At 38.2% G+C, this 72,089-nt stretch overlaps 4 protein-coding genes and 1 non-coding gene across 6 annotated transcripts; 4 read left to right on the top strand and 1 right to left on the bottom strand.

The window, feature by feature from the left end:
- Positions 1-28,857: 28,857 nt before the first annotated feature.
- Positions 28,858-29,823, top strand: LOC148567312 (uncharacterized). The gene is made up of 2 exons (XM_088484554.1): positions 28,858-28,989; positions 29,299-29,823. Exons 1-2 carry the CDS (start codon positions 28,858-28,860, stop codon positions 29,821-29,823), a joined length of 657 nt encoding a protein of 218 aa, XP_088340680.1.
- Positions 29,824-30,264: 441 nt separating this feature from the next.
- Positions 30,265-30,813, top strand: LOC148567311 (uncharacterized). Its single transcript, XM_088484553.1, has one exon. The coding sequence runs from the start codon at positions 30,265-30,267 to the stop codon at positions 30,811-30,813; it is 549 nt and encodes a 182-aa protein (XP_088340679.1).
- A 3,944-nt stretch (positions 30,814-34,757) lies between these two features.
- On the top strand, positions 34,758-35,282 carry LOC148567310 (uncharacterized). Its single transcript, XM_088484552.1, has one exon. It carries the CDS (start codon positions 34,758-34,760, stop codon positions 35,280-35,282), a length of 525 nt encoding a protein of 174 aa, XP_088340678.1.
- An 8,378-nt stretch (positions 35,283-43,660) lies between these two features.
- On the top strand, positions 43,661-46,239 carry LOC107639293 (uncharacterized). Of its 2 annotated transcripts, XM_021121138.2 has the most exons (5): positions 43,661-44,156; positions 44,272-44,359; positions 44,816-44,886; positions 45,159-45,215; positions 45,695-46,239. In XM_021121138.2, the coding sequence occupies exons 1-5, from the start codon at positions 44,058-44,060 to the stop codon at positions 45,917-45,919; spliced, it is 540 nt and encodes a 179-aa protein (XP_020976797.2). In that variant the 5' UTR covers positions 43,661-44,057; the 3' UTR covers positions 45,920-46,239. The 2 variants fall into 2 exon arrangements, with proteins under 2 accessions (XP_020976797.2, XP_088341437.1); XM_088485311.1 differs by lacking the exon at positions 45,159-45,215 and having other exon boundaries at positions 43,727-44,156.
- A 4,662-nt stretch (positions 46,240-50,901) lies between these two features.
- LOC148567309 (small nucleolar RNA R71) lies at positions 50,902-51,009 on the bottom strand. The gene has a single exon (XR_015882737.1). It is a non-coding gene; the product is annotated as a small nucleolar RNA R71 (small nucleolar RNA).
- Between the last annotated feature and the right edge of the window lie 21,080 nt (positions 51,010-72,089).

Below are 72,089 nucleotides of genomic sequence, written 5' to 3'. Positions count from 1 at the left end.
AAGAAGAATTGAGATTATGATTGTGCACACCAAGTTGTTGGCTCCATTAAGATCACAATTTCGTGCACCAGTTACTTATGTAATTCATTGGTGGGAATTTCAGATAAGCGTCTGGAGATGCTTTGTTGCTTCTGAACATCTACTTTCCTATTGCCTCCTTCCAACCATGTATGCTCCCTTCCATGGCAAGCTGTAGGATCCTCTCAGTGAAAATGGTCCTCTACGGTTTCTGCACGGCTAATCAACTGTCAGATTTCTCGTCTCGGATGAAAAATGCCAGGCACAGCTACCGCATGGCTAATCATCTGTCGGTTCCCGCTAGCATTGGAATAGAATCCATTGATACTTTTGCACACTGTCACTTGCGCCCAACATTCGCAGGTTTGAAGCTCGTCACAGTCATTCCTTCCCAGATCCTACTCAGAATACCACAGACAAGGGTTAGACTTTTTGGATCCCAGGAATGGCTGCCAATTATTCTAGCCTATACCACGAAGATACTAATCTCACGGACTCGGTCCGTGTCTTAGATATCCAAGAGAGTATACTCCAGTTGTCGTCCAATGACTACGTTGAACATCATGTAGACCGCTTTGTGGTTGTCAGGCACGCGATCTTGGCTAAGCGAGTAACGAAGATTGGGTGATTGTCACGGGTCACCCCTTCATTCTGACTTAACTGAATTAAGTACGAGAGTATAGCTTGGAGAAGAAGTAGGCGTGAATTGAATAGAAAATAGTAGTAATTGCATTAATTCATGAAGAACAGCAGAGCTCCACACCTTAATCTATGGGGTGTAGAAACTCCACCGTAGAAAATACATAAGTGAAAGAGGTCTAGGCATGGCCGTGAGGCCAGCCTCCAAACGTGAACAATGGTCAAAAGATGAACATCATATTCTCTCAAAGTCAATACTAAAAAGTGCTATTTATACTAAACTGGTAACTTAGGTTTACAGAAAATAAGTAACTAAGTGCAGAAATCCACTTCCGGGGCCCACTTGGTATGTGCTTGGGCTGAGCCTTGAGCTTTACACGTGCATAGGCTGTTCCTGGAGTTAAACGCCAGCTTTGGTGCCAGTTTGGGCGTTTAACTCCAATTCTGGTGCCAGTTTGGGCGATTTACGCCAAGATATTTTAGGCTATCTTTGAACGCCAGTTTGGGCCATCAAATCTCGAGCAAAGTATTGACTATTATATATTGCTGGAAAGCCCAGGATGTCTGCTTTCCAACGCAATTGAGAGTGCACCAATTGAGCTTCTGTAGCTCTTGAAAATCTACTTCGAGTGCAGGAGGATCAGAATCCAATAGCATCTGCAGTCCTTTTTCAGCCTCTAAATCAGATTTTTGCTCAGGTCCCTCAATTTCAGCCAAAAAATACCTGAAATCACAGAAAAACACACAAACTCATAGTAAAGTCTAGAAATGTGATTTTTGAATAAAAACTAATAAAAATATAATAAAAAGTAATTAAAACATACTAAAAACTATGTAAAAACAATGCCAAAAATGGTATAAATTATCCGCTCATCAGCATGCATTGAATAATTGTTGATTGTTAGATGAAAAACAAATCATGGAAAGCATGATTAGAATAGAATTGAGTGATTGACCCCATACACTTGACCGACTTGAGCAGATACACTTCTGGTGAGGGTTCGATACTCAATTCCTTGTTCTCGACTTTCATGAGCTTTCTTCTTGTAAGTCTATTTGAACTTCATTTTGATATTTGAATTGGTAGAGTTTGTGAGTCATCATGTGACCTCTGCCCTACTTGCTTATATATGTTATTGGGGATTGATTTACTTTTAACCAAGTAGGTAGAATCATTTTGCATTTAGTTGCATTCATACAGATAGGTTTATATAGTTTCTTTGCATTGAATAAATGTTCATACCCCTTTTCTTGTCCTTCTTTATTCTTAGCATGAGGACATGCTTGGTTTAAGTGTGAGGAGATTTGATAAACTCCAATTTTTTGGTTTATCTTGTGCTTAATTTGGGGGATTTTATCACCTTTTCCCACATTTATTCAATGAAATAGCATGATTTTGCAATTCTCCCTTGATTTGGGCTTAAATGTGAAAACATGCTTTTTAGGCCTTAAAATAGCTAAATTTAACTCACTTCAATTCCATTCGATGTCTTGATATGTTTGTTGAGTGATTTCAGGTTCATAAGGCAAGTATTGGATGGAAGAAGTGAGGAGAAAAGCATGCAAAGTAGGAGAACTCATGAAAAAATGAAGGAATCACAAAGCTGTTGATGAGCGGATAATTAATACCTTTTTGGCATTGTTTTTACATAGTTTTTAGTATGATTTAGCTACTTTTTATGATTTTTTATTAGTTTCTATTCAAAAATCACATTTCTGGACTTTACTATGTGTTTGTATATTTTTCTGTGATTTCAGGTATTTTCTAGCTGAAATTGAGGGACCTGAGCAAAAATCTGATTCAGAGGCTGAAAAAGGACTGCAGATGCTGTTGGATTCTGACCCTCCTACACTCAAAATGGATTTTCTCGAGCTACAGATATCCAATTGGTGCGCTCTCAATTGCGTCGAAAAGTAGACATCCTGGGCTTTCCAGAAATATATAATAGTCCATAGTTTGCCCGAGCTTTAATGGCCCAAACTGGCGTCCAAAGTCAGCCTAAAAATTTCTGGCGTAAAACGCCAGAACTGGCACCTTTTTCGGCATTAAACGCCCATTCTAGCACTCAGGGTGGCGTTTAACGCCAACTTTGGGCATATAAATGTGAAAGCTTGAAAGCTCAGCCCAGGCACGCACCAAGTGGGTCCCGGAAGTGGATTTCCGCACTATCTGCACTTAGTTACTCATTTTCTGTAAACCTAAGTTACTATTTTAGTATAAAAACTACTTTTAGAGATTCATTTAGCACCTTATGACATTTTTTACTCTTCATATTATATCTTCTATGGCATGAGTCTCTAAACCCCATAGGTGGGGGTGAGGAGCTCTGCTGTGTTTCAATGGATTAATACAATTACTACAGTTTTCTATTCAATCACGCTTGATTCTATTCTAAGATACTCGCTCGTACTTCAATATAGAGAACATGATGATCTGTGACACTCATCATTAGTTTCAACCTATGAACACGTGCCTGACAACCACTCCCATTCTATCTGAGCTCAACGTAGTCATTGGACGATAGCTTGAGTGCGTATCTCTTGGGTTTTTAATCTACGGACCGAGTTCGGAGGTTAGAACCTTCTTGGTATAGGCTAGAACCAATTGGCAGCATTCCTGGGATCTGGAAAGTCTAAACCTTGTCTGTGGTATTCCGAGTAGGATCCGGGAAGGGATGACTGTGAAGAGCTTCAAATCTGCGAATGTTGGGCGCAGTGACAGTGTGCAAAAATGACAAGGGTCCTATTCCGACGCTAGTGGGAACCGACAGATGATTAGCCGTGCGGTAGCTGTACATGATATTTTTCATCCGAGACGAGAAATCCGACAGTTGATTAGCCGTACAAAGATCGTACCTGGTATTTTTCATCCGAGAGGATCATAAAGCTTGCCATTGAAGGAAGCCATGCGTGTTTGGAGAAGAAGGCAGTAGAAAAGCAGAGATTCAGAGGATAGAGCATCTCCGGAACCTCAGCCTGTTTCTCATTACTGAATCACAAGTACTATTTATTTCATGTTATTTATTTTTCATAAATAAAATCACTCTTATCATTAATCTCCTAACTAAGATTTACAAAATAACCATAGCTTGCTTCAAGCCGACAATCTCCGTGGGATCGACCCTTACTCACGTAAGGTATTACTTGGACGACCCAATGCACTTGCTGGTTAGTTGTGCGGAGTTGTGAAAGGTGTAATCACAATTTCGTGCACCAAGTTTTTGGCGCCGTTGCAGAGGATTGTTCGAGTTTGAACAACTGACGGTTTATTTTGTTGCTTAGATTAGGAAAAATTTATCTTTTTGGTTTAGAGTCACTAAAGTTGAGTCTTCTATTATTGTTTTTGGTTAAAATTTCAGAATCCTTATTTTCTTTTTCTAAATTATTTTCGAAAATTTTAAAACTAATAACTTCATAATTTAGTCTTCTGTTTGAGTTTAGTTTCATGTTTTAAGTTTGATGTCAATTGCATGTTTTTAGTTTTCTTTCAATTTTTCGAATTATTAGTGTCCAAAATATAAAAAAATTTTAAGTTTGGTGTCCTTTGTGTCTTTATTTCCTTAAAAATTTTCAAAATTTGTTCTTGGAGTTCATCTTGATCTTCAAAGTTTTCCTGTTTGTTTTCTTTGTTTTAATCTAAAAATTCTAAGTTCTGTGTCTTTTTATTGTTTTTCTCTTTCCTCATTAAATTCAAAATATTTTTTCTCTTTATATTAATTGAATTTTCGATTTTTACTTTTGAAAATTTAGATTTTTATTCTAAATTTTTTTATCTCTATCTTATCTTAGTTTTAAAATTTCAAAATTCAAATCTTTTTAAAAAAAATCATATCTTTCTCAAAATCTTATCTTATTTTATTTCAAATTTCAAATTTCAATTTTCAAAATTTGAAAATCTTTTGTAAAAGTTTTCAAAATAATTTTCCTTTTAGACATAATTTTCGAATTACTTGTACTATTTTATTATTTTGATTGAAAATTTTTAAGTTTGATGTTCCCTTGTTGAGAAAGTTTCAATCTTCAAATTTTAAAATCATATCTTTTTCAAATCTTTTCTTTTATTTATTTATATTTACAAGTATCGTTAGTATTTTTTTATTTATTTTGTTTTCAAAAATTATATTCTATCTTCCAATTATTTTATTTTATTTTATCTTATTTCCTTTTTAATTCAGTTTCTCCTTAAATAAATAAAATAAAAACAAAAATATTTTGATTTTTCTTTTACTTTATTTCTACTTTACAATCTACAACATCTCCCTTTCTCCGTCATGGATCTAAGTGGAAATGAACAGTCCAGAAGGACTCTGGGGTCATATGCTAACCCCGCTAATGCTTCCTATGGGAGTAGTATCTGTATACCTCCCATCAAAGCAAGCAGTTTTGAGCTAAATCCTCAGCTCATTATCATGGTGCAGCAAAATTGTCAGTATTCCAGTCTTCCACAGGAAGAACCTATTGAGTTTCTGGCACAGTTCTTACAAATTGCTGACACAGTACGTGATAAGAAAGTAGATCAAGATGTCTACATATTATTACTGTTTTCATTTGCTGTAAAAGACCAAGCTAAGAGGTGGTTAAACAACCAACCCACAGCAAGCATAAGAACAAGGAAACAGTTATCAGACAAATTCCTGAATCAATATTTTCCTCCAAAAAGGATGACACAGCTAAGGCTGGACATCCAAGGCTTTAAACAAGAGGATAATGAATCCCTTTATAATGCCTGGGAGAGGTAAAGAGGGATGCTAAGGAAATGCCCCTCTAAAATGTTTTCATAATGGGTGCAGTTGGATATCTTTTACTATGGTCTTACAAAAAAGGACCAAATATCTCTAAACCACTCAGCTGGTGGATCTATACATATGAGAAAGACAATTGAAGAGGCTCAAGAGCTCATTGATACAGTTGCTAGAAATCAACATCTATACTTAAGTAGTGGGTCCTCCATGAAAGAAGAAGCTAATGCAGTATCCACTAAACTTAGTCCTCAAGAACAAGTTGCTGAACTCAATCAGCAATTGCTTATTATAACAAAACAGTTAGCAGAATTTAAAGAGATACTGCAAGACACAAAAGATGCTAATGAGAATATGGAAAAACACTTGAATCAGACAAGACAGCAGCTATCTAAACAGATAATAGAAGAATGCCAAGCTGTTCAATTAAGGAATGGGAAGACATTGAATGTTTCAATTCAAAGCAGCAGAAAGCCAAGAAAGGAACAAATGACAGAGGATGACCAACCCACTGCCCAAAATCCCTCTGAGGATAGTAAGAGCCCAGAGAGGAATGATTTTGGTGTTCAAACACCAGAAAAGGGTAAAAAAGTGGCGTTAAACGCCCAAGGGATAGCCAGTTCTGGCGTCCAAATGCCTGAAAAAGGTGGCAATCTAGCGTTAAACGCCCATGCAGCGCCCAATTCTGGCGTTCAAACACCAATAGGAGATTAGACACATGCAAGTGCTGATAACAACCCCCTTAGGCAGGCTTTTCCAACCACTTCTGTAAGAAGTAAACCTGCAGCAACTAAGGTTGAAGAATATAAAGCCAAGATGCCTTATCCTCAGAAACTCCACCAAGAGGAATAGGATAAATAATTTGTCCGCTTTGCAGACTATCTCAGAACTCTTAAAAATAAAGATTCCGTTTGCAGAGGCACTTGAGCAAATACCCTCTTATGCTAAGTTCATGAAAGAAATCTTAAGTCATAAGAAGGATTGGAGAAAAATTGAAAAAGTTTTCCTCACTGAAGAATGCAGTGCAGTCATTCTAAAAAGTTTACTATAAAAGCTTAAAGATCCCGGAAGCTTTATGATACCATGCACATTAGAGGGTGCTTGTACCAAGACAGCTCTATGTGATCTTGGGGCAAGTATCAACCTAATACCTGCATCCACTATCGAAAAGCTTGGTTTGACTGATGAGGTTAAACCAACCCGGATATGCCTCCAACTTGCTGATGGCTCTATTAAAATCCCATCAGGCATAATTAAGGACATGATTGTCAAGGTTGGGCCATTTGTCTTTCCTACTGACTTTGTAGTGCTGGAAATAGAGGAGCACAAGAGTGCAACTCTCATTCTAGGAAGACCTTTCCTAGCAACTGGACGAACCCTCATTGACGTCCAAAGAGGGGAGATAACCCTGAGAGTCAATAAGGATGAGTTTAAGTTGAATGTTGTCAAAGCTATGCAGCATCTAAACACACCAAAAGACTGTCTGAGCGCTGACATCATTGACACTCTGGTAGAAGAGGTCAATATGACTGAGAGTCTTGAATCAGAGCTAGAGGACATTTTTAAAGATGTTCAGCCTGATCTGGAGGAACCAGAGAAAATAGAAGAACCTCTAAGAACTCCTCAGGAAGAGGAGAAGTCTCCTAAACCCGAGCTCAAACCACTACCACCATCCTTGAAATATGCATTTCTGGGGGAAGATGACACTTTTCCTGTGATCATAAGTTCTACTTTAGAACCACAGGAAGAGAAAGCACTAATTCAGGTGCTAAGGACACACAAGACAGCTCTTGGATGGTCCATAAGTGATCTTAAGGGCATTAGCCCAGCCAGATGCATGCACAAGATCCTATTGAAGGATGATGCCAAGCCAGTGGTTCAACCACAGAGGCGGCTGAATCCAACCATGAAGGAGGTAGTGCAGAAAGAGGTCACTAAGTTACTAGAGGCTGGGATTATTTATCCTATTTCTAATAGCCCCTGGGTGAGCCCTGTCCAAGTTGTCCCCAAGAAGGGAGGCATGACAATGGTTCATAATGAAAAGAATGAACTGGTTCCTATAAGAACAATTACAGGGGGGCATATTTGTATTGACTACAAAAGACTCAATACAGCCACCAGAAAAGATCATTTTCCTTTACCATTCATAGACCAAATGCTAGAGAGACTAGCAGGTCATGAATACTACTACTTTTTAGAAGGCTATTCAGGTTACAACCAAATTACAGTAGATCTTCAAGACCAAGAAAAAACAGCATTCACATGTCCTTCTGGAGTATTTGCCTACAGAAGGATGCCATTTGGTCTGTGTAATGCACCTGCAACCTTTCAGTGGTGCATGCTCTCTATCTTCTCTGACATGGTAGAGAAATTTTTGGAAGTCTTCATGGATGACTTCTCAGTATTTGGAGACTCATTCATCTCCTACCTTTACCATCTAGCACTTGTTCTGAAAAGGTGCCAAGAGACTAACCTGCTGTTAAACTGGGAGAAATCTCACTTTCTGGTGACTGAAGGAATTGTCCTTGGGCACAAAATTTTGAACAAGGGAATAGAGGTGGATCAAGCTAAGGTAGAGGTAATTGAAAAATTACCACCACCTGCCAATATTAAGGCAATCAGAAGCTTTTTGGGGCATGCAGGATTCTACAGGAGGTTTATAAAGGATTTTTCAAAAATTGCAAAACCTCTGAGCAATATGCTAGCTGCTGACACGCCATTTATCTTTGACACGGAGTGTTTGCAGGCGTTTGAAACTCTGAAAGCTAAGCTGGTCACAGCACCAGTCATTTCTGCACCAGACTGGACATTACCATTTGAACTAATTTGTGATGCCAGTGATCATGCCATTGGTGCAGTATTGGGACAGAGGCATAACAAGCTTCTGCAAGTCATTTATAATGCTAGCCGTGTTCTAAATGACGCGCAGAAGAATTACGCAACCACAGAAAAGGAGTTACTTACAGTGGTTTATGCCATTGACAAGTTCAGATCTTATTTAGTGGGGTCAAAAGTGATTGTGTACATTGACCATGTTGCTCTAAAATATCTCCTCACAAAGCAGGATTCAAAACCCAAACTCATCAGAAAAGGGATAGAGAACCAGGTAGCAGATCACCTGTCCCGGATAGAACCAGTAGCAGGGGCGTCCCTCCCTCCTACTGAGATCTCTGAAACCTTTCTGGATGAGCAACTCTTTGCCATTCAAGAATTACCATGGTTTGCAGACATTGCAAACTATAAAGCTGTGAGGTTCATACCCAAAGAGTACAGTAAACAACAAATGAAAAAGCTTATTTCTGATGCAAAGTACTACTTGTGGGATGAACCATATCTCTTTAAGAGGTGTGCAGACGGAGTAATCCGTAGATGTGTGCCTAGTGAAAAGGCACAGAAGATCCTATGGCACTGCCATGGATCACAGTATGGAGGACACTTTGGAGGTGAGCGAATAGCCACAAAAGTTCTTCAATGTGGTTTCTACTGGCCTACTCTCTATAGAGACTCCCGAGAGTTTGTACGTAACTGTGGCAGTTGCCAGAGAGCTGGTAATCTGCCTCATAGTTATGCCATGCCTCAACAAGGGATCTTAGAGATTGAGTTATTTAATGTATGGGGTATTGACTTCATGGGGCCTTTCCCACTATCATACTCAAATACTTATATTCTGGTGGCAGTAGACTATGTATATAAATGGGTGGAGGCAATTACAACACCCACTAATGATACTAAGACAGTAATGAAGTTCCTCCAGAAGCATATCTTCAGCAGGTTTGGTGTCCCTAGGATACTTATCAGTGATGTAGGCACTCATTTCTGCAATAAATAGCTTGACTCTGCTCTGGTCCGATACGGAATTAACCACAAAGTGGAGACTCCATAGCATCCACAGACAAATGGGCAGGCTGAAGTCTCGAATAGAGAACTAAAACGAATCCTGGAATGGACTGTAAGTACCCGTAGAAAGGATTGGGCAAGAAGTCTGGATGATGCTCTGTGGGCCTACAAAACAGCATTCAAGACTCCTATAGGGACCTCTCCATACCAGCTTGTGTATGGCAAAGCCTGTCATCTGTCAGTGGAAGAGTTCAGACTCAATACTTTCGAAAATGCAAAAATTTATAAAGAGAAAGCAAAAAGATGGCATGAAAAAAGGCTGTCTTCTAGAGTCTTTGAGGCAGGACAGAAGGTCCTGCTGTTTAACTCTAGGCTCAGATTGTTCCCTGGGAAGTTGAAATTCCGGTGGAGGGGACCATATGTGATTACAAGTGTGTCACCATATGGTTATGTAGAGCTTCAAGATATTGATTCTGACAAAAAGTTCATTGTTAATGGACAGAGAATCAAACATTATCTTGAAGGCAATGTCGAGCAAGAATGCTCAAAGTTGAGACTAAATTAAAAGCTCAATAAAGTCCAGCTAAAGACAGTAAAGAAGCACTTACTGGGAGGCAACCCAGCCATTATTAGATGTTTATAACAATTATATAAGTTTATTTAATTTTATTAATTATGTTTGTTAATGCTTATCAGTGAAAAAGTCAAGGAAATGAAGGTTCAGAACATAAAACAGAAGAATCACAGAGAAAAAGAGCTCACTGAGGCAAATTGGGCATTAAACGCCAGAATGGCTATCATTCTGGGCGTTTAACACCAGTAAAGATATCATTTTGGGCGTTAAACAGCAGCATCCTGGGCGTTCAAAAAAACACCCAGTGAAAAAGGATTTCTGGCGTTTAACGCCAGCCGGGGTATTTAGCTAGGCGTTAAACGCCCAAAATGGCCACCAGATGGGCGTTAAACGCCAGAATGGCTTCTGGGCGTTTAATGCCAGAACAGCTAAGGGAGAGGTAATTTCGTTTCCAATTCAATTTTTTTCAAATTTTCATATTTTAAATCAAAATTTTCTGCATTCAAACATTACAAACATTCATTTTTTAATTTCCATTCACAAAAATTCATAACCTTATAAATTCTTTTAATTCTTTTTCAATCCTTTTCAATTCTTTTTCAAAAACCCATTCATCTTTCAAATTTCTTTTCAAATCTTTTTAACTCATTCATATTATCTTTTATTTCTTAGATGCATAAACAAAAATTCAGATCTAACTTCATCAAATCTTTTTCATATCTCTTAATTTTGAAAACAATCTTTTCTTTTTCATATCATGTTTATCTTTTATCAATCATATCTTTTAAAGCACGTATTTTTCTAAATTTTCGAACCCACTCCCTCCCTCCCCTTTATTTATACATTCGGCCATCACCTCTCCTCCCTCATTCGAATCCTTCTATCCATCTATTCATCTTCTTTCTTTACTTTTGCTTGAGGACAAGCAAACCTCTAAGTTTGGTGTGATTTTCTGTGATTACTGACCAAGATCATGGCCCCTAAAGGAAAATAAACCACTACAAGAGGCAAGAAAGAAAATAATCCAAAACCACAATGGATGCATGAGAGGTTCTGCACCAAAGAACATGCAGCTCATTACTTCAAAATTGTGTACAGAAGATCAGTGATCCCGGAAGTCAAGTTTGATCTGAAAGAAGACGAATATCTGGAGATCCAAAAGCAGATTCAAAATAGAGGCTGGGAAATCCTAGCTAATCCTGAGATGAATGTAGGAAGAAACATGATCCAGGAGTTCTATGCAAATTTGTGGCTAACAGATAAGCAAAGAATGGAGGGAACTACCTTCCATACTTTTTGAACCATGGTCAGAGGGAAGATTATCTACTTCTATCTTGACAAAGTGAGAGAAGTCCTCAAACTTCCTCAACTACAGGATGATCCAAAATCCTTTAATAGGAGAATGGCTAAAGATAAAAAGTTGGATCAAGTTCTAGAAGACATATGCCTCTCTGGAACCAAGTGGATAACCAATTCAAAAGGTATCCCAAACCAACTGAAGAGAGGAGACCTCAAGCCAGTTGCTAGGGGCTGGCTGGATTTCATTGGGCGATCTATACTTCCCACCAGTAACCGCTCTGAAGTCACTGTCAAAAGAGCAGTGATGATCCACTGTATTATGCTGGGAAAATAAGTGGAGGTTCATCAATTAATTCCTTGTGAAATTTACTTATTTGCAAACAAGGAATCCACTGATGCCAAATTAGCTTACCTAAGTTTGATCAGTCTGTTATGTAAAGATGCGGGGGTACAGATAGGTGTGGATGAGTATATCCCAGTTGAACACCCAATCACCAAAAGGGTAATGGATGCACCTCAAGTTCAAGACAACCTCATCAAGAGGAGGGCACATGAGCTCCTCCCAGAAATTCCTCAATTTGACTATTGGGCCCGCTTAGAAGCATCTGTCAACAAGCTGCAAGAATCTATGGATCAACTCAAAGAAGAGCAGCAGAATCAGAACAGCATGCTTTGCAAACTGCTCAGAGAACAAGAGAAGCAAGGGTGTGAGCTACAGGAACTAAAGCGCCAGAAGTTGTCCCTTGAAAAGTTAGAAGTCCCACAAATTGAAGGAGCACCTACCCCTCAAAATCAAGGTTGTTGAGTCCTAATTCTGTGATAACTTTTATTATTAGAAACCTGTTTTAAGAGTTACATAAGCATTAGTATTAGAGTCATTTATTTTTATGTCTTTAATTTTCCTTCTTTTATTATTATTTGTCTGTTTTTATGTTTATTTTATGTCTTATTTTTATCCCATGATCAATAAAGTTTAGAGTCTATGTCTTAAAGCTATGAGTGATTTCATGAATCCCTCACCTTTCTAAATTGAATAATATTTTTATTTGCAAAAGAAAAAGAAGTACATGGGTTTCGAAATTTATCTTGAAATTAGTTTAATTATTTTGATGTGGTGGCAATAATTTTTGTTTTCTGAATGAATGCTTGAACAGTGCATGTTTTTTATTTTGTTGTTTATGAATGTTAAAATTATTGGCTCTTGAAAGAATAATGAAAAAGGAGACATGTTATTGATAATCTGAAAAATCATAAAATTGATTCTTGAAGCAAGAAAAAAAAAACAAAATGTGGCGAAAAATAAAAGAAAAAGAAAAAGAAAAAAAAAAGCAAGCAGAAAAAGACAGTAGCCCTTTAAACTAAAAGGCAATGGTAAAAAGGATCCAAGACTTTGAGCATTAATGGATAGGAGGGCCCAAGGGAATAAAATCCTGGCCTAAGCGGCTAAACCAAGCTGTCCCTAACCATGTGCTTGTGGCGTGAAGGTGTCAAGTGAAAAGCTTGAGACTGGGCGGTTAAAGTCGTGGTCCAAAGGAAAAAGAGTGTGCTTAAGAGCTCTGCGCACCTCTAACTGGGGACTCTAGCAAAACTGAATCACAATCTGAAAAGGTTCACCCAGTCATGTGTCTGTGGCATTTATGTATCCGGTGGTAATACTGGAAAACAAAATGCTTAGGGTCACGGCCAAGACTCATAAAGTAGCTGTGTTCAAGAATCAACATACTGGAATAAGAGAATCAATAACACTATCTGAATTCTGAGTTCCTATAGATGCCAATCATTCTGAACTTCAAAGGATAAAGTGAGATGACAAAACTGTTCAGAAACAAAAAAAGCCACTAGCGCCACACATCTAATTAAGACTAATCTTCATTGATAATTTTGGAATTTATTGTATATTCTCTTTTTTTTATCCTATTTTGTTTTTAGTTGCTTGGGGACAAGCAACAATTTAATTTTGGTGTTGTGATGAGCGGATAATTTATACCCTTTTTGGCATTGTTTTTACATAGTTCTTAGTATGATTTAGCTACTTTTTATGATATTTTTATTAGTTTTTATTCAAAAATCACATTTCTGGACTTTACTATGAGTTTGTGTGTTTTTCTGTGATTTCAGGAATTTTCTGGCTGAAATTGAGGGACCTAAGCAAAAATCTGATTCAGAGGCTGAAAAAGGACTGCAGATGCTGTTGGATTCTGACCCTCCTGCACTCGAAATGAATTTTCTCGAGCTGCAGAAGTTTAATTGGCGCATTCTTAATTGCGTTGGAAATTATACATCCTGGCCTTTCCAGCAATATATAATAGTCCATACTTTACCTGAGATTTGATGGTCCAAACTGGCGTCCAAAGTCAGCCTAAAACTTTCTGGCACTCAGGGTGGCGTTTAACGCCAACTTTGGGCATATGAACATGAAAGCTTGAAAGCTCAGCCCAGGCACGCATCAAGTGGGTCCTAGAAGTGGATTTCCGTACTATCTGCACTTAGTTACTCATTTTCTGTAAACCTAAGTTACTAGTTTAGTATAAAAACTACTTTTAGAGATTCATTTAGCACCTTATGACTTTTTTTACTCTTCATATTGTATCTTCTACGGCATGAGTCTCTAAACCCCATAGGTGGGGGTGAGGAGCTCTGCTGTGTTTCAATGGATTAATGCAATTACTACTGTTTTCTATTCAATCACGCTTGATTCTATTCTAAGATACTCGCTCGTACTTCAATATAGAGAACATGATGATCCGTGACACTCATCATTAGTTTCAACCTATGAACGCGTGCCTGACAACCACTCCCGTTCTATCTGAGCTCAACGTAGTCAGTGGGCGATAGCTTGAGTGCGTATCTCTTGGGTTTCTAATCTACGGACCGAGTCCGGAGGTTAGAACCTTCATGGTATAGGCTAGAACCAATTGCCAGCATTCCTGGGATCCAGAAAGTCTAAACCTTGTCTGTGGTATTCTGAGTCGGATCCGGGAAGGGATGACTGTGAAGAGCTTCAAACCTGCGAATGTTGGGCGCAGTGACATTGTGCAAAAGGGCAAGGGTCCTATTCCGACGCTAGTGGGAATTGACAGATGATTAGCCGTGCAGTAGCTGTACATGGTATTTTTCATCTGAGACAAGAAATCCGACAGTTGATTAGCCGTGCAGAGATCGTACCTGGTATTTTTCATCCGAGAGGATCATAAAGCTTGCCGTTGAAGGAAGCCATGCGGGTTTGGAGAAGAAGGCAATAGGAAAGCAGATATTCAGAGGACAGAGCATCTCCGGAACCTCAGCCTGTTTCTCATTACTGAATCACAAGTACTATTTATTTCATGTTATTTATTCTTCATAAATACAATTACTCTTATCATTAATCTCCTGACTAAGATTTACAAAATAACCATAGCTTGCTTCAAGCCGAAAATCTCCGTGGGATCGACCCTTACTCACGTAAGGTATTACTTGGACGACCCAGTGCACTCGCTGGTTAGTTGTGCGGAGTTGTGAAAAATGTAATCACAATTTCGTGCACCAGCTGTCAAGCCTGACCTCTTCGTACTCAATCGACCATAACTTGAGCTACAGAGGTCCAAATGAGGCGGTTTTAGTTGCGTTGGAAAGCTAACATCCGGGCTTCAAAATGATATAAAATTTGCCATAGTTTCTTGATGTCTAAGGATGCACACGTGCACTGTACGCGTGCGCGCCGATGGAGCAACGTGGCTCCACTTTAAGCAACTCGTTGGGGGCGATTTCTAGCTCATTTTGGGCCCAATCCAACTCATTTATGATGCTATTGAACCCAAGGATTGAGGGGGGAATGAACCAAGTAGTCATAGTTTAGTTTTCATCATATTTTAGGGTAGAATTCTAGAGAGAGAAGCTCTCTCCTCTCTCTAGATTTAGGATAGAAATTAGGGTAAAGTTAGGTTAATCACTCTCAAATTTCTCTTTCAATTCTTGTTTTGATTTTAATTCTCACTATATTTTGGTGTTCTATTGTCTGATTCTTCTTAGTTTCTCTTGTGATTTCTTATTTTGCTCTCTTTTAAGTTTATGAACAATTGTTAGATCTTGATTTCCTCTAATGAAATTTTATCTTGCCATGTTTCTTTTTATGTTTATTGGTGCACAAAATTGTGATCATCAATGGTGCCAACAACTTGGTATGCACAATTGTAATCTCAACTCTTTATCACAACTCCGCACAACTAACCAGCAAGTGCACTGGGTCGTCCAAGTAATAAACCTTACGTGAGTAAGGGTCGATCCCATGGAGACTGTCGGCTTGAAGCAAGCTATGGTCACCTTGTAAATCTCAGTCAGGCGGATTCAAATGGTTATGGAGAATTGATAATTAAAATATGAATAAAACATAAAATAGGATAGAGATACTTATGTAATTCATTGGTAGGAATTTCAAATAAGCGTATGGAGATGCTTTGTTCCTTCTGAACCTCTGCTTTCCTATTGCCTTCTTCCAATCATTCATACTCCTTTCCATGGCAAGCTTTATGTTGGGCATCACTGTTGTCAATGGCTACTTCCCGTCCTCTCAGCAAAAATGTTCCAAATGCGCTGTCACCACACGGCTAATCAGATGTTGGTTCTTGATCATGTTGGAATAGGATCCATTGATCCTTTTGCATCTGTCACTACGCCCAACACTCGCGAGTTTGAAACTCGTCATAGTCATCCCTTCCCAGATCCTACTCGGAATACCACAGACAAGGTTTAGACTTTCTGGATCTCAGGAATGGCCACCAATAATTCTAGCCTATACCACGAAGGTTCTAATCTTAGATTAGAAACCCAAGAGATACACATTCAAGCTTGTTTGCATTGTAGAACGGAAGTGGTTGTCAGGCACGCGTTCATAAGTGAGAATGATGATGAGTGTCACAGATCATCACATTCGTCAGGTTGAAGAACGAATGAATATCTTGGAATAAGAATAAGCTTGAATTGAATAGAAAAACAATAGTACTTTGTATTAATTCATGAGGAACAGCAGAGCTCCACACCTTAATCTATGGTGTGTAGAAACTCTACCGTTGAAAATACATAAGAACAAAAGGTCTAGGCATGGTCGAATGGCCAGCCTCCCAAAGCGTGAACATACAACTTCCCAGATGAAAAGTATGATCAAGTGCAAAATACAATAGCAAAAGGTCCTATTTGTAGAAAACTAGTAACCTAGGGTTTACAGAAATGAGTAAATGATGCAGAATCCACTTCCGAGCCCACTTGGTGTGTGCTTGGGCTGAGTATTGAAGCTTTCACATGTAGAGACTTTTCATGGAGTTAAACGCCAGCTTTTGTGCCAATTTGGGCTTTTAACTCCAGCTTTCATGCCAGTTCTGGCGTTTTGACGTCAGAATTTCTATGCTGACTTGGAACACCGGTTTGGGCCATCAAATCTTGGGCAAAGTATGAACTATTATATATTTCTGGAAAGCCCAGGATGTCTACTTTCTAACGCAATTGAGAGCGCACCAATTGGGCTTTTGTAGCTCCATAAAATCCACCTCGAGTGCAGGGAGCTCAGAATCCAACAGCATCTGCAGTCCTTTTTCAGCCTCTGAATCAGATTTTTGCTCAGGTCCCTCAATTTCAGCCAGAAAATACCTGAAATCACAGAAAAATAAACAAACTCATAGTAAAGTCCAGAAATATAATTTTTATTTAAAAACTAATAAAAACATAATAAAAACTAACTAAAATATACTAAAAATATACTAAAAACAATGCCAAAAAGCGTATAAATTATCTGCTCATCGTTGATCTTGATTATTATTATTGATTTCTTGCTTGTGTTGGTTATGGGTTTCCTTTAATTTTTGTATTTTATGATGTTTACTTTTCTTGCACACTATGTGTTTGATAAAATGTTTCCTCTAGTTTTTGAATAGTTTTCTTCACTCTTGGCCTAGGCTAAGGGAATTGAGTGATCTTGAGTCATTGGGTCTCGTTGAATTGGTGATTTGAGAACCCTTGGTGATTAATTTGATATCCATTGACACTAACCCACTACTAATTTAATTAGTAGATATGTTGGGACTTATGGGTTGATGTGATCAAGCCTATTTGATATACTTCAAGTATAGAAGTAAACTTAATGAGCTTGGTTCCTCATAATTATCAATATTTGGTATGTAGACAAGGATGGTGATCTCAATTACCTATGTCTAGCTAAGAGTTCTTTCTATTTATTTTATTAGTTCCTCTCATTTACTTTCTTGTTGGTTACTTCTCTTATCAAACTATAAAATCAAACCCCTCTTGCATTTTCATAGCCAATAATTGAGCACTTCATTGCAATTCCTTATGAGACGACCCGGAGTTTAAATACTTCGATTAATTCTTATTTGGGGTTTATTATTTGTGACAACTCAAATTTTTTATGTGGGAATTTTTTGTTGCTTTAGAACTATACTTGCAACGAAAATTCATTCATTTGTGGAAATTCTAAACCATCGAGTAAATCTCACTCATCACCCAGCCATATAAGTGCGCCGGCTTCTCGTCTCGGCTCCACCCAGCCGGCTCTGGGGGTACACATCCGCGCGTACGTGCACGGTGCGCGTGCACGCACATGCCCAAGTTCCAAAACTTGCTTTATTCCATGCTCCTTCCATTCTTGCATGCTTCCTTTACTCCTCTCAGCCATTTTTGTCCTATAACTTCTGAAACCACTTAACAAACAGATCAAGGCATCGAATGGTAATAGAGGAGGATTACAATATATCAATTTTGATGCAAAAGAAGCATATTTTCATCTATGAAGTAAAGTTGGGAAAGGAACACAAAATCATGCAGTTTTATATGAATAAGTATGGAAGATCATTGATAAAACCCTTAAATTCTATACATAATAAACCCTAAAAATGGGGTTTATCAACCCTCATCTCAAGTATGTGTTCCTTGGAGAAGCAGAGAGCTACCAGTGATCATAAATTCCTCCTTAGACATAAAAGAAGAAACAAAGCTGATTGACGTGTTGAAATCTCACAAGACAGTCTTGAGTTGGACGATTGATGATATCAAGGGTATAAGCCCTGCCATCTGTATGCACAAAATTCTATTGGAGGAAGATTCAAGGTCTGTGGTTCAACCCCAAAGAAGACTTAACCCAACCATGAAAGAGGTGGTTCAAAAAGAAGTGATGAAGCTATAGAATGCTTGAATCATATACCCAATCTCTGACAGCTCTTGGGTGAGCTCAGTACAAGTAGTGCCAAAGAAAGGTGGCATGACTGTCATCTTCAATGAGAAGAATGAAGTCATTCCCACAAGGACAGCGACGGGGTAGAGAATGTGCATCGATTATAGAAGACTGAATGATGCTACAAGTAAATATTACTTTCCTCTCCCATTCATTGACCAGATGTTGGAAAGATTGGCTGCACATGCATACTATTGCTTCCTGGACGGGTACTCTGGATATAATCAAATAGTGGTGGATCCCAAGGATCAAGAAAAGACTTCCTTCACCTGTCCATTTAGAGTCTTTGCTTACAGAAGGATGCCCTTTGGGCTATGCAATGCCCCTGCAACTTTTCAAAGGTGTATGCTTTCTATATTTTCTGACATGGTGGAAAAAATTTTAGAAGTCTTCATGGATGATTTTTCTGTCTTTGGCAATTCATTTAACACCTGCTTGCATAATTTAACTCTTGTTTTGAAAAGATGCCAAGAAACTAATCTGGTATTGAATTGGGAGAAATACCATTTCATGGTTCCGGAAGGGATAGTTCTTGGGCATAAAGTTTCAATTAAAGGTATAGAAGTTGACAAAGCAAAAATAAAAATCATTGAAAAGCTTCCTATACCTATTAATGTGAAAGCAGTAACAAGTTTTCTTGGACATGCTGATTTTTACAGGAGATTCATCAAGGATTTTTCAAAAATAGCAAAACCACTAAGCAACTTGCTAGTAATTAATAATCCTTTCATCTTTGATGACAATTGCAAGCATGCCTTTGAAACTTTGAAAAGAAAACTCACTACAGCACCAATCATCACACCCCCAGATTGGAAATTGCCTTTTGAACTTATGTGTGATGCAAGTAACTTTGCAATTGGTGTTGTATTGCGGCAAAAGAAAGATAAGCTGCATCATGTTATATACTATGCTAGCAAGATGTTGAATGAAGCACAGAAAAATTATACCACCACAGAGAAAGAGCTCTTGGCAAATGTATATGCATTTGATAAATTTAGACAATAATTAATTGGTTCAAAGGTTATAGTATATACTGATCATGCTTCTCTCAAGTATCTAATGTCTAAACAGAATTCAAGGCCAAGACTTATTAGGTGGGTGCTGCTACTACAAGAATTTGACATTGAAGTGAAAGATAGGAAAGGGAATGAGAACCAAGTGACAAACCATTTGTCAAGACTATCACAAGAAGCTAACCAAGCTCCACATTTAGTGAACAAAAGCTTTCTAGATGAACACCTTTTGCAAATCCAACAAGCTCCCTAGTTTGCAGACATTGCAAACTACAAGGTTGGAAAGAAGATTCCCCAAGAATTCACCAAACAACAAGTGAAGAAGCTGCTCAATGAAGCCAAGAAATTCTTATGGGATGAGCCATTCTTATTTAAGAGGTGTCCAGATGGAATGATTAGGAAATGTGTTCCTGAAAGTGAGATGAGAGACATATTATGGCATTGTCATGGTTCAGCTTATGGTGGATATTTTGGGCCAGAAAGAACAGCAGCCAAAGTACTTCAAAGTAGATTTTATTGGCCAACCATATTCAAGGATGCTAGAGAGTTTGTTCATCAATGCAATGAGTGCCAAAGAGCTGGAGGACTAACAAGAAGGAATGAGATGCCTCAAAACTACATCTTGGAGGTAGAACTCTTTGATCTTTGGGGCATAGATTTTATGGGCCCTTTTCCACCTTTATATTCTTTCAAATACATACTTGTGGCAGTAGAGTATGTCTCAAAGTGGGTGGAAGCCATGGCAACAACCACATGTGATGCACAAATTGTCCTTCAATTCCTTAAGAAGCACATTTTTACTAGATATGGAGTGCCTAAGGGTCTTGTCAGTGATGGTGGTAGTCATTTTTGCAACAAACAGATGGAGAAACTACTTCACAAATATGGGGTAATGCATAAAGTAGCTACACCATATCACCCACAGACCAATAGCCAAGCAGAGCTTGCAAATAGGGAGTTGAAGAGGATTTTGGAGAAAACGGTGGGGAGCACAAGAAAGGATTGGGCCAGAAAATTAGAAGATGCTCTCTGGGCATATAGAACAGCATTCAAAACTCCTATTGGAAAGTCTCCTTTTCTGTTATTATATGGCAAGTCTTGTCATCTCCCTATAGAGCTTGAGCATAAAGCCTTCTGGGCCACTAAACTCCTCAACCTTGATTTCCAAGCAGCAGGAGAGAAGAGGCTATTACAATTAAATGAGTTGGATGAGTTTAGACTGGAAGCCTATGAAAATGCTAAGATATACAAGGAAAAAACTAAGAGATGGCATGAAAAAAGAATCTTAAAGAAGGAGTTCAAACTAGGACAGCAAGTACTCTTGTATAACTCCAGGCTCAAAGTTTTTCCTGGCAAACTCAAGTCCAAATGGACTGGCCCCTACTTGGTGATAAAGGTTCTCCCTTATGGAAGCCTTGAACTCCTAGATAAAGCAACAAAGAGCAAATTCACAGCAAACAGTCACAGGGCAAAGCATTATTTAGGAGGCTCTTGGGACAAAGAGAAGGAGATTCAGAAGTTAAGTTGAGCAAGAATGAAGGATGTCAAGCTAGTGACATTAAAAGAGCGCTTGTTGGGAGGCAACCCAACCATGAGGTAGTTTTCTTTTCCTAAGCTATTTTAATAAAAAGGTTAAGTAGACTTATCTGTATTGCAATGAGCTAAGTTTGGTGTTGCACACCAAAATAATTTAAAGGTGAATGAAGGATGCTAAGTTTGGTGTTTCACCAAAAAATGTCATTTAAAACTACATTTCAACCCTCTACATAAATGGTTACTAGCTCCAAGCAATCAGGGAAATCACTAAACCATTGTCTGTCTTCTAGTTTTTAGTTTTATGACTTTTAACAAAAGCACAGTGCTTCATGTAACTGATGCATCATAGACAGTAGCAAGGGACTAAGTTTGGTGTTCCCTCACCAAAGTAAGTCTAAGAAACTACAATAATTCATGCATGCTAACCATTTGCCTAAGTGCTTGGAAAAATAAGCAACTTCTAATAATTATGCAGAACAGATACTCAACTTCTTAAAAGAATCATCACCAAGGGAAATGCAAAAGTGAAAGATGATGATGACAAAAGAAAAGCTGCAAGACACTCCTGAGAGGTTGTACTGTCACAAAATTTATTCTGCTTTGAAATGTTCTGAATGAGAAGTTGCTGTTTACCTTGATGTTAGTTCAAATAATGCAAATTTTGATGTCTGCACTAGTGTAAATGCTTGTCTTCATCTTCACCTGCATTAAATTTTGTCTTGTTTCCCTTTTGCATTAATAAGAGAAAATGTTTGAAATAGAAAGTGATTGCTCAATGCGGTAGGAATTAGAATAAAGACTTGTGGTGGTAATTACTTGATTAGATGACAAGCTCAATAATAAAAGCTGCATACGAGAATGTCTTTTGTAGTATGAACTTAGTTATTGTCATAAAATTTTTTATTAATGAACATCCCTGGAAAAACAAAGAAAGGTAAGAAAGAAAAAGAAAAGAAAAGCCAAGGATTGGCAACAAAAATAAAAGAAACAAACAATAAGGCTAGACACCAATAGCTTGGACCTTAGGATAATATGCCTGTGGTGCTTCTTTTACTAGGATATGCTTAGACAATTAGGTTCTGAGGAGTCTTTTAAAACTTGGTAACTTGGATTAACTAATCTGGGATTATCAACCAAAAGTCCATTATCAAGAGCAACCTAGTTACAAAGCATTTAGTAACCCAAAGAGGTGCTGGGCATCAATGTTCCTAAGAAGAATTATGAGCCAAGTGTCTGTAGTGAAGAAGTGTTGAGCAAAATTGAGCCAAAAGGCTGCTGCAACACTTGACATTGAATTACCATTGAGAAATAAGCTTTCTAAGCAAAAGAAAGAAGGAAAAATCAAAAAGGGATCAATCAAAGAGCAAGGATTTATAACAGCAACTCTAGTGAATCTTTAAAGAAACATTTTTTATCTATCAGCAAAGAATAAGTGAGTTGCATCTTGTCTGCATAAAATCCTATGGTCTTAATTCAATTACCTGTTAAATAAGGATATATACTTCTCTATTTCATTTCATTTCTTCTCATGTTTAGTGCTTGCTTGGGGACAAGCAAGGTTTAAGTTTGGTGTTGTGATGCAAGTCATCTTATGCTAGTTTTACAAGCATTTTGCATTAGTTTCATTAGGTTTTATGCACTTTCTTGCACAATAAGTAAGTGATTGGAGTGGAATTTCATGATCATTTGGAATCAATCAAACATCATTTATTTTACACAAAATCATAAGGTTTATACTAGAATTAATTGATTATTATGAATGATGCAAAGATCTTGTGAGTTTGGTGAGGCTTTGATGTATTTGTTTGGTTGATGATAGGTGAAAAGATAAAGGAAAAGAAGCAGAAAGCACAAATTAAGCTCAAACAGAGGAAAGAAGAATTTTGGGGCATACTTTGAAGTTTGAACACGCTTTGGACCTTAGGCCACGCTTTTAAAAGCGTGTCCCATGACAGTAAAGCGTTGCGTTCAAAAGAGAAGCTGGGCGCGCATCAAAGCAACACAAAGGGTAGCGCTCAAAAGTTTGAACGTAGCGTTCACTTTTGTGAACTTTATCGCGACACAAGGCTTGGAACCAAGGGAGCGCTCAACCAAGGGAGCGTGGCGTTCAAAGAAGTGAACGCTAGTGGGAATGCCAAGCACCAAGGTGCAACACAAGGAGCCAAGTTCAGCAAAGTGAACGTCACGTTCACTGAAGTGAACGTTTTCGTAACTTTTGCCAAGGAAAGCAAAGCGCGCACCAAAGAAACCAAGAGAGAGCGTTGGGTGAGTGAACGTAGCGTTCACTAATGTAACGCTGGGAACCAAATGCCCACCAAGGAAGCACGTGAGGAAGCATGCTTGGAGCAGTGAACGTAGCGTTCACTTTAGTGAACTGAGCACTCCAGTGGAAGGCTCCAATGCACCCTAACTCACTTGAACCAAGCCACTCCTGACCCATTCATTCAAGGCCAAATTTGAAAAGCCCACACCAAGTTTTGAAGACAAAAATAGAAAGTGTATAAATAGGAGTAAATTTGATTTGAAGAGAAACCTTTTTGCTCATTTTTAGTTTTTCTCACTTTTAAATTTTCATTTGTTTGAATTTGGGAATTGGGGATTAGATCTAGTTTTCTTCCTGTTTGTTCTTGATTCTACAACTTCTACTTTCTATTTTGGGTTTTTTGAATTGAGATTGAAGAATTCCATTGAAATCATTCATCTGAGAATCATCTTCTACTTTTCTTTTGATAATTCTGAGAATTGGAAGTTGGATCGGAATTTTCTTTTCTATTTTCATTTTCATTTCTTCTGCAATTTCTTTTCTATGTTGTCAAGGGAGTAATTGAGATCTAGATCTGCTTTCTGTTCTCATTACTCTTCTTCAATTGTCAATTTCTCTTTTAAGATTTCATAATTGAGCTGAGCTTTCTTGCTGTTTTAATTCTTCTGCAATTTTTCATTTCTGTTTTGGGTTCGTCTGTAATTCTCTTCATCTCATAGTTCTTTAGTTTACTGCACTTCAATTTTCTAGTTCAATTTGAATCCCAATACCTGAATCCCTTTTATTCTTCAAGCAATTTATATTTTCCAACAATTTATGATTCAGCAATTTAAGTTTCTTGCACTTTAAGTTTCTGTTATTTACCTTTCTTGCAATTTAAATTTCAGCTCTTTTACTTACTTGCTCTTTAAGTTTCTGTAATTTACTTCTCTGCACTTTAAGATTCAGCTAATTTTCATTCTGCACTTTTATTTTCCTGCAATTTTACTTCTGTTAAATCAAGTTCCAATCAAATCATCAAATATTCGCTTAACTAAATTCATCGCCTAACTAAAATTGCTCAATCCATCAATCCCTGTGGGATCGACCTCACTCTTGTGAGTTATTACTACTTGATGCGACCCGGTACACTTGCTGGTGAGTTTGTGTAGAATCGTTTTTTCCTCATCAAGACAAACCCTTGATTCAGTCCACCTGCGAGGCGATCAGATATTGGTTACGGAGGCAGCTATTCAGGATAGACTCCAATGTCTGCCTAGGACCAGTGGCACAGATGCCATTGAATAGGCAGAAGTGGCGATCCATTGTATGACCTTTGATTATGATGCTCTGAGGGATGTTATTGCCACCTCAGATGCCCCTTGGGTGATGGACGCTAACAACAAGAAGCCCAAGGTAATGCTGTTCACTTATCGTTCTAGGGAGGCCAGGACGTGGTAGCAGATCTTTGCCTATTACGTCATGCCGACCACCTACTTTACTGAAATTCCGGTGGACATGCTCGTCCTGATCGGATGTGTTGTGGAGGGGAAGGAGGTATACTTTCCCCGACTGATGAGGAGATACATGTGGCGAGCACATGTCCGTGGCATACTTCCATTTCCCACCTTGGTCACTGAGATGATTCAACTGGCCGGTGCCCCATGGGAGGCAGATGATGAGACACCACCCCCCGACCACGGAAAGAAGGAAGTGATTCCGTGGGGTCATGGGTGCATAAGAAACCCCATCCCGGTGCCGCTCCAGAGCCAGAGCAGCAGCAACACCTGGCCCTTCTTCTTCCACAACCACAGCCGGTCCATCAGCACCTGCAGTACCGGCACCACCACCAGCACCCCAGCCGACGTATCTCTTAGTACAACATCTGATCCGCTTCATGGAGCGTAGCAAGCACCGTATCATACGACGCCTGGATAGAGTGGATCAGATGTTTGTGGTGCTGGGCGTCAAGTTGCGCCCTCTTCCCGACTCTTCCACATCTGAGGAGGAGGAGCACGAGGAAGAGCCAGCTCAAACAGAGGTACCTTTAGAAACACAGGCCATCCCAGAGGCTCAGCCACAGCCTCAGCTCCAGCAGCCAGATGCGACTGTTGACCCCCATTCTGCACCCGCGCAATAGCATCGAGGACGATGTTTCATTTTAAGTGTGGGGAGGTCACCATCGTCACCGTCGATGGATAGCGATTTTGGGGTGAACATTCCGGACATTTATTTTCTAGTTAATGTTATTTTGCTTTATTTTTGCATTTTATTTTTTTTAGGATTATTGTATATACTAGTATTGTAGATACTTATATTCTAGTTGTTGCATTTTGCACCTTAGATTGGATACATTTCATATTTTTAGTAGATTTTACTTACATAGTTGTTTTTGCTTGTCTTAGCTTTTTGGTTGTGATTAGAAAAATATTTTGGATTGTTAAAACCTAGTTGACCCTTTTTGTTTATGAAATTTGTTTTGATTGAAAAAGGGGTAAACTAAGGAATTTTTTTTAAATTCTCAATCACAATATTGCATCAATAAGCTTAATTAAAATGATGAAATTTTCCAAGGAATTCATCTATAGGACACCACCCCAATTGATTGAAATTTTTTTTTTAGAACTTACTTGAATTATACACTTTGTGGATCATGTTTTGAGCTAAGAACATAAGCTTGTGAGATTTGAGCCTAATGGTGTGGTTACATCTTATAACCACTTATTTCCTTTCTTGTGTGTAATTGTTCTCTTTCTATGATTGTCATCCTTGATTTGTTTAATTCTATATGTCCATCATTCCTTACATACATGCACTTATATGATTGAGGCCATTGTTTCATTACCTCACTTACCCAAATAGCTTACCTTTTACTCTCCATTGTTAGCCAATTTTGAGCCTATGCTTAACCCAGTTATTCTTTATTTTAGCACATTACAAGCCTAAAGCGAAAAACAATAAAAGTTCCTTGTTTAGATCTTTGATTAGCTTAGACTAGTGAGAGTGTTTATTATTCAAGTTTGGGGAGAATTGGGAACATTGGTTGGAATGAAAGGGTGTTTTTGTATTTCCATATTTGGAAATTGGGTGCATGCTCATGTATAGATTAAATGTATTAACCTTAGGCATTGATGTTCTTGTGTATAGTTTGAAAAAAAAAAGAAAACAAGAAGAAAAATAATAAATAAGGGAACAAAATGCCCCAAAGTAAAGTTCAATAAAATCAATGCAAAAGTGTTGTAAAATGAAGAGAAAATGCATGAGTATGTGAAAAGTGAAGAATGGGTAGTTAGGTTAGCACTTAATTGTATAGGTTATTATATAGGTTAGGTGGGAAGTCTAGGTTAATCAAAGATTCAAATTTTAGTCCACTTAACCATATATAACCCTACCTTGACCCTAACCCTATTACAACCTTATGGAAAGTCCTCATGATGATTGTATGCATGCATTGGATGATTGTTGATTGTTAGATGAAGAACAAATATTGGAAAGCATGATTAGGGGAGAATTGAGTGAATTAACCCCTGAACACTTTAGTGATTAGAGCGGATACACATCCGGTGAGGGTTTGATCACTCAATTACATGGTTTCACTATGATCATTCTTCTTCATGCAAGTTTGTAAATCTTTTTGATAATTCAATACAATTGTGGGTTTGGTTTGATTTGAAATGATTCCTATTGCTCTAGCCCTTATGCCTACACATGTTTTCTTGGAAGTTGAGTTGTTTTGACCAAGTGATTGCATTCATTTAGATAGGTTACAATTAGGTAGTTTACATTGAATAAATGTTGATACCCTTTTGCCTCTTTCTTGATTTTAGCATGAGGACATGCTTAGTTTAAGTGTGGAGAGGTTTGATAAACCCCAATTTTGTGGTTTATCTTGTGCTTATTTTAGGGGATTTTATCACCTTTTCCCACATTTATTCAATAAAATAGCATGGTTTTGTAATTCTCCCGTAATTTGTGCTTAAGTATAAAAACATACTTTTTAGACCCTTAAATTGGTGACTTTAATTCACTTTAATTCCATTCGATGCCTTGATGTATTTGTTGAGTGATTTCAGGATCATAAGGCAAGTATTGGATTGAAGAAATGAAAAGGAAAGCATGCAAGTGGAGAATTCGTGAAGAAATGAGAAAATGGAAAATTGAGGGCCACGCGCACGCGCCATGCACGCGTACGTGTGCATTGAAGATTCACAAGCGACGCGCACGCATCAAGCACGCGTACGTGTCGATATTCGCACATGACCCACTTAAAGTGAAATCGCTGGGGGCAATTTCTGAGTTGTCCAGGCCCAATTCCAACTCGTTTCTGAGGGTATTTGATGCAGAATTGAAGATTGAGCAAAGGGGGGAGCACTTAGTCATGATGAGCCTTTAGTTATTTTTCTAGAGAGAGAAGCTCCCTCTTCTCTCTAGAGTTAGGTTAGGATTAGGTTAATCTCTCTCAAATTGATCTTTTAACTCTTGTTTTGATTTCAATTCTCTTTATATTTTAGTGTTCTATTGTCTTAATCTTCTTAGTTTCTCTTGTTAATTTCTTATTTTGCTCTCTCTTATGTTGATGAACAATTGTTGGATCTTGATTTCTTTTAATGCAATTTGATGTTTCCATGTCTCTTTTATGTTGATCTTGATTGTTATTATTGATTTCTTGCTTATGTTAGTTGTGGGTTCCTTTAATCCTTGCATTTTATGATGTTTACTTTTATTGCACACTAGGTGTTTGATAGAATATTTTTTCTAGTTATTGAATAGTCTTCTCTACTCTTGGCCTAGGCTAAGGGAATTGAGTGACCTTGAATCATTGGGTCTCATTGAATTGTTGATTTGAGAACCCTTAGTGGTCAATTTTATAATCATTGACTCTAGCATACTACTAAGTTAATTAGTAACTAGGTTAGAACCTATAGATTGATGTTGATCAAGCCATTTGATATACTTCAAGCATAGGAGTAGACTTATTGAGTTCGGTTCTTCATAATTGTCAATACATGGTTTGTAGACAAGGAGAGTGACCTCAATTACCTATGTCTAGCCAAGAGTTCTTTTCCTTTATTTTATTAGTTAATTTTCATTTACTTTCTTGTTATTTACTTTTCTTGCCAATTATAAATCAAACCCCCTTGCATCTTCATAGCCAATAATTAAACACTTCATTGCAATTCCTTGTGAGACGACCCGAGGTTTCAATACTTCGGTTAATTCTTATTGGGGTTTGTACTCATGACAAAACCAAATTTAAATTTGATAAGAGAGTTGTTTGTTGGTTTGGAGCTATGCTTACAATGAAGTTCTTCTTTTCTATAAGAGAAAATCTAGACCAACGCTAATTCTCATGTATCAGGTTAACGAATACACCTACTATTTTCATGGATTACATGAACAGAGTCTTTTGTCCCTTTTTGGACAAATTCGTGGTGGTTTTCATAGACGACATCTTGGTTTACTCTAAGATAGTGAAGGAGCATGAGGAGCACTTGAGGATTGTGTTGCATATCTTAAAAGAGTGAAAGTTGTATGCAAAATTGTCCAAGTGCGAGTTCTGGAAGGAGGAAGTAAAGTTCCTAGGTCACGTGGTGAGCAAAGGAGGGCTAGCTATAGATCCTTCTAAAGTGGAGGCGGTGATGGAATGGGAAAAACCAACGACAGTGACGGAAGTCAGAAGTTTCTTGGGTTTAGCCAGATATTACCAGAGATTCATTGAAGGATTCTCCTAGATTGCACTACCGATGACTAAGTTGACAAGGAAGGAGGTGCCTTTTGTGTGGATGTCGGACTATGAAGAGAGTTTTCAAACTTTGAAGCAGAAGTTAACTTCAGTGCCAGTTTTAATTTTGCTGGAACCGCATGAATCGTTTGAAGTATATTGTGATGCGTCATTGAAGGGTTTGGGTTGCGTGTTGATGCAACACCGGAATGTGGTGGCTTATGCATCGCGTAAGCTAAGACCGCATGAGGTGAATTACCCCACTCATGATTTGGAATTAGTGGTGATTGTGTTTGCATTGAAGATTTGGAGACACCACTTGTACAGAGTAAGGTTTAGCGTCTTTTCTGATCATAAGAGTCTCAAGTACATCTTTGATCAGAAAGAGCTTAATATGCGCCAGAGAAGGTGGATGGAGTTGCTTAAAGATTATGATTTTGAACTGAGTTATCACCCTGGAAAGGCGAATGTGGTAGCAGACGCATTGAGCCGGAAATCTTTATCCATAGCTTGGATGAAAATCAAAGAAGAGGAGCTAGTGAATAAGTTTGTGGATCTTAAGTTGGATATTGGTGAAGTTGCTGGAAGAGTTTGTTTGAATCAGTTGCAGATCTCGAGTAGCTTTAAAACAGAGATAAAGAAGGCTCAGCAAGATGAGCACAAGCTTCAACAATTGTTTCAACCAGTTGGTGATAAGAGGCTTAGAGAATTCACCAAGGATGCTGAAGGGTTGTGGAGATACAAAGGGAGAATTTGTGTACTGGATGTTGGAAGTTTGAGGCAAGACTTGTTGTCGGAAGCTCATAACAGTGGGTTTTCTATTCATCCCAGAAGCACGAAGATGTATTATGACTTGAAGAAGATGTTCTGGTGGCCTGTGATAAAAGGTGATATAGCTACAGTGGTATCCAAGTGCCTGACGTGTCAGAAAGTAAAGATAGAGCATCAGAAACTATCGGGAATGCTACAGCCTCTTGAGATTCCTTAGTGGAAGTGGGAAGGAATTGTAATGGATTTTGTGACCGGTTTACCAAGGACTAGGTCGGGATTTGACGCAGTTTGGGTGATCGTGGATCGCTTAACCGTATCCGATCATTTTTTGCCTATCTGAATAAGTTGCTCAATAGAAGAGTTCGCGAGGTTGTATATCAAGGAGATAGTAAGGTTGCATGGTGTGCCATCGAGCATAGTGTCGGACCGTGATCCCCGATTCACATCAAGGTTTTGGGGAGCTTTTTAAAGAGCTTTCGGTACGAAACTATGGCTCAGTACTACATATCATCCGCAAACTGATGGACAGTCAGAAAGGACTATTTAGACGTTGGAGGATATGCTGAGAGCATGTGTTTTGGATCAACCCGGGAGTTGGGACCGTTACATGCCATTGGTGGAGTTTGCGTACAACAATAGCTTTCACGCGAGCATTAGAATGGCTCCGTATGAGGCTTTGTATGGACAGAAGTGCCAATCACCACTTTGTTGGTATGAATTTGGTAAAGTAAGTGTTTTGGGTCCCGATTTGGTAGCCGAGACTACTGAGCAGATTAAGAAGATTCGGGAGAGAATTCTAACTACCCAGAGCCGACAGAAGAGTTATGCGGATCAGAGAAGGAAACTGTTAGAGTTTGAAGTGGGAGAACATGTATTTCTAAGGGTTACACCGACAACTGGGATTGGAAGATCGATTAAGACCAAGAAGTTGAATCTGAGGTTCATTGGACTGTTTGAGATTCTGAAGAGATTCGGGCCGGTGGTGTATCAAGTAGCTTTGCCACCTCACTTGTCTAACTTGCATGACGTATTTCACGTGTCACAGCTCCACAAGTATACGTCGGATGCGGCTCATGTGTTAGGGTTTGAATCGGTCGAGTTGAGGGAGAACTTGACTTTCCAAGTGACACCAGTGGGAATCAACGACACTAGTGTGAAGAAGGTGCGAGAAAAGGAAGTTCAGTTGGTTAAAGTGGCTTGGAAGTGAGCAGAAGTTGAAGAATATACTTGGGAATTAGAGTCCGAGATGCGAAAGGATTACCCCGAGCTTTTCTCAGGTAATTCAAATTTTGTGGGTAAAATTTCTTATTTGGTGGGGAGAATGTAAGAACCGTAACTAATCAAACTGTTAATTAAGTAATTAATATTGTCCAAATTAGGTGCCAAAAAGTTAGAGTGAGAATTTGAGGATTTAAATGTGATTTTTGGACTCAGTAGGTTTTTTTGAGTCAGAAAATATGTTTTTCTACGAAAAACTGTGAAAAACCATAAATCGGCAGTTGAACCGGTTGAACCGGTTCAAGTCTACTTAGTACCGCACGAGAAAAAGTGAAAACAGTCAAAAATCTTAGAAAAATATTAGAAATGGAAAACTAGGCATTAATTTTAAAGGTTTAGCCCGAAGTTGGGCCAAACGGGATAAAAATGCTAACGGGTTAGATTGGATTCAAGTTGGACCCAAGCCCAACATATATAAGAGGCCATTAATGAACCCAATTAGCCACAACACACTCAAACACACACCGTGCTGAGAAGGAGAGGAAGAAGAAACCCTCCATTGACACTATTCACTCCTAACTTCACAAGCTCATATCATAAGCTATAGAGCTCCGATCACCGCACCGTTTGTGGCTACACGTTTCTTGTGAAGAGCTCTACAAGACCCATACAAGAAACTGGTAAGGAGAGCTCGAATCCCTTTCAGTTATTCTCTTCAAAATTTCGGGTTTTTAGGGCTTGTGATTAAGTGAGTTCTTGTGATTTTGGATGTTTAGGTTCACTCTAATCCTTACTTAGCATTGAATTTTGGCTACCAAAGCTATTGGGAAAGGTAAGAGGCATTGAACCCTTGTGAAATTTTATTTATGGTGAGCCCTACGTTGATTAGTTATGGTTTATGCGTGTTATAGCTTGAAGTTGTGATTGTTGGATATTATTGGAGCTTGTTGGTGATATTGGAAGCTTGGATTGTGTTGAAAATCTTGTTGGTGATCAATTTATGCTCATTTGGGGGGGGGGGGGGTTTGGTGCATATAGAGAATCGGCCAAGGTATGGTTTCGGTTTCCTCAATGTAGTATATAATATTCATGGACACTTAGACTAGTGACCCATAGGATAGGTTTGGAAATTATATGTTGTTGATGATTGTTTAGGTTGATGATGTATAATGAATTGATGTTGTTGTTGTGGTTAAGTGATGAGGTTGAGATATGATTAATTTAGATGAATGAATATTGTTGATTATTAATATGAATCATGGTTGTATTGATGATGGAAATTGATAGTGATGTAATAATGATTGGTGGACATGTGATATTGAGATTGAGAATAATATGTGAAGGAAAATGTGGTAAGATTGGTGTAAGGACACATAAAGGGTTGATTTTGATGGAAAATGAGAGTTTGGTATTGTTTTGGTTGGATGTGGTTTGGGGATTTTGGAAATTCTGGTAAAATGTGATTTTTGATAAACGTTGGTTTTTGGTGAACTTTGTCTGATCGTAATTTTTGTCAAGATTTTTAAATTTTGTTGAATTTTATTGGAGATTAAAGCTTATTGAAAACCCTTCAAATCGATATAAATTTTGTAAAATTTGGGTTTTTGTAGAGGAAGTTATGATCATTCAAAGATTGATGTAAAAATCTGAAATTCTGCTAAGTTGCAAAATTGTGATTTCTGATATGTGTGCACGCACAGCCTTGTGCGCACGCACAACTCTGCGAAAATTTTAACCTGTGTGTATAGTGTCACATGCTGCCTTAGGTAAGATAGAAAAATTACCAGGCTTCTTTCGTCTCCCCCTCTACTAGCCCAAATACAATTGGCAATATATTTGAATTGACATCTTGGGCGATTGCCATGAACAAGGTGTCTCCATATTTACCATACAAGTGAGTACCATTAATGGAAATTAATGGTTTGCAGTGCTTGAAAGTCTCAACACATGGTGAAAATATCCACAACACCTTATGAAACATAACACTGTCCTCCTCACTGCAACTTGGTTGAGTTACAAGATGAACCCATGTACCTATGTCATAACAATTATTAGAAGGTTGGTTTATTTAATACTGTATATAAAACTAAAGACAACGTAATAATACACACCTGGTAAGCACATCTGCATTGCAAATAGCCACCTAGGAAGCTCATTGTATGATTCCTCCTAATCTTCGCATATTAAAGTAATTACCCTCTACTTTGCAAGCCAAACATTTCTATAAGATGCTTTGTAGTCAAATTGGGTCTCAACAGATCCTTGCAAAACTCTTATGCTAATGGTCAAATTGGCTTTCATCATTATGATGATCACTTGAGCTATCACTTTCGAGTCCAACCTTCTATGATCTTGCCTTGTCGATGTTTGAAGAAAAGAATGAGGACCATTGTATCTCCTCACCTCCCATTTTTCCTGTCTTTGACGATAGGAAACATGTATGCTCCATTGACAACCTGCTCCAAAATGAGTGTACTGAACTGAATACTTCAAATGGTCACTCTCTAATAACTTATACTCCACAACTTTCCTTATGCTATACGTCTTTATTGCCATAAGAACTTCCTCCTTATTCTCAAACTATTGCCTAACTACAAACTCATTAATCGAATCATCATTGGGACCTCCCTGACTAAAAGATCAATCTTGGTTCATTGTATTCAGATTCAACATGGTAAAGTGAGGCAGATGATCAAATGACTGGGAAATAGCAAGTTGAGTCAGTGCGGGTTGCGAGTCTGTAAAGTAGTTCATCTTAACATCGTCCTCCTCCTCACCATTAGGTATATCAATCAGTTCAGCTTATACCTCCTCACTATCGGATACAGGGTTAACTAGATATGGATCGATCATTAGGTCTCCAATTGTAGAGCACTCATGGCTTTCAACATCTACTTGCCGCATATCCTCTGTCTATATATTACGATCTTCAGGATTTGACCCATCATTGGTGTCTTAGATGGCATGTTTAGATCAATATCCAATCCCGCAATGTTCCTTTTGACGGCCCCACCTGATTGGATGTCATGAATTGAAGAACTCCCCTCACAGAGATCAACTAAACAAATAATTAATTTCAAAATATAAATTTTAAAAAAATGATTGTATCAACCCCTGATTAATTTTACGTCATTATCATCACGTAGCCTGTAAGATCCAAGACTTTTGAAAAGTCCTATTTTGAACTAATCTCAGACCATATATTTATTTAAAGTTTTAATTTCATAAATTATCTTATGGAAGGTAATTAAAAGTAGTTTTGATTAATTGGATTTGAAATAAATTAAGGTTTTCATCCAAACTCTATAATTATGGATTAATTTCTATTTACAACTTAAAGTTCTAGAAATCCAAAAATAATGAGTTTGGGCTATTTAAATTAAGATTTCATCTAATTTTACAATTATTGAGTTATTTTATATATTTAAATTGTAAAGTTGGTAGTTGTGAAATAATAAGGATTTTAAAAAGCAATGAAGCTGGAAACATCAAGATGGTTACAGGGATGAAACGTAATGCGGAGACTAGGGAGGAGGTGGAGGAAGGTCAGATTGAGAAAGAAGGGTCAGTAGAGAGAAATGTTGACTGGGGTGAGGGTGCCAACCCATCAAAGGCACCCATGGGGCTATGAAGTTGATAATGTGGAACTGTCGGGGTTTGGGGAAACTCCTGACAATTCACAATATCAAAGGGATGCAAAACTCTCATTCCCCCGAGGTGGTGTTCTTATGTGAGACAAAGAACCAATCCTCGCTAGTAGAAAGACAGCTAAAAAGTGTGGGTCTCACGGAGGTATATTGTGTTAATCCTAATGGCACGGCAGGAGGCTTGGCTCTGGCATGGAGGGAAGAAGTGAAGGTGAAGGTGAATAGCAGTGCCGAATTTTATATATCCTTCTCAATTGAAGATCAATAGAGAAAAATCACATGGGAGATGTTAGGGGTTCACCTCCACAGTACTGACCAGCTGAGAGATACTCAATATGAGGCCTTGCTGGAGATTATTAGACAGCTCAGAGAAATATATGTTGTCATTGGTGATTTTAATGCCATATTATCATCAGATGAAAAGGAGGGAGGAAAGAAGAAATCATTTCAATCCATTCAGAAGTTTCAAAACTTTATGAATCATGGATGCCTGGTGGATATGGGGTATCTAGGGGAGAAATTTACATGGTGGAATCAGAGTTGTCAAGAGAGAGTAATCAGAGAAAGACTATATAGAGCTTTTTTGTCTCTAAAACTGAGGGAAGAATATTCGTGGGCTACACTCACACACTTGGATGATATTGGTTCAGACCATTGCCCTCTGCTATTAAACTCAAATTCAGCAACCATCAAGAGTAAAAGGAGGTTCAAATTTCAAGAGAGATGGTGTGGGGAGGAAATGACAGATTCAATAGTTAAGGAGGTGTGGCAAACAAGCTTCTCCAGCTCACCAATATTCCAATTGTTTTAGAAACTAAAGCGCTACAGATCTAAAATAGTTAAATGGCAAGCTTCGGGGGTAGGAAATTCTAGAAAAGAAATGGAGAAGATTGTGACTAAACTATCGGCGTTGAAGGAAGATCCCAGCTCTGCTAATAAAATAGAGATCTTACAGCTGGAGGAAGAGTTGAGTAATGCATGTATTATGGAGGAAAGGTTCTGGAGGGAGAAAGCTAGAATTGATTGGCTTAAATGGGAAGATCAAAACACAAAATTTTTTCACTCCAAGAGTCAAGTTAGAAACAGGAGAAATAAGATATGGAGGTTAGAGGATGAGAATGGAGAGTGGTGTACTACAAAAATAATTGGGGCGAGAGCGCAAAGATACTTTGAAGAGTTGTTTACAACAGGGAATCCTCAAGATCCTTCCCATGTGCTGGCTGGGTTGAGAAAGAAGGTCTCCTCTGAGACTAATCAGCACCTTACTAAACCGATTAGTGAAGGAAAAATTAAGAGGGCAGTTTTTTCTATTAACCCAGGGGCTGCCCCGGGAGATGATGGATTTCCGGCAAAATTTTTTCAATTTTATTGGAGAATCATCGGAGGGGATGTATGCAGGACAGTTAAGAGCTTCTTTGGTGGAGGAAGAATACTAAAGAGCTTCAACCATACTCACATTTGTCTAACTCCAAAAACTCCAAATGCAGAAAATATGTCGTAGATCCGACCCATCAGCCTAAGCACCGTATTTTATAAAATTATTTCCAAGGTACTTGTCTATCGCTTGCAGCCTCTTATGAATAAAATAATTAGTGACAATCAGAGTGCATTTATTAGAGGAAGACTTATTAGTGATAATATTCTTGTGCCTCATGAATGCATGTATTTCTTAAAGAATAAATCATTTGGGGGCACTAATCTAGCTCTAAAGGTGGATATGAGCAAAGTCTATGATCGAGTGGAATGGAGTTTTGTGTGGTTCGTAATGAAAAAACTTGGTTTTTGTCAGAGGTGGATAGAATGGGTAAAGGAATGTGTCACTACTATTTCTTATTCTGTTATTGTGGAAAATTCTCCTATTGGTTTCTTTAAACCAAGTAGAGGGCTCCGGCAAGGAGATCCCCTCTCACCCTACCTTTTTCTATTGTGCGCAGAAGGTCTATCATTTCTGCTCCACAAATGAGAACAGGATAACATATTTCAGGGGCTTCGGCTGAACAGTAGATGTCCATCCATCAACCACATTTTATTCGCTGATGACTCTTTACTATTCTGTAAAGCAACTCCACATAATTGCGCTAATTTGATTAATGTTATTCAACAGTATGGCTCCCTAAGCGGTCATATTATCAATTTCAGTAAGTCTGCAGTATTTTTCAGTAAGAATACACCTCATGCTATTAAGGAAGAAATCGCTACTTTTCTTAGAGTCCCTAATATTGGTGCACAAGACAAATATTTGGGTCTCCCATCTATTGTTAACAGATCTAAAAGTCAGACATTTACTTATGTAAAGGATAAGGTGTCGAAGAAGCTACAAGGTTGGAAGCGTCAACTATTGTCAACAAGTGGAAGAAAAATTTTAATCAAAGCTGTGGGGTGTGCTATACCTATCCATACTCTAAATTGTTTCAAACTGCCCGAATCACTATTAGATGATATTCACAAAATGATGATGCAATTCTGGTAGGGTCAAAAACAGAATGAAAAAAAACTCCAATGGATCAGCTGGGATACAATGAGCAGAATTAAAGAGGAAGGCAGTATGGGGTTTAAAGATCTCAAAGCGTTTAATCTGGCGATGCTGGCAAAATAGGGATGGAGACTAATGACTAAACCAAATTCTCTGTTTTATAAAGTCTTCAAAAGCAAATATTTTAGACTTACCTCTTTTTTAGGAGCGAAACCAGGGTACTGGAACAGGGTACCAAATGGAAAGTCACGACATAGGGTATAGTAAAATTCAAAGAAGAACCATGGTTTGGTAACTTACCTCCCTTTCGAGTACAGGAAGAAGACTGTAGTGATGGAAATCTGATCTGGCTAAGACAACTATTCAATGAGATAGGGGGTTGGAATACACAGCTCATTCATAGTAAGTTCAGTCCCAACATAGCACAACAAATCTGCCAAATAGACATTGAAGAAGGTGAAGATTCAGTCATGTGGATAAAGTATGATTCAGGTCAGTACAATGTTAGAACGGGATATGAAGTAGCTTACAAGTTTTTTCATAAGCCTATGGAAGATCTTCATGTTAGATTTCAAAGTAGACAACTATGAAGGAGCATCTGGGAGGTTCAATGCCAACCAAAAATCAAGGCATTTCTGGAAATTTGCTCACGAAGGGCTAGCCGTGAAGACAAATCTTCATAAGAGGATACCTCAGATTCCCAATTTATGCCCGCGATGTTCTTCACTGCCAGAAACGCACCTCCATGCTCTGATTTTCTGTTCGGGAGTTGTGCAAGTCTGGAATCAATCACCAGTAACAAGTGTGATTCCCAGAGATCCGACTATGGAACCATGGGAGTGGTGGTGTCAGTTGATGGAAGCAGTGAGAAGAAGAAGAGACTCAAAAGAAAAAATCAGTTAAGTAAGTTACCTTCTATGGCAGATCTGGTTGTCCAGGAACGCTCTCATTTTTTAAAATTGCAGAGTTGAGATTGGAAAAATTCTGTCCCAAGCTCTGATATTTGCGGAAGAATTTGGGTGACTTGGGAGGCATAGCAACTGAAACTAAAGAGGAGAGAATAACTTATCCTTTTTGTTTTAATCCCTACTGCTTTAGCTTGCTATTATTGTTTCTGGGAATTCCCAAAATTTTTATTATTGTATATGCTTATCCCTGTTTGTGTGGATATTGTAATTAAATTATTTAATTGCAATAAAAGTATTATCTTTGAAAAAAAAATAATAAGAATTTTTATATGATTTGGACTAAATAATTAATATTTTAAAATAATGATACTACTATTTTAGAAAATAAAGAAATTAAGTATATTATTTCTAATTTTTGGATTTGAACATTTTATTAAAAATAATTTATAAAATTGATGATTAAATAGTATTTCTATATATTATTATTGTTGAATTAGAATTTATTTCTAATTACTATATTATCCTTATTTTTATTTGAAATTACAAAATTACCCATAACTCTAAATCTAACCTAACACCCCCACACACTCACCAAACCCTAACCACCCTCAAACCAAACCCAAGCAGCAGCAGCTGCTGCCCCACACCCTCAACTCTCATTCAACAAGCACACACAGCAAATGCACACACTCAACGCAGAGATGGAGAGGAAGAAGGGAGAGCTTGGAATCGGAGAGGAAGGGGGGCCGCACTCTACGCCGCCACCGCGCCACCGTCGCGGCCAGCTCGCCGCCGCCATCCACGCCGTGCCGCCGCCCTCCACGCCGTGCCGCCGCCGTTACACTCCGAAGGAAGAGAGAGAGAGAGATCGGGCAAAAGAGGGGACCGAGGGCAGAGGGAGCGCGGAGGGGAGAAGGAGGCGCTGCTCGGCCGCTGCATCACGCCGCCGTCGCTGGAGATCTGGGAGCATCGCCGTTGGAGCCACGCCGATCGTCGCTGCCCAGTCGTCGTTCTGCCTTCCACCAAGCCCGCTCCGCCGCTGACGTCACCGAACAGGGGAGATCGGCCACCACGAGGAGTTGCCGCCGTCTTTGATCTCGACGCCGCCATGGAAGGGTGGAGGAGTCACCATCGTTGGAGAAAGGAAAAGCCAGAGGAGGAACCGTTCCTCTACCGCCGCTGTAGCCGGAATCTCTGGCCGCTGCTGTCGTTGATGTTGGAACTCGTCACCGGCACCGCCTCCGTCGGAATTGCCACCGTCAAGAAAGGGTTCAGGCCGCCACGGGTGTCGCTGCCGGAGAAGGGAGCTGCGTCTCTGTGATTCTGGCCGCCGGAAAATGCTACTGCCGTCGCTGGAAAATCCTGCCGGTAAGGGTCTTGTCATTAGCCTCTGTCCTTCTGAATTTCGAGAATGCTATAGTCAGTGCATGTTGGTTTCAGTTGTCGCGATCGGAATTCGTCGCCGCTGCCGCTTGAGGTGGCTTCTAGGCTGCCGCCGAACTGGCTCGGAGACCGCCGCTGTTTAGGTTCAGCCGTTCCTTTCTCGTTTCGATAAGCGTTTTCGATTTGAAAGCCCTTTAGATTATTGTTCTGATAATTTTAGGCTGAGGTGTTGTGGCGTTATCAGTCGTAGGGTTGTGTATCGACGCTTGCGTAACGTGCTCGGAGTTCGCGGCTGCTTCGTTTCGCCAGTTTAGTAAGTATTTATGTTTCGGAAAGCCTCGTGTTAGTATTCTGTTGTGTTTGGTTAATGAGTATGAGTTTTGATAACGTGGGATCGAGTCCTGATTATTGTATATTGTGATTAGTGTTGCTATGGTTATTGCGAAAGTGGCTTGGAGCCGAGGTTTTGGTTGCCGGTGATTTCGAGTTGAGGCAAAAAGGACTCAGTGAGGCGTTTGGGCTATGGTTTTGCGTTTTGAGGTAGGGGCCTTTATACAAACTAATTTATTTTAAATTGGAAATTGTTATAAATAGATATGATGTGCAGAATGCATTTCTGGTGATTAAGTAAGTCTTATGAATTGTCTGATTTGTATTGGATGAATATGATTGCCTGTTTGATTGAGATAATATTTGATTTTGTCCAAAATGGAGGTCTCTGGTTGTTTTGAATTGAAAGGATTTTAGTAATTAAAGTCTGAATTTTCTTACTGGAAACTGATTTGGTCTTGAATCCCTTGGAAAAAGAGTTGAGGATTAGTTTGGTTGGGACCCAAAACGGGTGGCAAAGTCTAGGTTTTAGGGGGAGATGTTGGCAAAATTTCTATAAAATCCGAGATTTTGAATGAAACGTTATTTTTGAAAATAATGAATTATGTTTGAATTAAATGTTTGGTAAATAAATTATGTTTGAACTTACCTTCTTAAGAAAACTATATATTTTGGATGAAATTTATTTAAGAAAGGAATTATGTTTTAAAGTCAATTTAAATATGAAAATTCTCATGTTTTAGGATTTGATTTGAGTAAACAAATTGGAGGAATTTTAGTGGATTTAAAAAGAAACTGAATTTCGATTGACTGATTTCACTTTACGACGTTTTAGGAAAAGTCTGAAGTACCCTTTGAAATCTTGATTTTAGAAAAACTAAAACAATTTTTGAACCCTTTGGAAACACTTCAGATTTTGGAATGAAACTGAAATTGGTTTTTGGACTCAAATGATTTGGTTTTGGGCTTAACTTCTACTTTATTTACTCAAATCAAAAAGCTAAAGTTTTAGAGATTTTCGATGAACTTAAGGAAATGAGTTAGGTTATTCTCCCCTGAAGTCTTGAGACTCCGTTGAGGAATTTTATGACCAAACCTTGATTTAGAAATGAATGATTTTGAGTCTTTGAAAAGAGATTTTGAATTTGGCCTGATTTTGAGATTGTTTGGAAGTTCTGGAATGTGGAAAGTGGCTCTGTTTTGAAAAGTGATTTTTGGCAAGATGTGAATTGAATATGTTTGTTATTCAAAAGTAAATGGGCCAAGAATGAATTTGAAATAAGTTGTTGAGCCTGATTGATTGTGGATATCATCAAGATTGATGAGTTATTACTTGGTAGGCATAAGGGTTGGGTCCGTCCCGCTTATGCTGAGATGAGATTGTTGATAAGTCGCTTGCGCCTGGCAAGGACGGTGGTTAATCCCGCTTGTCGAGAGCGTGGCGCCCGTGTAAGGACGGTGGTTAATCCCGCTTACGGTGGAGGCAAGGACGGTGGTTTAATCCCGCTTGCGTGTTCCGGGCAAAGACGGTGGTTTAATCCCGCTTGTCTATGGGACCTATATATAAGGACGGTGGTTGGATCCCGCTTATCTTAGTCGGGTTTGGCAACATAACCGACAATGTAATATCACAGCCAGTAGGGCAGATATTCATCATTTGCATTTATGTGACATTGTTTGGGTGTGCATATTGTAATTGGTTTACCTATGTGAATACTTATGTTAACTGCTAACTGCTAACTGCTATAATTGTTGTAATTATTATTGATTGTGTTTGAACTACATTATTTGTGATTGTGCTTGACTTGGTTGGTTTGTGATGAATTGGTCGATGATTGAGTTGTTTGGGCCAGGGGCCGTGTTGGATTGGATGGGCTTGAGGCCGTGATTGGTATATTGAGTTCTAGTTCTGTATAAAGTATCTGACCAGTTCAGCATAGACTTAATGAACCTATGCTTGGAACGGGAAGATCATTTATACCGCGTAGGTAACTGCTTTCATGGTTGTGGTCTAGAAAAGTATGAAAAATCAAACTCTTACAGCATAGACTTAATTGAACCTATGTTTGGGACATATTGGTAATTCATACTGTCTAAAAAAAACTTTTCAGATTTTTACAAGAAAGGAAAAAGATTTTGTTTTAAAATATTTGAGAAATTTATCGAGTCTTCAAAAAGGGATTTTTTGGATTTCGAATGTGTACCCAAGGTTTTTGGAAAGACTCATAAGACGAGCAATTATCACTGTACTCTCAAAATAATTTTATTTTACGTATCTTGTTATAGCAATTTATGTAATCCTATAGTGAGAACAAGCGAGTACGACGTTCTCACTCCCCTACCGATTATTCCTTTTCAGGATATGAATGACGAAGCTTCAGAAGAGTTATGTTCATTTTCTGTTTATTCAGTATTTTTGTATTATCTTAGCTATTATTTTTCCGTCGCCTTTATCTTTATTAAGTTTGTAAGAGGGATAGGAAATTATGATATGTATGTTTGTAAGCTAGTGTTATATATATATATATATCTTAAGGTATTGTATCTGGTTTGTATGTAAATGTATGTTTATGTTTTCAACGAAAAAATGTTTTTGAAAGGTTATATGTTTTTAAGTTTTAAACAGGCTCCTATTTTAGTATTAAATATGTTTAGAGTTGTCGTAATATCCAAACTATCAGAATGGCGCAGCCGGAAGCGTAACATTTTGATAATGAGGGTGTTACATAGCCGCTACTTATGACAAACAAATACAAATAATGCTATCAAATAAGATCAGCAAAACAAAATTACCGATTAATTGATATTTTATTTAAATAATTATCTGTTTCTGTTGGATGTGTATAGTAAATCTTTTTCACCCATTTTTTGTGTTGCTAACTAATAGCATGCAAAACAAGATTTTTTTTTTTTTGTATCGCTAGACATTTCACATCTGGTAATATATCAATAAATATAAGATGAGAAGAACTAAATATAAGATATTCATTATTATCTAATAATATTTTTTAATCATAATAAATTACTAATAGCAGCATTTAAGTCATTCTACAAATAAAAGAAAGTAAGAAATGAAGGTAAAAGAAATAAAGAAGTAAATTTTTGGACGGTAGTATAAATAAATTCACTCACACTTGCTATATATATATCATTAGGATTTGTGACAGTCCGCCTAATGTCTAGACGACCTGAAGGATGGAACATACAATTTGTTTAATGTCTAAATGAACTGAGTAGTGCAAAATATAAGTGAATTGAGTAACATCTAATACAGTTTGCCTAGACATTAGACAAATTATAAAAAGTACATACATCATTAAACTATTTTAATTTTTTTAGAAAATAATAATTTTTTTTAATTTATTTTTGAAAAAAATCTAACATATTTTAACATAGTTGAATTTTTAAATATAAGATGTTTGCTATAATACTTAAAAGATTTCGTCTAATTACTAAAATAGATTGAATAATTGATTTTAAATTTAAAAATATAAAAATTAAAATATTTTAAATATTTTAAAATTATTATAAAAAATAATTTGAACAAAAATGAGGCACCAGTAAAAAATAATCATAAAATTAGGGCTGTCAAACGGACTAGTTCGGCCATTTAGGTCCGACTCATTAAATCTATAGGTTAAATGAGTTGGACCGTTTAAGTCCGCTTTTTTTGTGGGTCATAATTTTTCAACTCGGACCGTTTATGGTCAGCCCGTGGGTTAAACGAGTCAGCCCGTTTAGCTTTTTATTTTATTTTTTAAAAAATATTTTGACAAAAAAATTACTTTTAGGTCAAAAACTTTAAAAAATTAATATTTTTTATTTGATGGGTCGAATTTTTTGGTCGGATCGAAAAAAATATCGACTAAAAATACTACTTTTTTAAAAAGATATAAAAAAAATTAAACAGAGCACTCATTTAACTCGCAGACTAACCCGTTTAACCCGCCATTTTTTACGAGTTAATCGGATTCAGCCCATTTAACCCAAAATTTAAATGGACTTAATTTTAAGAACAAAGTCCGACCATTTAAATGGATAAATAGACTAGCCTTCATAAAATTGGCCTACACTACATACATGTGGTTAGAACTTAGAAAAAGGAAAGTAACTGATAACTATATATGGGTGAATGGGTCCCAGTTTACGAACGGAGAAACCGAGAAACGGAGAGAGAATGCAAGTTTGGAAAAGCGAGCCCCTGTGTATGAAAAATATCGTGGCTCCCAAATGTACGAAAATATCTTCCAAGTTGTAACCACACAATACGCAAGTACGCAAAAATATCTACCTGCTACATAGTTTCACGAACATTCCAGGAGCAATAATAGTAACCACTCGCTTTCCCGAATCACATTCCAAAAGCGTCTCTCGCTTCGGAGATATTTTTAAACCTTCTCCCGCAATCACTTCCCAACCAAACAAACCACTTTCTTCCGTTCGAGTAAATTTGGAAAGAAAATCTGTTGAGTTTGAAGTTGGATCAATAATAATGGAGAGTGGTGAGAGAGAATGTTACTACAGAATTCTTGGTGTGAGTTCTGATTCTTCGTTTCAAGAGATAAAGCGTGCTTACAGGAAGCTTGCTATGGTTGGTGTCCCTGCCTTTTGATTCTTAATTAATTAAGCTTTAATGGATTTTCGGAATGAGGTGCATGCTCATGCGTTTTCCTTTGTGTTTATTTTTTGGGTTGAATAATGCATAGAAATGGCATCCAGATAGGTGGACAAGAAATCCTTCTTTGCTAGGGGAAGCCAAGCGCAAGTTCCAACAAATTCAAGAAGCTTATTCAGGTAACCGGAGTTTTCAATCTTCATTCATATTGTTATTATTATTATTTAGAGCTTAATTTTGTTATATATTTATTCAATCAAATTTAGAGTTTCATATGCTGTGCCACCCTTGGATCTGAACCTTTCTGTCCCTGCAAGAAGGGACTTAGGTAGCTTATGTAATATCAGTTATGATACATATTTTCGTAGCAAAGACAGTTACTTAAAGAATATGAAACGCCATAGTTAATTTTTTGCAATATGAACCCTATATATTTGTACCTCAATTGTTGAAAGTTCTGGTTTTAAAGGTAAACATTCTTACTATTGTTGTTATGCATGCCTCTTGGAATTTATGCCTTTTAAGAGTTCTAGCTTCCTTTTGTTTTATTTAATTTTAATTATTTCCATTTTTTGGGTGTGTTTGGAGTGAATATGATCATTGAACCTTGGGTTTTTTTTGTTTTGTTGGTGCAGTATTGTCTGATCAAAAGAAAAGAACGATGTACGATGCTGGGTTGTATGATCCTGAGGAGGAAGAGGATGAGGTCAGTGGTTTCACAAATTCTATTTTCAAATGTGCTTCTTTCTTGTTGCACGTTATATTTAGGATAAGCTTATGGAACTAACTTTTAATTAGTCAATTAAAGGTTTAAGATTTGACGTTTATAATTTAAGATTTATGATTTAAAATTTAAGATAGAAAGGATAATTTAAAAAAGTTAGTTAATATCGACCGAAAAAAGTTGGCTTTTTAATTAAAACTCTTATAGTATATATATGTTACTGAAAGACTATTGTGCATGATCTTTGAATTTAGGGATTTTCTGAATTTGTGGAAGAAATGGTGTCCCTTATGGCCCAAGTGAGACAAGAGGTATGGTTCGAAACCACCTTCACTCATTCCTACCTTTTAATCGGGTTTAGAGTAGTTAAAGATTTAGAGAAAATGACAAATAGGTCCCTGACTTTTTGTTCCGCGGATATTTTTATCCCTAACCATTAAAAAATACTTTTAAATTTTTGACCTTCACAAAACTTGGACGGATCAGTCTCTGACGGAGGCATTTGAACGGATCAGTCCCTGACGGAGGCATTTGGACGGAGGGACTGATCCGTCTAAGTTTTGTGAAGGTCAAGGACTTAAAAGTATTTTTCAATGGTCAGGGACAAAAATGTCTGCGAGGCAAAAAGTTATGGACCTATTTATTCTTTTCTCAAAGATTTAAGCATAGAAAACAAGAGTTTAAGTATTAGGGTCGAGTCAAATCAAAGTTTAAAAGGTACGAAATGAGTGCCATGTTCACATTTGGTGGAAAGATTTAACACTTGTAATCATTCATACATGTGTTTTAGGAGAAGGAGTTTGGGCTTGAAGATTTGCAGTCCATGTTCATGGAAATGCTTGAAGGATTCGAGTCTCCTTCTACCATGTATTGCTCCATGCCTTCTTCGTCGATGTTCGAGTTTGATGAATCCCCGTGCGCGAAAAAGGAAGCCAAAAGGATGCGTTTGGATACAAGCATGATGGATAAAACAGGGTCACATTTTCAAGCACCAACTAGCCTTAACTTTGTATGAAATGAGGGGATGTTGCAATTAGTTCTTATTTGTTGAATTGTAGGTGTTGTTTCTCTTTTTAAAGATGGTAAATGACACCTTCTCCCTGAGGTAGAGGGGAAGAGGAAACTGTTATGGACTTGGTTAGAATTATGATTACCCGGATAAAGGGATTCAGTGATTTTTGTTTGTTCCTTTTGGGGTGATCTAGTGATGAGGATTGTCCGTTGTCCATTGAGCTTGAATTGAGGAAAGGGATCTTTGGTTCTTTACAATTTTGTAAGCTATGCTATATACTGTGAGAGAAAATTTTGTTTCAAACTTATGCATTTTACGGGAAAGTGTCTTGTTCAAAGAACTATGATTGGTTTATTGTCAAGATATTTTTGGGTCAAAATTTATGCAAAGAAAAACGTTTATCCGTTAAAAAAAAAAAAAAAACTCTTGCACGTTGTACAAAGTTAGTCATACATCATGCATCATGATTTTGTAATATATATAATTCTATCCAAACCTCCCTAAATTAACATGTTATTTACCTTTTATATTGTATCAATTTTTAATTCAATGATATCTTAATTAATTACTAATTATACTAATAATAACTTGAATTATTTCAATTTAATTAGAATTAATATCTTAATTATAATAGAATCATTTTGTAATTAAATTATTATTTAAAATAGCTTATCATATAATTTCTTAAAATATTAATAATCGAACTTTTTTTCTCAAATTATTCTTTTTAAGAAATTTCTCACCGATATCATCGTGACAAGCAGCGCCGATTTTAGTATTGTCTTTATAAATTATATTATTTATTTCACAAATTAAACTGCCCAAAAATAGAGAATGATAATTAATAGATGTGTTTTGATTTAACTATAATTTATGTACAAATGTATGGACAAAAATTAACATACATCATGAAAATTATTAGTTTATTACAGTATATCTAGGTTATTATCAACAATTACAAGTTCAAAGGTCTCACTAAATTAATCTGACCAAATTTATGAAAAGTTGTTTAATATATATTTACAATGTCAGCGCGCTTGTCACGACGACGGCGATGATGCTTGGAGGCGGTGAAATTACGAGAAAAATAAAGAAGTAAGGAGTGACAAAATACTTGAAGTTATAACCAGAGACGGATCTAAGGGGGGCCTAATGTCACGGTAAATTTTAGAAGGTTAGATTTAACAGTGTTTGTATAGTTTTCTGGAGTGTTTGAGAATACTTTAGATGGTTCCGGAACGTTCTAGAATGTCCTAGAAGGTCCCGTAATACCCTAGAAGGTTCTAGCTAGAAGACTCTGGAAGGTCATAGAGTATTCTAGAAGAGTGTAGATGTATATAGAAGTATAAAGAGTGGTATGGAATAATCTAGAAACATTTAGAAAGTTGTGGTAGGATAGATATTTGTAAAGAAGGTTCTGGATGATTAATCTAGACCGTTGATTAGATTTAATCCTAACCATCCATTGAGGAGGTGGATGGCTATAAATAGGGGTGAGAGTTAGAGTTTGGGTGTGTGTGAATCATTTGTAACCACACTTGAGCAATAAAGTGTTCTTCCACCAAAGCTTCCTTTCTCTTGTGTTCTCTTGTATTCTTAACTTTCTTGCTAAGTATTGAGGGTTAGGCTGACTTGGTCTTAGCTCAAGAGGTTGAGTAAGTCCGAGTGCCGACACGGTAGCGTTGGAGTGTCCCCAAGGCCGTGACAATTTGGTATCAGAGCCAGGTTCGAGAGGGAGCACAAGTGATTTGTGGGTATGGCTTCTAGTATCACCATGTAGCATATTGAGTCTCAAAGGGGAAGGAATGCTATTCCTTCTCAATGGGGAGGCAAGAAGGTCCGTTCTTCAAGTGAGCCTAGAAGTAAGGACTCTAACTTCCTAGAAGAGAGAGTTTCTGTGTTGGAGAATGTTCTATCCTCTATGGATGAGCGTTTCCAAAGGATAGAACATGATAAGGAGACCCCTCAAGGCTCACGTGTTAGGAGAACTAGATGCTTTCAAAGAAAGCATGCTCCAAATCGAAGAAAAGCTTGAGAATTCCTTAAAGCTATTTGAGGAAGTTCGAGTTTGGTTCGAGGAGGCAAAATCTCGACCAACCATTATAAGGGAGACGACAAAGATTGATCTCCCCAAGCCAAAGGAGTTCAAGGGCGTAAGGGACGCTCGCGAGGTGGAGAACTTCCTATGGCAAATGGAGAGGTACTTCGAAGGCCAAGGGATGGTCGAAGAAGCAATAAAGGTACGCACTGCAGTTCTCTACCTTTCTGATAATGCTACTTTGTGGTGGAGGAGAAAGTGCGTAAATATGGAAAAGGGTACTTGCAACATAGCCACATGGAAAGATTTCAAAGGGGAGTTGAAAAGACAATTCTTCCTTGAGAATGTGGTTTATGAAGCAAGGAAGAAGTTGAGGGAGTTGAAGCACAAGAGTACGATTAGCGACTACGTAAAGGAGTTCACTACTCTCACGCTTCAAATCCCCAACTTAGCATCAGAGGATGCATTGTTCTTCTTCATTGATGGACTCCAACCTTGGGCAAAGCAAGAACTACAAAGAAGGAATGTTAAGGATGTCGATGAGGCCATTGTGGTGGCCGAATCACTCATTGAGTATCATAGGGGAGACTCTAAACCCAAGTCATCCTCCAAGCCTAGTTCTACTAAAGGTAGGGGAGACAAGGGAAAGAGTTTCTCAACCAAGAAGGAAGGAAAATACTCTTCAAAGAAAGAGTACGAAGAAAAAAAAAAGGCTTTCGTGCCCAAAGGAGGATGCTTCGTGTGCAAGGGACCACACCAAATGAAGGATTGTCCCAAGCTAGGGACTTTGGCATCTTGATAAACCACTATTTTATGGTTTATATTATGTTTAATTGTGTGGTTTTATCATGATCCTTACCCACTTATTCATTAAATTAGCATGAAATTATAATTCCTTCCTGAATTTATAACATGTTTGAAAACTGCTTCCTAGAGACTTTAATTATGTATTTTTAATTCTCCTTTATTCCATTCGATGCCGTGATCTGTGTGTTGAGTGTTTCAGACTTTATAGGGCATGAATGAGTTGGAGATTGGAAAGGAAGCTAGCAAAAATGGAAGGAACACAAGAATTTAAGGAGATAACCAACGAGAAGTGACGCGGTCGCTTGGCTCACGCGACCGCGCGAAGGAGAGCAAATCGCAGTGACGCAGCCGCATGGCTCACGCGGCCGCACGGATTGGAAAAGCTCAAGCGACGCGGTAGCGTGGACGACGCGAACGCGTGGCAAGGAAAAGCGCGAATGACGCGTCCGTATGGGTGACGCGATCGCGTGACATGTGCGATCTGCATAATCTGCAGAATTCGCTGGGGGCGATTTTGGACCTTATTTCGACCCAGTTTTCGGCCCGGAACAGCAGACTAGAGCCAGAGAATATGCAGAAACAAATAACAACATTCATTCTAGACAGTTTTCAGTTTTTAGATTTAGTTTTATTCCTCCTCTAGGTTTTTTCTCTCTAGGTTTTAGAATTTTAATTTTCAATTGATTTTAGCATTGGAACATTGAGAAGAGTTATTTCCTCATCAAGACTTCGTCATTCTAGTTCGTTCTCTTAACTTGGTTTTATTCTTCCATGTTCTTTGCTTTGTTCAATTTTTTCATTTGAATACTTTCATGATTATTTAATACAAGGATTATTTCTTTCATTTGAATTTATTTTCCATTCCAATAATCATGTCTTCTTTTAATTTCCTTTCATATGTTATGGATTTCTTATTTACAATGAGCGAGTAGTTTCTTAACTTGATGGGGAGTTGATTGAAAGGAACTCTTGAGTTGGAAGGATTGAAAGAGAATTTGTAATTGGGTTAACTGTTGGATTGCTATCTAGTCACTAACACCAATCCCTTTGAACTAAGTGGGTTGCAACTCGTGAACAGATCTAACATTCCAACTTGTTTGACTTTCCTTTACCTAGTAAAGGATAACTAAACAGAACAACCATTAATTATAAATTAATCTTGAAATCATCCTATCAATAATAGAGATTTCAACTAATCAACTCCCAGTCAAGGCTTTTATTCATATTATTTAAATTTCCTCAATTTAATTTTCAATTTACTTAACTCAACTTTTTGGAACATCTGATTAATAAGATAGCACACTTTTCTGCAACTTGTTGGGAGACGACCTGGGACTTAAACTCCCAGTAATTTTTAATTTAAACGCTCTGTGACATATTTCTAAATGGATAGGCAGATTTTTGGTGAGTTAAGAACTATACTTGCAACGTAACTATTTTAATAATTTTTAATTCACTAACTTCTGTGCCTCATCAATTTTTGGCGCCGTTGCCGGGGAGTTGAAATAGAGTGCTAAAGTTATTAATTAGAATTTATTTATTTGCATTTTATTTTATTTTGCTACTATGAGCTGCATGTTTCTTTCGTCAAATGACGCGTTCACTTCCTGATCCGCGCTTGCTAATATTCGATCCTGAAATTGAAAGGACTATTTCACGAATAAGGCGAGAACAGCGTCGGTTAGTCCGCTCTGAGGGCGGATCTGAAAGTGAACTTGAGGAAGAAACCAGCCCCCGTTCTACTGATTCGGTTGTTTTACGTGCAGAAGACATGGCAGCTAGGAGAGTTACCATCCAGGAGGAAGGAGCCCCTGATTTTACAATGCAACCGTTTCAAGCGCATCATCCAGCGGTAGCTACATATTTTGAAATAAAGACCGCACTGCTAAATTTGATGCCCAAGTTTCATGGCCTACCTGCTCAAGAGCCTATTAAGCACTTGAGAGATTTCCAGGCAGCCTGTTCTACTGTCAGGCGTGATGGTACTGATGAAACTTCAATTCTTATGAAAGCTTTCCCGTTTTCTCTCGAGGGAAAAGCAAGAGAGTGGTACTACACTCAACCTCTAACAAATGTATCCAACTGGGATACACTCAGAAAGGAGTTTTTGGAGAAATTCTTTCCATCTGAAGTTACTGATAAACTAAGGAAGGATATTTCCACAATTGTTCAGGATGACAATGAGACTCTCTTTGAATACTGGGAGTGCTTCAATAATCTTCTGGAAGCATGCCCCCACCACATGATTGACAAGATAGTGTTACTTAGCTATATCACACAGGGCATGAGGCCCCAAGATAAGACCACATTGGAAAGTGTCAGCAATGGGTCTATGAAGAAGTACAAGACCACTGATGAAGCGTGGCAATTGATCAGTGATTTAGCTGAATCTACTAGAAATCACAGGCAAAAGCAAGGCCGTTCAAAAGCCGTTGCAGAAGTATCCTCTAACAGAGAGACTGCTGCTTTAACTCAAAATATATGTGAGATGACTAACTTGCTGAAGCAGATGCAATTGAATCAACAACAAGCTCAGCAAGCTCAACCCCCTCCACCACAACAAAACCAACAACTAGTCCCACAGAGAGTTTGTGGAATCTGTGCTGATTATAGCCATTGTACTGATGAATGCCCGCAGCTCCAACAAGAAGACAACATGGTGGCATCCACCCATAACTTCTACGACCGCCCCAACCAAGGGTACAATCAAAGTGGAAATAATAACCATGGATGGCAGGACAATTCTAACCAGAATTGGAGGGACAACAATAACAGAGGAGGCCGAGATAATCAGAGAAATCAGAGGTGGAATAATAACAACAGGCAGCAGAATCAACCTTACAGAGCACCTCACCTGAGGCAAAACCAAGGACCACAGAATAATCAACAGCAGACCTCTCAATTCGCTCATTCCTCTTTATCTCCTAATGAAGAGCTCCTACAATCTTTCGAGCGAAGACAACAGACCATGGAAAATAACATCATGAATAGTATTAATGCCAGTCTGAGTGGTCTCACCTCTACTTTGCAAGCTCTTATGTCACAGATTGGATCAACACAAAATTCCAGTAACCAACCTTCAAGCTCCACTGGAATCCCCTCTCAACCATTACCCAATCCAAAGGGAGGCATTAATGCCATCACCCTAAGGTCTGGAACCACACTGCAGGAGAGGAATCAGGAGGAATCAAGCCCACCAGAACACACCTCAGCTGAAGAGGTAGTAGAAATAGAAGATTTTGAAGAGGAAGAGGACATACAAGACATAGCTGAAGAAGAAATAGCTCAACCACAAGAGGAAGAACCAAAAGGCGCAGACACCACAGAAAACACTACTCCTATTCCATTTCCACAACTTGCAAGGAAGCCCAGAAAACAGCTGGAACCCGACCCCAAAATGGTAGAAATATTCAAAAAGGTTGAGGTAACTGTTCCTCTTTTTTATGTTATTCAACAGGTACCTAAATATACAAAGTTTCTAAAAGACTTATGTATCCATAAAGACAAAATTAATGAATTAGAAACTATTCCTTTAGGTAGTTCTATATCTGCTTTAATGGGAGGATTACCTGAAAAATGTAGTGATCCAGGTCCTTGTATAGTTAGCTGTACTATTGGTGGTGTAGTAATTTATGATTGTATGTGTGATTTAGGAGCATGTGTCAGTATAATGCCTTTGGCTATATATGATATTTTGAGGCTCCCTCCCTTAAAAAGGTCGGCAGCTCGTTTTGTGTTAGCAGATAAAAGCATTATTACAGTGGCTGGAGTTGCTGAAGATGTTTTGGTGAACATTAAAGGGCTTACATTTCCCACTGATTTTTATATCTTGGAGATGCCCCATAATGATTCAGATAAGCCATCATCAATCCTACTTGGAAGACCATTCCTGAAGACATCAAAATTCAAATTGGATACTTTTTCAGGAACATACTCCTTTGAAATAGATGGCCACATAGTAATCTTCAATCTGAATGGAGTCATTGACAACCCCCCAGAAGATCGTTCTATCTTCCTGTGTAATGTCATTGATCAAAGTGTAGCTGAAGTTCACAAGGAAGAGTTTGAAGAGAGGCACACTGGATAAGGTCCAAGTGTGGGGACCCTTTTAACTGACAATGAGGGCACTTCGCCATTTTCACAAGCCCCAGATAATCCAGAGCCTACTCATGATCAGAAGTTAGAACTGAAACCCCTCCCTCCGCATCTCAAATATGCCTATCTCGAAGATGAGCAGAGGCTTCCAGTTATCATTGCGAGGGAACTTACTTCTCAACAAGAAGAGCAGTTACTTGATGTGCTGAGGAAGCATAAGAAGGCAATTGGGTGGAGCTTGGCAGACATAGTAGGCATCAACCCTCAAGTATGTGAGCACATAATATTTTTAAAAGAGGGAGCAAGACCTGTCCGTCAACCCCAAAGAAGATTGAATCCCACCATCTTGGAAGTTGTCAAAAAGGAAGTGACCAGACTATTGGAAGCAGGTATCATATATCCCATTTCAGACAGTGAATGGGTAAGCCCAGTACAAGTGGTGCCCAAGAAGTCTGGAGTCACTACAGTGAAGAATGAGCATGGAGAACTCATAGCAACTAGAGTTCAGAATGCTTGGAGAGTCTGCATTGATTACAGGCGTCTCAACCAAGCTACCCGTAAGGATCACTACCCACTTCCATTCATTGATCAAATGCTGGATCGCCTGTCAGGTAAATCACATTATTGCTTTTTAGATGGTTACACAGGTTATTTCTAGATTCATATAGCTCCTGAGGATCAGGAAAAGACTACTTTTACATGTCCTTTTGGGACTTATGCTTACAAGAGAATGCCCTTTGGCTTGTGCAATGCACCAGCTACTTTCCAAAGGTGCATGATGAGTCTTTTCTCTGATCTTATTGAGGACTGTATGGAAGTTTTTATGGATGATTTTAGCGTTTATGGTGATTCTTTTAGCCTTTGCTTAGATGGATTATCTAGAGTATTAGATAGATGTGTTAATACAAACCTTGTATTAAATTTCGAAAAATGTCACTTTATGGTAAAACAAAGGATTGTATTAGGACATGTGGTATCTAATAATGGCATTTCTGTAGACCCAGAAAAGGTGAATGTTATTTCTAGTCTACCTTACCCCTCTACTGTGAGGGAAGTCCGTTCGTTCCTTGGCCATGCAGGTTTTTACAGGAGATTTATTAAGGACTTTAGTAAGGTCGCACTTCCCTTATCCAGATTACTGCAGAAGGGTATTGAGTTCGAGTTTAGTGAGGATTGCAAACAAGCGTTTGATAAGCTGAAGACTGCTCTGACTCAAGCTCCAATTGTGAGAGGACCAGACTGGAGCCAGCCATTTGAAATCATGTGCGATGCTTCCAACCATGCAGTAGGAGCAGCGCTGGCTCAGCGTGAAGGTAAGGATCCTTTCGTTATTGCTTATGCGTCTAAGACTTTAGACACTGCCCAGTCTAATTATACTACTACTGAGAAAGAGCTTCTTGCTGTTCTTTTTGCTCTAGATAAATTCTGAGCTTATTTACTTGGTACTAGAGTAGTAGTGTATTCGGACCATGCAGCTTTAAAGTATCTATTAGCTAAAAAGGAGTCCAAACCAAGACTTATACGTTGGATACTGCTGTTACAAGAATTTGATTTAGAAATAAAGGATAGGAGTGGTAATCAGAATTTAGTGGTAGACCACTTGAGTCACCTTGAGCATATTAAGGATGATTCTACTCCTATAGATGATAATTTTCCTTTTGATAACCTGCAAGCAGTATCTGAGGTAGTCCCTTGGTATGCACATGTTGCTAATTATTTAGTTAGCCGCACATTCCCTCCAAATTTTTCTAAGCATCAAAGAGACAAGCTGAAAAGCGAGTCTAAATATTATATATGGGATGACCCATATTTATGGAGATGTGGCGCTGATCAAGTAATTAGACGTTGTTTGCCTCAATCAGAATTCTAGTCCATTTTAGAGGCCTGTCACTCATCTGAGAGTGGAGGACATTTTGGCCCTCAAAGAACAGCTAGAAAGATCTTAGACTGTGGATTCTGGTGGCCTACACTTTTTAGAAACGCTGCTGAGTTTTGTAAATCTTGTCTCCCATGCCAGAAATTTGGTAATATATCCAGGAGGGATGAGATACCTCAACAAATTATGCTTTTCTGTGAAATTTTTGATGTTTGGGGCATTGACTTCATGGGTCCATTCCCAAATTCTAATGGATATTTTTATATATTGTTAGCTGTGGATTATGTTTCCAAATGGGTGGAAGCAATTCCTACCCGCACTGATGATGCTAACACTATTGTTTCCTTTGTGAGAAACCATATTATATGTCGCTTCGGATCACCACGAGCAATCGTAAGCGACCAAGGCACCCATTTTTGTAACAGGAGACTAACAGGATTAATGAAGAAGCACGGGATAATTCATAAAGTTGCAACAGCTTACCATCCCCAAACTAATGGGCAAGCTGAGGTGTCAAATAGGGAAATTAAGCGTATCTTGCAAAAGATAGTAAAGCCTCATAGAAAAGACTGGAGCACCAGGCTACAAGATGCACTCTGGGCATATAGAACATCATACAAGACACCCATTGGGATGAGTCCTTTCCGCTTGGTTTATGGAAAAGCTTGTCATCTCCTAGTTGAAGTAGAACACAGAGTCTTTTGGGCAGTTAAGGAGTGCAACATGGGAATTGAGAAAGCCGGAGCTGAAAGGAAGTTGCAACTGCAGGAATTGGAGAGCCTTCGCCTAGAAGCTTATGAGAACTCAAGAATATACAAGGAGAAGATGAAGGCTGTACATGATCAAAACATCAAGAGGAAAGAGTTCCAACCTGGGGATTTCGTCCTCCTTTATAAATCTCGATTAAGGCTCATGCCAGGTAAGTTGAGATTAAGATGGGAAGGTCCATACAGAGTACAGAAGGCCGAACCGTACGGAGTTTATCACCTAAGCCATCCCTCAAGCTCTGAACTTATTAAGGTTAATGGATAACACCTGAAACTATACCATGCCGAGAAGATACAGAGAAACAAGGAGCTTGAGATCTTCCTCTTGGAAGATCCCCACATAGCCAAAGATTGAGCTAGTGGAGGGTCCAACTTACGGACGTTAAAGCAAAGTGCTAGGTGGGAGACAACCCACCATGGTATGATCATTCTTTTCTTTATTTTTAGTTTTTCCTATTCAATAACTTTTCTCTTTCTTAGTACTTTCGTGCATCTACATTTACATGTTTTTATTTTCAAAAAAAAAAATTTCCGCTACGCGACGCGGTCGCATTAGCGACGTGTCCGTGTCACAAGGAGAGTAAAGAAAAAATAAAAATGAACAGAAAGTCATGCTGGAGTGCAGCTGGAAGCGTGCCAATGGCACAAATCAACCCACGCGACCGCGACGCTGACGCGTTCGCGTCGCATGGGAATCATGGCCTCCCACGCGACCGCGTGCCCCACGCGGCCGCGTGCCCTGAGTTTTCGACGTAAAAGGGTGCACAATGAAATATTGTGCGAGAGTGATGCTGGATTGGTGATGGAAGCACAATCCTTATCACGCGACCGCGTCACCGACGCGGCCGCGTCATCCATTTTCTGACGCACACTCACGCGATCGCGTGACCCACGCGATCGCGCCGTCCCAATTTTGGCAAATAAATTAATTTGAACAGAGAGTTGTGCTGGTGCGAGGCTGCACTCGCGCCAGGAGCATGACATGGGTCACGCGACCGCGTGACCGACGCGATCGCATCACCATACTTAAAGTGCATCCACGCGAACGCGTGCCCCACGCGGCCGCGTCGCATGCGCCGTACAGCTCAACCTAAAATTGCTACATATCTTATCTTTCTCTCCTCCAAATCCTAATTTTTCTTTTCCCTCCTTATTTCTTCCTTCTCCCTTCTTCCTTCTATCTCACCTATCACTCTCTCTCTCTCTCTCACTTCCATTACCAAGGTTCTATTTTCTTCTTCCTTCTTCTCTTTCCTATCATTCTTATCATTTTATATATTATTTTCTTTTTCTTTTCTTTTTCTTTTCATTATTCATATTTTCCTTCTTCTTCTTTTCTTTTTTACATGGTGTTAGAAATTTATTTGAGTCATTAGTCCTCATTATATGCTTGTAGATTGTTGCAATTTGTTTGACAATTATTATTTTTAAGGGATTGCTTGCATGTTCACCTTCATACTTTCTATATCTTATTTACCATGCATGCCATGTGTTTGTGAAAAGGCCCATATAGCATTATGCAATTTTCTACATTACTTTAATCTACTATTCAATGCTTGCTTTTCACAAATTCTCTTTACTATTGTTTTAATTGAATTTAATTGTCAATACAAACATTTTGGCTTGTTACAATTGATGCTTGGTCTATGCTACTCATGCCCTTTTCCGGTATGCCAATAAACACCTTGCATCCACTTATCTTTCGATGCACTGACTATTTTTCATTGTTGACTTTTTACATGTACTCGAGAGCATGTGTTAATGTCAACTACATCCTAATGTGCATCCATCACCACTCTTCCGTTCTCGTCCTTGCTATATATCTATTTGAATTTAATTTACTTTCTCCTCTCTTTTCAGGATGGCCACCAAGAAAGGAAAGGAGAAAGCGACTCTTAAACCCCCAGCAAGAAGAGGCACTAAAAGAGCATTAGTGGCAGAGCCTTCTTCAACCGCAGTCAAGCCCTCAACAAAAAGAGTTAAGAGGTTAATAAAGGTTGATGAAAAGGAGAAAGCCTTTCCAGCAAAGGACACTGCGCGATTTTCCAATCGCTACTGTGAGCAGATGTTCCCTATCCTAGCAGAAAGGAACTATAACAATGAATACCTTCTTATCCTCTCGTCCAATATTGCTACATTTGTTGAGCCACAAATTGAACGAAGACAATGGGGTTTCCTACGGAGACAGCCAAGGCAGGTCAATCTTTCTTGGGTAGTTGAGTTCTACTCTAACTTCTACATGCCAACCCTACAGTCTGTTTATGTCCGGTAGAAGCAAGTCCCCATTACAGAAGCGGCCATTCAGCAAGCTCTGAGTCTTCCCCCTATTCCAGAAGGAATGGACGCCTTCCAAGGAGCTGCACTTAAGCGCCAGAGGTACCAATTTGACTGGGACTCCGTTCTCGGAGTTATCGCATTACCTGGCAGCCGTTGGATCTACGGATACCACCGTACCCGCCCTAAGGGAATCTTGGCTTCAGCACTTACCTTGGAGGCTCACGTATGGGCACAGATCATGTCCCATTACGTCTTTCCGAGCACTCATGAGTCCTCCTTCACTGCGGACATGGCTGTTCTACTATGGTGCATCCTTACAGACTAACCTCTGAATCTCTCAAGACATATCCGGAATGCTATGGGACACGTACAAATTGCGGGTAACTTACCTTTCCCCGCCTTGGTCTCAGATCTTGTCTCAGCAGCTGGAGTCTCCTACAAGCTGGGGACACCAAAGCCGTGCTTCCACGGGATGATCAGTATGTTCCTAACGGGAAATACCTTAGACTTCCAGCAGCCACTACAAGTCTTCCTACTGCTCCAGTTAAAGACAATCCTTCTTCAACACCACAAGCACCTACAACAGATGAATTGCTCCAGCAGATAATCAAGAGGTTGGATCGGCAAGAACACAAAGCTAAATTGAGAGAGCGCCGTAACAACCGAAGATTCAAACACCTCAGGGAGCTACTTAGAGGAGATTGCAAAGACTCACACACCCCGGAATCTACTTCTTTTACTAGCACAGGGAGCCATGACGGTCCCGATTGTGGAGATACTGCTACCAGCCCACCCCTGTTCCTGACAGACGGCACCGAGGACGGTGCAAAGCCTTAAGTGTGGGGAGGTCAGTCAGTACCTAACTTCCGGAGGTAATTTCTCTTCTCTAGCACCAATAATTAGGATATTTTAGTTAGATTTTCTTTCTTTTATAGAATAGAATAAATTGCATAGGTTAGGATAGTTGCATACATGTTCTACTTGATTGAAAAGACAATTAGTTTCTTTTAAGACTCTATCTTTGGAACAAAATTTCACTAATTTTTCAAAATTTTTATGATAAATTTGCTTGAGTTGTATTTGGAACATGCTATTTGAGCTAAAGAACACACAACCTGTGAAAGATTTGAGCCTTCATGTATGGTTACATTATTTAACCATAATTATTTCATTCTTGTGTGTTTACTTCTCTATGATTGTAATCTATATTTTGTTTTATCTTATATGTCCAATATTTATTATATTTGCATGCCTGCACATGATTGAGGCCATTATTTGTTTAAACTCACTTATCCAAATTAAGCCTACCCTTTTCAATTACCTTTGTTAACCACTTTGAACCTTTAAATCCCATTTGTTCTATATTTTACCACATTACTAACCTTAAGCTGAAAAATAATTGTATATCCCAAATTGAATCTTTGGTTAGCTTAAGATAGAATTGTGTGTGCTAGTTAAGTTTGGGAAATTGTGGGAACAAAAGTTGTTAAGGGAATGTGTCATGAGAATTTAATGGGAATTTGGATACCTACTCATGTGAAACTATAAGAATTAAAAATCTATGTGCATTGATAAGCTATATGTCAAATAATAATAATAATAATAATAATAATAATAATAATAATAATAATAATAATAATAATAATAATAATAATAATAATAATAATAATAATAATAATAATAATAATAACAATAATAATAATAATAATAAATAAATAAATAAGGGGACAAAATTACCCCAATGTTAAATTCAGAACTCAAAGATCAATGCACATATGATAAAATCAAATACAAAGTTGATACATGAGTATGGATTGAAAAAGGGAATTCTGGGTAGCTAGGTATGAACTTTAAGATTACATTAAAAATATATAGGTTGGGTTGAAGCTTGGGTTAATTAAAGATTCAATTTATCAGCTCACTTAACCATATGTATACCCCTACCTGTACCTTGGCCCCATTACAACCTTGAAAAGACCTCATGATGTTTGTATTGGTATATTAGCTGTTGTTGATTGGTTAGGAGAAAAACAAAAGTTAGAAGGCATGATTAGAGAAGGATAGAGTGATTACCCTATACACGAGAGATTAGAGCGTACATACATTATTAGTGAGGGTTCAATGCTTGGATTTTCATGTTCTCTGCTTTCATGAGCTATCTTCTTGTACTTTTATCTGTCTTATTGTATAATGATAGAATTAGTGGAATTTGATTTGTAATTGTTTTGAAGAGCATATTTACTTTTGATCAAGTGGGCAAGAATCATATAGTTGCATTTATATATATATATATATATATATATATATATATATATATATATATATATATATATATATATATATATATATATATATATATATATATATATATATATATATATATAGGGTTGCATTGCATTTCATGAGTTTCTACATGTTCATACTTATTTCCTTATCTCCTTCAATTAAGCATGAGGACATGCTAATGTTTCAGTGTGGGGAGGTTGATAAACCACTATTTTATGGTTTATATTGTGTTTAATTGTGTGGTTTTATCATGATCCTTACCCACTTATTCATTAAATTAGCATGAAATTATAATCCCTTCCTGAATTTATAACATGTTTGAAAACTGCTTCCTAGAGACTTTAATTATGTATTTTTAATTCTCCTTTATTCTATTCGATGTCGTGATCTGTGTGTTGAGTGTTTCAGACTTTATAGGGCATGAATGAGTTGGAGATTGGAAAAGAAACTAGCAAAAATGGAAGGAACACAAGAATTTAAGGAGATAACCAGCGAGAAGTGACGCGGTCGCTTGGCTCACGCGACCGCGCGAAGGAGAGCAAATCGCAGTGACGCGGCCGCATGGCTCACGCGGCCGCGCGGATTGGAAAAGCTCAAGCGACGCGGTAGCGTGGACGACGCGAACGCGTGGCAAGGAAAAGTGCGAATGACGCGTCCGCATGGGTGACGCGATCGCGTGACATGTGCGATCTGCATAATCTGCAGAATTCGCTGGGGGCGATTTTGGACCTTATTTCGACCCAGTTTTCGGCCCGGAACAGCAGACTAGAGCCAAAGAATATGCAGAAACAAATAACAACATTCATTTTAGACAGTTTTCAGTTTTTAGATTTAGTTTTATTCCTCCTCTAGGTTTTTTTTCTCTCTAGGTTTTAGAATTTTAATTTTCAATTGATTTTAGCATTGGAACATTGAGAAGAGTTATTTCCTCATCAAGACTTCGTCATTCTAGTTCGTTCTCTTAACTTGGTTTTATTCTTCCATGTTCTTTGCTTTGTTCAATTTTGTCATTTGAATACTTTCATGATTATTTAATACAAGGATTATTTCTTTCATTTGAATTTATTTTCCATTCCAATAATCGTGTCTTCTTTTAATTTCCTTTCATATGTTATGGATTTATTATTTACAATGAGCGAGTAGTTTCTTAACTTGATGGGGAGTTGATTGAAAGGAACTCTTGAGTTGGAAGGATTGAAAGAGAATTTGTAATTGGGTTAACTGTTGGATTGCTATCTAGTCACTAACACCAATCCCTTTGAACTAAGTGGGTTGCAACTCGTGAACAGATCTAACATTCCAACTTGTTTGACTTTCCTTTACCTAGTAAAGGATAACTAAACAGAACAACCATTAATTATAAATTAATCTTGAAATCATCCCATCAATAATAGAGATTCCAACTAATCAACTCCCAGTCAAGGCTTTTATTCATATTATTTAAATTTCCTCAATTTAATTTTCAATTTACTTAACTCAACTTTTTGGAACATCTGATTAATAAGATAGCACACTTTTCTGCAACTCGTTGGGAGACGACCTGGGACTTAAACTCCCAGTAATTTTTAATTTAAACTCTCTGTGACATATTTCTAAATTGATAGGCAGATTTTCGGTAAGTTAAGAACTATACTTGCAACGTAACTATTTTAATAATTTTTAATTCACCAACTTCTGTGTCTCATCACATCTATTGCCGAGAAACGAGATGCTCAAACTCAAGTAACTGAGTGTGTTGGATCTATCCAACACATGAATGCTATGAAGGACAAAGAGGCAAGCACTACAGAAAAGAAAGGCTTGATATGTCAAAGCCTTTATCAATGAAAAACCCGTTATGGCTATGATCGACACTGGTGTTACACACAACTTTATCACGCTTGATGAAGAAAAGAGGCTTAGGTTGAAGATCACCGAAAAGAATGGTTGGTTCAAACCCGTGAATACCAAGGGTGAACCCCTTAAGGGAGTAGCAAAAGGGGTTGAGATGACTCTTGGTTCTTGGAAGGGCCTTGTGGATTTCTCAGTAGCACCCATGGACGATTTAAAATAGTCATCGGACTCGATTTGCAAAGGAAAGCAAATATAATACCTATGCCATACTACGACGTAGTATGCGTCATGGAGAAAGGGTCTCCATGCATGGCCCCTACAGTCTCTAAAAGATGGCGGACCACAGATACTGTCTGCCATGCAACTCAAGAAAGGGTTCAAGAAGGGAGAGACTACATATTTGGCTCTATTACAAGAGGAGTCAACATCCGAAAGAGAAGACGTTCCTCCCAAAATCAAGGAAGTCCTTGAAGAAAATAAGGATGTGATGCCTCCCGAGTTGCCAAAACAACTACCACCTAGGAGGAAGGTGGACCACAAGATTGAATTGGAGTTAGGAGCAAAGCTGCCCGCCTCAACACCTTATAGGATGGCACCGCCAGAACTCGATGAGTTGAAGAAGCAACTCAAGGATTTGCTAGATGCTGGGTTCATCCATCCATCGAAGGCACCTTATGGCGCACCAGTCTTGTTCCAAAAGAAGCATGATGGTTCATTGAGACTATGCATCGACTATCGAGCACTTAACAAGGTAACCATCAAGAACAAATACCCCATTCCTTTGATAGCCGATTTGTTTGATCAACTTGGTAGAGCTAAGTGGTTCTCAAAGCTAGATTTGAGGTCAGGATATCACCAAGTGAGAATTACCGATAGTGATGAACCTAAGATCACGTGTGTCACGAAGTATGGATCGTATGAGTGGTTGGTGATGCCTTTTGGCTTGACCAATGCTCCTACGACCTTCTATACCTTGATGAACGAGATTTTTCGACCTTACCTTGATCGGTTTGTAGTGGTCTACTTGGATGACATTATTGTCTATAGCAATAATTTGGAGGAACATGTAGAACACTTACGAACCGTGTTCAAGATCTTGCGAGAGAATAACCTATATGTGAAGAAGGAAAAGTGTTCCTTTGCAAGGGACGAAGTCCACTTCTTGGGACACATCATTAAAGATGGAACTCTCTGCATGGATCAAGAAAAAGTGAAGACTATCAAAGAGTGGGAACCTCCAAACAAGGTATCTGAATTGAGGTCATTCCTTGGGTTGGCTAATTACTATCGGAGGTTTATCAAGGGATACTCCGCCAAGGCTGCACCATTAACTGATCTTCTCAAGAAGAACCACTATTAGGAATGGTCAAAGGAGTGTCAAAAGGCTTTTGATGAGTTGAAGGCTGCTATCACAGAAGGACCAGTACTAGCACTACCCGACTACTCAAAGGTGTTTGAAGTCCACACTGATGCTTCTAACTACGCTATTGGAGGAGTTCTGATGCAAGAAGGACATCCTATTGCCTTTGAGAGTCGCAAGTTGAATGATACAGAGAGGCGATACACTGTCCAAGAGAAGGAGATGACTGCGGTGGTGCATTGTCTGAGAACTTGGCGTCACTACTTGCTTGGTTCACACTTCATCGTCAAGACAGACAATGTGGCTACAAGCTACTTCCAAACTCAAAAGAAGTTAAGCCCCAAACAAGCTAGGTGGCAAGACTTCTTGGCTGAGTTTGATTTCGAATTCGAATACAAGTCAGGCAAGACTAATGTGGTAGTAGATGCGCTGAGTCGCAAGGCTGAATTAGTGGCCATTTCTATGGTTGAAGGAGATATTATGCATATCATCAAGGAAGGGTTGCATCACAATCCATTAGCCAAGAAGTTGGTGGAGTTGGCTGGAGAAGGTAAGACCAAAAGATTTTGGTTAGAAAACAACCTTCTCTACACTAAAGGGAGAAGACTATACGTCCCTAAATGGGAAAATCTAAGAAGAAAATTAGTGAAGGAATGCCACGACACCAAGTGGGCTGGTCACCAAGGTCAGCGAAGGACCTTGGCACTCATTGAATCTTCTTATTATTGGCCTCAAATGAGAGATGAAGTGGAGAGCTATGTGAAGACTTGTCTTGTGTGCCAACAAGATAAGATTGAAGTGTCTCTCAAGATTTCATCTCAGCCTTACCGAAGTCCGAGGGGTTTGGATCTATTCTCGTGGTAGTGGATCGATTTTCGAAGTATGCTACCTTTATACCTGCCCCTACTGACTGCACTGCAGAGAAAGCAGCACGACTATTCTTCAAAAATGTGGTGAAGTACTGGGGATTGCCTAAGAGCATCATTAGTGATCGAGATCCACGCTTCACAAGACGACTATGGACAGAGCTGTTCAAACTCCTTGGGTCAGAGCTTCATTTCTCAACAAGCTTCCATCCTCAAACCAATGGGCAGACTGAGAGAGTGAATGCCTTACTTGAGTGTTACTTGAGGCATTTTGTAAGCGCTAATAAGAAGGATTGGACAAAACTCCTAGACATTGCTCAATTCTCATACAATCTGCAAAGGAGTGAGTCTACAGGGAAGAGCCCATTCGAGATTGTGATTGAACAACAGCCGCTTACACCTCACTCTCTTTCTTCCTCTTACTCAGGGAAGAGCCCTGGAGCTTATCATATGATTAAGTCATGGGAAGAACAAGCAGATGTCACTCGTTCTTACCTCGACAAAGCTGCCAAGAGGATAAAGAAATGGGCAGATAAGAAGAGGAGGCATGCAAGCTATCAAGTGGGAGACAAAGTAATGATCAAACTTCTTCCACAACAATTCAAAGCCTTTCGCAAGGTTCATAAGGGCTTAATCCGCAAATACGAAGGGCCATTTGAGATCATTGGACGTGTTGGGGAGGTTGCCTACAAAGTACAACTCCCTCCCTCTATGAAGATCCACCCGGTCTTCCATGTGAGTATGCTTAAACCATATCATGGAGACCAAGATGAACCGAGTAGAGGTGACTCAAGTCGCGCTCCGCCGGTGGTAATTAGATCCTTTGATAAAGAAATCGAAGAGATCTTAGCTAATCGCATCGTGCGACGAAGAGGGGTGCCACTAAGTATCCAATACTTGATCAAGTGGAAAGTGCTCCCGATAACCGAAGCTACCTGGGAAACTCGCGAAGATCTGTGGCAATTCCAAGAACACCTAGAGCGCTATCATGAACAGAACGCGATGAGGACGTCTGCGCATTAGGTGGGAGAGAATGTCACGGTAAATTTTAGAAGGTTAGATTTAACAGTGTTTGTATAGTTTTCTGGAGTGTTTGAGAATACTCTAGAAGGTTCTAGAAGACTCTGGAAGGTCATAGAGTATTCTAGAAGAGTGTAGATGTATATAGAAGTATAAAGAGTGGTATGGAATAATCTAGAAACATTTAGAAAGTTGTGGTAGGATAGATATTTGTAAAGAAGGTTCTGGATGATTAATCTGGACCGTTGATTAGATTTAATCCTAACCATCCATTGAGGAGGTGGATGGCTATAAATAGGGGTGAGAGTTAGAGTTTGGGTGTGTGTGAATCATTTGTAACCACACTTGAGTAATAAAGTGTTCTTCTACCAAAGCTTCCTTTCTCTTGTGTTCTCTTGTATTCTTAGCTTTCTTGCTAAGTATTGAGGGTTAGGCTGACTTGGTCTTAGCTCAAGAGGTTGAGTAAGTCCGAGTGCCGGCACGGTAGCGTTGGAGTGTGTCCAAGGCCGTGACACTAAGGTGGCCATGGTCCCCCATTTTTTTAAAAAATAAAATAGTATTATTAGTTTATTATTATATATATATATATATATATATATATATATATTAAGTATATTTTAATATATTACACAATAAAAATATAATGTGTATTATAATATATTAGTAGCAAATAAAAAATAAGTTTAAAAAACAAAAAAGGCTTATGAATATATAAATAATTAAAAAGTTATTGAAATATATAGGTTTGGATTAATGTAAAAAATTAACAACTATAAAAAAAAATTATTTTGACTTTTTCTATGATAACAATAATAATTGAATAGACTTTTTAAACAATAAAAATTATTAAAACAAGATAAAAAAACGAATTTTTAGTAGATTATTATATGATTATATATGTTAAAAAAGAGAATGCTTCAAAATTTATTCCAGATAATAAATTGATAATTTTAGTTAGATAAAATATCGCTGAACAAATTAAAAAATACCAAAACTTAAAGTATGTAGTTGAATGTTAATTTTTATATAATATAATTATTAATTTTGACTTATATACTATAAAATATATTTTGTTAATTTTTTATTATATTATATTTTAATTTATTTTATATTTAATTTAGTCCCCCTTTTATAAAATTTCTAGATCCGCTAGTGGTTATAATATAACAGAAGTTTTTTTTTTTCAAAACGAATGATTTGGAAGAAAAAGGAGTTTGGTTATTAATAATTTAAAAAATTATATAATTATTTATTTTAAATAATAACTTAATTAAAAAATAATCATACTATACTATAATTAAGATATTAACTCTAATTAAATCGAAATAATTCAAGTTATTAGTATAGTTAGTAATTAAATTAAGTTATCATTTAATTAAAAATTAACATATAAGTTATATGTTATTTTGCGAAGAATTGGATAGAATTTATCAACTATAGGTTATATATTATTTTTTATTCATTTGATTTATGTAATTGAACTCATTAAATGAGAGAAATTTTGTGGTTGGTTTTCCATTTTATTATTATTATTATTATTTTTTTTTTGGACTAGGTTTTTTCAACTATTTAGAACTATAACAGTCACTTCAGACTTCTTTTTGGTTTTTTAGGCTTTTAGGGCCTGGGAGTTAAATATTTGCTGATTTATAAAAAGGCCAATCATTTGTTGCAATTGGGCTTCATCATTCCTAAAGTGCTTTGATAGTGTTAGCCCAACTATTTTTGTTCTTTGCTTTCATTTGAGAGAGAAGGAAACCTCCTGTCCAAAAAATAAAAAGAGTGAAGGAAACATCAGACACAGAAAAATCAAGACCAGAAAACAAAAGACAGAGAAAAATGAGAAGAGACGCGGGCAAAAACTTACACCACCAAAAGAGTAAAAGGGTTCCTGACCAAAAAAAGAAGAGCAAAAGGGTTTATCTTTTATTAATTTATCCATGAGAAAATAGTTACGGGAAAAGGGAATTTAAAACATATTTCTAGTTTAATATCTGAGGTTAAATATTATTTACTTTTGAAAAAAAAATAATATCTATTTATCTAAGATTTCGTGTCACTGGTTTATTTTATTTCTACACAAACAAATAGTTGAGTTGATTGACAGAGGTTTCTTTTCCTAAATCATAGTTTTGAGTTGAGAACCAGATATCAAAACAATTGTTTTGAAAAAAATTAAACCCCTTCTATTATGGGATTTCAGATAGTCCAAGTAAGAAAAAATGAAAAGCTTTTTCAATTTTTTCTTTTCTTTTGCTAAAAGAAATCTATTTCCATATTGAATAGCACTATAAGGCACTAAACCATCACGTTAAATAAGTTCTGTTCCTCTATAAAATCAGTGCTATATATGATTTTGATCATTGTAGTTTTGGTCTAAAGATTTTCAAAAATAAGTAAAATTGGTCTTTACCGCTATTTCACACCAATAAATACTTATAATTTGAACTATATGTGAGATGACAATATAGACTATTAGATTACTTTTATGTATTTTATTTTTCTAGATCAAAACCCCAATAAAGCTTTTACAAGAATCAAAACAAAAGGACCATAATTTTACAGGAATATAGGTAACAAGAGAATGACCACTACTATATGTATGTATGTAAAATCTGCTTAAAGATAATAGAAGGAAACCAGGAAATGATTCAATATGTGACATATCACACTAATACATTACTGTTTTAACTTTCTAAGCAATGTTCCTACTTTGGAATATTTTTACTGGCACAGATAGAGAAAGTTCAATATCAAATGTTTGGTAATGACAGTGCAACATCTAATTGTGAAATAGTGAGATACTATTTTTACAGAAAATAAAGTGCAATGCAATTCAAAGTTCCTTAGCAATGACTTAATCTATATATGTGATGTCTACATAGACAAAGTAGAAAATTGTTGTTCCCTTTTGAAGACAACTGAGTGATCAGTAGTGGTGACTAACAGCACACTTGTTCAGTTTGTATCTGTGGTGGAGGAATGCAATTTGCCATTTTATTCTTTAATTAATTGGGAAAGTGGTTGTCCATCAGGGATGGCAACACCATCCGAACCTGCGGGTACCCACCCCGCCCCTATCTGCTTGGGGCGGGTAATTACCCGTCCCGCACCGTAACGGATTTTTAGCGGCATGGATTTTTGGGTGGGGCATGATGGGGCCGAGTTTAGGTACTATCCGCCCCTACCCGTCTCAGTATATATATAATATATAATTTTAATATATAATATGTGTAATATATGTAAAATAATTAGTAAAATGATTGATAATATTGTATCATATTTAAAATTTTACTTTAATTTATGTTATGTATCTGGTGATGGTTATATAAATTTTGAAATTTAAGTTTAATTTTTTTTTTTGAAAGAAAGAGCTCAACACACAAAGTGGAGCAAGAGCAGTGACAAATAAGTACACAAGAAAATATAAGCGTAAATATCACTCTGTCATCTCCGGCATTGCCATCAACAACAAAAGGGATCAGCACATGAAATTTAAGTTTATTTATTAGATTTTAATAATTATAGGGGCGGGGCAGGTACCCGTAAGGGCAGGTACCCGTGAGGGCGGGTACCCGCGGGACAGGTTTGGGTTCAACTATTTACTACCTGTGAGTAGAAGTAGAGCGAATTTTATGCGAATTATTGTAAGACGAGACGAGATCGGGTAGAGCGAAAATCCGCCCTACCCGCCCCGTTGCCATCTGTAATACCCTACCATACAGAGTCTTATGCTTAAGTCATAATTCAGAGATGGCAAGATATTACGACCTCTAAAACAAAAAATTAGTACGTATAGTAGTATGAATGATTGATATTAACTAGGAGCCTTTGTAGGAAAAGGGGTAAACAAAAACTGTAACTCGAAAGCGCAACACTCCGATCGATAACGAAACGAGCAAAGGATAAGCTAACGGGAGATTATGTATATATACAAGGGAGCGTCAAAAACAGGAATATCAAGACTCAAAATCCGGTTGCGAAGATAACCGGTCCGAGCATAGCAATATATACATGTAATAAAATAAGGAAACCCCAAAGGAAACCCAAAGGGACACAAATACAGAAACCTATTCTCCAAAACCTCCTATAAGAGAAGTCATCACATTTTGTATTATTTAATGGAGATAAAAGTATCTAAACAAGATATATAAACCAAAACAGAGTCCCGAGAACAAGGATCTTCGCTAATCCAGAAGTCTCCATCATGCCTCAACGAGAAGTCTCGCGTCCTGCATCTGAAAACCACAAAATCCACATGGGTGAGAACCAGACGTCCCCAGCATGGTAACAGCTTCCACATATATAATACATAATAATAGAGGAAAGCCGAAGGCAATCCTAAAACTTCCTCCATATAATATCAAAGCTTATAAACGAGCTAAACCATAAGTGGCAACTGACTAGAGATTCTTCAGTCTAACTAATAATTCCCTTTCCAATTCCTTCAGACCTCCCAACCACCAGAAGGAGTATAATATAGCAAACACAGTTATATCAGACAAGAGATTTACAAATAGGAACAGATAAGGCATTTAGACAATTAGCAAGTAATATGCAGTCAAATAGGCAATCACAAACAATTCATATAGTATGCATATGATGAATGCCTGTCCCTAGTGGCTGATGATATCATCTGTCGGTTATAGAGCCAACTCGACAAGTCCTGGTAGCTAACCATTGGACTGTCCCTCTGTCGCGCATCCCCAACTCAAGTTATACTCATCATAAACTTGATCATAATGATGATCCATATCCATCACCCTCACTGGTGAATATTTACGGGGGCGAGCTCATCCGGGTCTTTCACAGTGTCCGGCCACACTTACGACATAGGGTCAAAAGAACTTCGAGTCTCAACCTGGAGCATGTGGTGGCTAGCCACTGCTTCCCCCCAGGGAAACCCTCATCTCCGATAATGGAAGTGCAAACATTCACAATTCATTCAACATCATATATGCATTTATATTTAGCCATAAACATGGCTCCACCGTCACACGGCATAATCCAGCCATCCGGCTCACGGTTAAATCCATAACCAGCCAATTCATTAACAATTATGGCCCTTCGGCCCATGGCATAACAAGCACTTCCACCGCCATCCTTCGCATCTCATATAATCATCTTTGATCCTCACTGATCATTCATTTTTCCCTTGCTTCACTCGCAAGTTACCACATTCACTAGCCCCTTTTTCATTGCTAGGCATATCATAATGATTTAAGACATAAGTAGTGAGATCGGAGGCTTAGAAGTATGAAATTTGGCTTTTAAAACTCAAAAATCAACTTTGGGATAGAAACAGGGCCACGCGTACGCGCACTCCACGCGCACGCGTGGATGGCCTTAAAACTCATCGACGCGCAAGCGTCATACACGCGGATGCGCGGATTGAAAATTAGCCAATGACGCGCACGCGTCAGCCACGCGTACGCGTGGGTGCTCTTGCGCCCCAGGCACAAAACTGGCACAACTCTGGCACAACTCTCGGGAAAATGGCTGGACATTTGGTACAGCGCATCGACGCACCCGCGTACACCACGCGCACGCGTGGATGGTGCTTTCTCAAAGAACGGCGCGTACGCGCCAAGTGCGCCTACGCGCGGAGGGTCATTCTGCTAAAAAATTTTCTAAGTTAAAAGCTGCAGAATTTACAGATTCAACCCCCAATCTTCTGACGGACATAACTTTCTCATTTTAAATCGTTTTTCACCCGTTCTTCGAACGGCATGGACATCCCGGATCCAATTTCATTTCTAAACAGATTTGGCACAAATCAGAGATCCGTAGTCCAAGTTATATCCTGTCAAAGTATGCCCAAAAACCATGTTTTTATACAAAACCATAAAGTGCCATTTTCAAAACAAGTCACTTTCAACTCTTTTCAAAATCAATCAAAACATGCCAATTTCATCCCTTTTGTTTGAAATCAATCAAAATGTACCAAAATCAACATCAAGCCATCCTCAACTCACACATTGACACTTTACCAAGGTTCCCAAAACCACATCCAACCATTTTAACACTTCTCAATCAAATGGCTAAAGGACAAACACAATATCATGTCATACATCATTCCTCATCCCAATTTCCAATAATTTCATTTCCAATCAACCATCATTATACATAATCATCATCATACTCACCATCAACATGGTACCACCCATCAATTCAACCTCAATCATTCATCAAGCATATATCACAACATGCATTTTCTCATATATCACACAATCAAGGCATCAATATTCATAATCACATATATGATCACAACATATATCTCAATCATTCAACAACATCATCAATTCAATGCCTATCTTAGGGCCTCTAGCCTAAGTATTTCCTACCACATTACATATTAGATACGGGAAACCGAGACCATACCTTAGCCGATTTCCCAAGCTCAACCGGAGCACTTCCAAACCACTTGTTCACAAGCTCTCAAGGTCTCAACACCTCCAAGAACAGATTTTATCAAACAAAACCCTCTCCCAAGCTTTCTAAAATCACCAATCAAGTTCCAATATTCACATATACACAACCTAAGCCACAATCATCATACCCATACACAACATCTCAATACCCAAACATCATAGAACAACAAATTACACTAGGGTTGAGAATCTTACCACACTCAAAGTCCAAGAAGACAAGATTAACCTTCTCCTCCAAGAGAGTTGGGTCGTATAACATTAAAGAGCCCAAAATCTCAACATTTTTGCTCATGAAATTCGAAATCAAGGATGGAAATTCGAAGAGAAAAACGTGGCTTACCTCAAGATTGATTGTATGATTTTTGTAGAGCTCTCCGCGGTGAACGCGTGGCCGCAAACGGTGCGGCAATCGGAGCTCTAGATCAAAAGTTATGGTGGTTTGAAGATCAAGTGAGAGATAGAAGTTTGAGAGAGTGTTCTTCCCCTCCCTTACTCCATTTCAGCGTGTTTCTTGAGT

Source organism: Arachis ipaensis, chromosome B4 (genome assembly GCF_059453495.1).
Source record: "Arachis ipaensis isolate K30076 ecotype BB chromosome B4, ASM5945349v1, whole genome shotgun sequence".
NCBI lineage: Eukaryota > Viridiplantae > Streptophyta > Magnoliopsida > Fabales > Fabaceae > Arachis > Arachis ipaensis.
This window is presented reverse-complemented; position numbering and strand designations above follow the sequence as displayed.

What these genes read in the sequence shown, in the direction of transcription:
- LOC148567312 (XM_088484554.1), top strand. Translation starts at nt 28,858, where the DNA reads ATGACTAAGTTGACAAGGAAGGAGGTGCCTTTTGTGTGGATGTCGGAC. An exon ending in AACCGCATGAATCGTTTGAA is followed by an intron (nt 28,990 to 29,298) that starts GTATATTGTGAT and finishes CACCCTGGAAAG; the next exon opens with GCGAATGTGGTAGCAGACGC.
- LOC148567311 (XM_088484553.1), top strand. Translation starts at nt 30,265, where the DNA reads ATGGCTCCGTATGAGGCTTTGTATGGACAGAAGTGCCAATCACCACTT.
- LOC148567310 (XM_088484552.1), top strand. Translation starts at nt 34,758, where the DNA reads ATGTTAGGGGTTCACCTCCACAGTACTGACCAGCTGAGAGATACTCAA.
- LOC107639293 (XM_021121138.2), top strand. Translation starts at nt 44,058, where the DNA reads ATGGAGAGTGGTGAGAGAGAATGTTACTACAGAATTCTTGGTGTGAGT. An exon ending in AATTCAAGAAGCTTATTCAG is followed by an intron (nt 44,360 to 44,815) that starts GTAACCGGAGTT and finishes TTGTTGGTGCAG; the next exon opens with TATTGTCTGATCAAAAGAAA. An exon ending in CTGAGGAGGAAGAGGATGAG is followed by an intron (nt 44,887 to 45,158) that starts GTCAGTGGTTTC and finishes CTTTGAATTTAG; the next exon opens with GGATTTTCTGAATTTGTGGA.